General features: G+C 47.8%; 1 long non-coding RNA gene across 1 annotated transcript; it reads left to right on the top strand.

The window, feature by feature from the left end:
* Nucleotides 1-10,288: 10,288 nt before the first annotated feature.
* LOC138351543 (uncharacterized) lies at nucleotides 10,289-32,447 on the top strand. Its single transcript, XR_011222499.1, has 4 exons — nucleotides 10,289-10,432; nucleotides 19,365-19,486; nucleotides 29,138-29,331; nucleotides 32,296-32,447. It is a non-coding gene; the product is annotated as an uncharacterized lncRNA (long non-coding RNA).
* The last annotated feature ends 39,642 nt before the right edge of the window (nucleotides 32,448-72,089 follow it).

Below are 72,089 nucleotides of genomic sequence, written 5' to 3' on the forward strand. Positions count from 1 at the left end.
AGGGTTATATTTCCGTCTGTGACAGGGACTGAGGGCTATATTAATATCTGTGACAGGGACCGAGGGCTATATTACCATCTTTGACAGGGACGGAGGACTATATTACCATCTGTGACAGGGACGGAGAGCTATATTACCTTCTGTGACAGGGACGGAGGGCTATATTACCCTATGTGACAGGGACGTAGAGCTATATTACCCTCTGTGACAGAGACAAAGGGCTATATTACCATCTGTGACAGGGATGGAGGACTATATTACTCTCTGTGACAGTGACGGAGGGCAATATTTCCTTCTATGAAAGGGACGGAGGGCAATATTAACATTTGTGATGGGGAAGAAGGGCTATATTACCATCTGTGACAGGGAACGGAGGGCTATAATACCATCTGAGACAGGGACGGAGGGATATATTACCCTTTGTGACAGGGACGGATCGCTATATTACCTGCTGTGATAGGGAAGGAGGGCTATATTACCATCTGTGATGGTAACGGAGGGCTATATTACCCTCTGTGACGGGGACAGAGTGCTATATTACCGTCTGTTACAGGGATGGAGGGCTATATTACCTTCTGTGACAAGGACGGTGGGCTATATTACCGTCTGTGACTTTGACGGAGGGCTATATTACCTTCCTTTGATAGGGACCGAGGGCTATATTACCATATTTGACAGGGACGGAGGACTATATTACAATCTGTGACAGGGACGGAGAGCTATATTACCCTCTGTGACAGGGACGGAGGGCTATATTACCCTATATGACAGGGACATAGAGCTATATTACCCTCTGTGACAGAGACAAAGGGCAATATTACCATCTGTGACATGGACGAAGGACTATTTTACTCTCTGTGGCAGGGACGGAGGGCAATATTAACATTTGTGATGGGGAAGAAGGGCTATATTACCATCTGTGACAGGGAACGGAGGGCTATATTACCATCTGAGACAGGGACGGAGGGCAATATTACCCTATGTGACAGGGACGGAGAGCTATATTATCCTCTGTGACATAGACGGAGGCCTATATTACCAACTGTGACAGGGAAGGAGGGCTATATTACCATCTGTGACAGGAACGAAAGGATATATTCCCATCTGTGACAAGGACGGAGGGTTATATTACCCTTTGTGATGAGGACGGAGGACTATATTACCATCTGTGACAGGAATGTTCAGCTATATTATCCTTTGTGACAGGGACGGATCGCTATATTACCTGCTGTGATAGGGAAGGAGGGCTATATTACCATCTGTGATGGTAACGGAGGGCTATATTACCCTCTGTGACGGGGACGGAGGGCTATACTACCGTCTGTGACAGGGGCGGAGGGCTATATTACCGTCAGTGACAGGGACGGAGGGCTATGTTACCCTCTGTGACTGGGATGCAGGGCTAAATTACCTTCTGTGACAGGGACGAAGGGCTATATTACCATCCTTGACTGGGACGGAGGACAATATTACCTTCTATGACAATAACGGAGGGCTATATTACCATCTCTGACAAGGACGGAGGGCTATATTACCATCTGTGATGGGGACGGATGACTATATTACCATTTGTGACAGGGACGGAAAGATATATTACCTTCTGTGACAGGGACGGAGGGCTATATTACCCTATATGACAGGGACGGTGAGCAATATTACCATCTGTGACTGGGACAAAGGGCTATATCACCATCTGTGACAGGGACGGAGGGTTATATTACCCTCTGTGACAGGGACAGAGGACTATATTACCATCTGTGACATGGACGGAAGACTATATTACCATCTGTGACAGGGACAGAGAGCTATATTACCGTCTGTTACAGGGATGGAGGGCTATATTACCTTCTGTGACAAGGACGGTGGGCTATATTACCGTCTGTGACTTTGACGGAGGGCTATATTACCTTCCTTTGATAGGGACAGAGGGCTATATTACCTTCCTTTGATCGGGACAGAGGGCTATACTACCGTCTGTGGCAGGGACGGAGAGCTATATTACCTTCAGTGACAGACCCGGAGGGCTATATTACCTTCTGTGACTGAGACGGAGGGCTATATTAATATCTGTGACAGGGACGGAGGGCTATATTACCATCTTTGAAAGGGACGGACGACTATATTACCATCTGTGACAGGGACGGAGTGCTATATTACCCTCTGAGACAGGGACGGAGGGCTATATTACCCTATTTGACAGGGACGTAGAGCTATATTACTCTCTGTGACAGGGACAAAGAGCTATATTACCATCTGCGACAGAGACGGAGGACTATATTACTCTCTGTGACAGGGACGGAGGACTATTTTACTATCTGTGACAGGGACGGAGGGCAATATTACCTTCAATGAAAGGGACGGAGCGCAATATTAACATTTGTGATGGTGAAGAAGGGCTATATTACCATCTGTGACAGGGAAGGGATGGCTATATTACCATCTGTGACAGGGTCGGATGGCTATAAAATCGTCTTTGGAAGGAACGGAGGGCTATATTGCCATCCGTGATCGGGAAGGAGGGCTATATTACCGTCAGTGACAGGGACGTAGGACTATATTACCCTCTGTGACTGGAACGCAGGGCTATATTACCATCTGTGAAAGGGACGGATGGCTATATTACCATCTTTGGTAGGGACGGAGGAATATATTACGTTCTGTGACCGGAACGGAGGGCTATATTACCATCTCTGACAAGGACGGAGGGCTATATTACCATCTGTTATGAGGACTGATGACTAAATTACCATCTGTGACAGGTACGGAGAGCTATATTACCTTCTGTGACCGGGACGGCGGGTTATATTACCCTATGTGACAGGGGCGCTGAGCTATATTACCCTCTGTGACAGGGACAAAGGGCTATATTACCATCTGTGACAAGGACGGAGGGCTATATTACCATCTGTGACAGGGACGGAGGGCTATATTACATTCAATGAAAGGGACGGAGGGGAATATAACATTTGTGATGGGGAAGAAGGGCTATATTACCATCTGTGACAGGGAGGAAGCAATATATTACCTTCTGTGATAGGGACGGAGGGCTATATTTCCATCTGTGACAGGGACGGAGGCCTATATTACCCTCTGTGACAGGGACGGAGGGATATATAGCCGTCTGTGACAGGGACGAAGGGCTATATTACCGTTTGTGACAGGCACGGAGGGCTATATTACCGTCTGTTACTGGGACAGAGGGCTATATTGCTGTCTGTGATAGGGACGGAGGGCAATATTACTGTCTGTGACAGTGACGGAGGGCTATATTACCGTCTGTGACATGGAACGGAGGGCTATATTGCAATCTATGACAGGGACAGAGGACTATATTACCACCTGTGACAGGGACGGCGGACTATATTACCATCTGTGACAGCAACGGTCAGCTATATTACCCTTTGTGACAGGAACGGAGCGCTATATTACCCTCTGTGATAAGGACGGAGGCAATATTATCATTTGTGATTAGGAAGGAGGGCTATATTACCATCTGTGACAGGAACGGATAATTATATTACCCTCTGTGACAGTGACGGAGGACTATATTAGTCTGTTAAAGGGACAGAGGACTATAATACTATCTGTGACAGGGACGAAGGACTATATTACCACCTGTGACAGGGACGGAGGGCTATATTACCATCTATGAAAGGGACGGAGGACTATATTACCATCTGTGACAGGGACGGAGGGCTATATTACCATCTGTGACAGGGACGGAGGGCTATATTACCATCTGTGACAGGGACGGAGGGCTATATTACCATCTGTGACAGGGAGGAAGCAATATATTACCTTCTGTGATAGGGATGGAGGACTATATTTCCATCTGTGATGGGGACGGAGGCCTATATTACCCTCTGTGACAGGGACAGAGGACTATATTACCACCTGTGACAGGGACGGCGGACTATATTACCATCTGTGACAGGGACGGTGGACTATATTACCATCTGTGGCATGGACGGTGGACTATATTACGATCTGTGACAGGGACGGAAGACTATATTACCATCTGTGACAGGGTCAAAGGGCTATATTTTCATCTGTGACAATGATGGAAGGCTATATTACCATCTGACAGGGACGGAGGGCTATATTACCCTCTGTGACTGAGACGGAGGGCTATATTACCATCTGTGACAGGGATGGAGGACTATATTACCACCTGTGACAGGGACGTAGGGCTATATTACCACCTGTGATAGAGACGAAGGGCTATATTACCATCTGTGACAGGGATGGAGGACTATATTTCCATCTGTGACAGGGACGAATGGCTATATTTCCATCTGTTCCAGGGACAGAGAGCTATATTACCATCTGTGAAAGAGACGGAGGTCTATATTACCATCTGTGACAGGGACGGATGGCTATATTAACATTTATGATGGGGAAGAAGGGCTATATTATCATCTGTGACCGGGACGGAGAGCTATATTACTATCTGTGACAGGGACGGATGCATATAATACCGTCTGTGACGGGAACGGAGGGCTATATTACCACCTGGGACAGGGACGTAGGGCTATATTACCACCTGTGATAGAGACGAAGGGCTATATTACCATCTATGAAAAGGACAGAGGACTATATTACCATCTGTGACAGAGGCGGAGGGCTATATTACCATCTGTGACAGGGACGGAGGGCTATATTACCCTTTGTGACAGGCACGGAGGGCTATTTTACCATCTGTGACTGGGACGAAGGGCTATATTACCATCTGTGACAGGGACAGAGGGCTATATTACCATCTGTGACAGGGACGGAGGGATATATTACCGCCTGTGACAGTTGATGGAGGGCTATATTTCCCTCTGACAGATACGGAGGGCTATATTACCCTCTGTGACAGGTACGGAGCACTATATTACCTTCTGTGACAGGGACGGAGGACTATATTACCATCTGTGACAGCAACGGTCAGCTATATTACCCTTTGTGACAGGAACGGAGCGCTATATTACCCTCTGTGATAAGGACGGAGGCAATATTATCATTTGTGATTAGGAAGGAGGGCTATATTACCATCTGTGACAGGAACGGATAATTATATTACCCTCTGTGACAGTGACGGAGGACTATATTAGTCTGTTAAAGGGACAGAGGACTATAATACTATCTGTGACAGGGACGAAGGACTATATTACCACCTGTGACAGGGACGGAGGGCTATATTACCATCTATGAAAGGGACGGAGGACTATATTACCATCTGTGACAGGGACGGAGGGCTATATTACCATCTGTGACAGGGACGGAGGGCTATATTACCATCTGTGACAGAACTACTAAATTCAACTAATGAGGTGGTAGAGGTACTTGGAATTAAGGTAGAGAAACTAAACCAAATTATTATTCTAATATATAAACCGCCAGATACAACGTTTGAGGAATTCAGAGAGCATATGCACAAAATAGAGAACATACTTGATAACCTAGCAAACCCAGCTCCAGATATTATCTTCCGTGGAGATTTCAATTTACCAAGTTTAAGATGGAGAATGGTAAACACAAATATCATTAGCTGGGAATGACCCGGGAAATAACCAACCACAGGTCATAGAACTTTTGAGATTCGTTGATAAAACTCGCTCAATCAACAGATTTCAGAACCAACTAGGAACGAAAACACACTAGACTTGTTATTCACAAACAATGATGAACTAATCAGAGACATAACAATCTCAGATACTTCATACTCAGAAAATAAGCTCATTGAAGTGCGAACTAGCATAAATAACGGTAGTAGGTCTAAGAGACCCAACAAGCGAGAAGGAATATTCAATCAATTCAATTTCAACAATAAGAGGATTGACTGGGAAAAAATAATTGTAATCCTTGCAACCATTCAATGGCAGACGGTCTTAAGCGACAAAACTCCCACACAAAGAATAGCTCAACTGACAGCTGAAGCTTACAAGGTCTGCTTGAAGCACGTGCCTATGAGGAGAGGCAGAAAGAGGACCACTCTAGAAAGAGAACGCAGACGACTGTACAGGAGAAGGAAAAAAATAACGGAAATGCTTCGGCAGACACAACTATCACAAACAAGGAAAATAAGCCTAAGCAGGGAGATCGAAGAAATAGAACAAACGTTGAAGCGATCATATGAGTCTGAGGAAATGGAATTGGAACCGAAAACTATGCTAGAGATAAGGAAAAATCCGAAATATTTTTTCATATTATTACGGCCCTATTGGGTCGCAACTGGGTTCTTTCTCTGATGTTAGTAGAGTTTGGGTATCCGGCCCCAAGCTAGTAGTGGCTTTCAAGGGGGGCGTTCCATAACGCAAGTAAATTAAAGGGGAAGGGAGACAAAGGCACTAAACTTAAATATATAATTACCATCACCAATAAATAACTATATAAATTATCACACGGGGGGGGGGGGGGGGGGTATAAACACTGTTATATACAATATGGTCTTCCTCTGAAGACGCAGAGTGTTCCACTGTGCTCAACGATGCTTAGCCCTTGGTCCTCTTGTGGCCTTACGATGAATCCTTCGATTCTCTCGAGTCTACCCCGGCCAGCCAAAACACAGTTCCAATGGGGGCACCGTCGTGGAGGCCTACAACCACAAATCCAGCCTGTAGCTGGCAGGTTCCAATCAGTTCCGCTGCTTAGGCCACTCCACGACCGATACTAGGGTTGCGAGCCCTAGGCAGGAGCCTCGTGTGATTTCACAGATCACTCTCCTCACCACAACACCCCAGTGGCTAGTCTTCTCCACCAGTCAGCCCCGGGTACGACAATCCCTGGTTCTGCCACCTCACAGGCAGGCTAACACAACAGTGTTCATCCGGGGGGGGGGGGGGGGGGTGACTCACAGCTTCAGCAGCAAATGCGTGGAGGTTCTACGGCTGCCTTGGGTAGACTGATCCACTGTCCGATTCAGCAGTCCCAGGTCAACTCTGTAATCAGACACGTCATCAGTACTAGTTACAATCTAGGGCACCTCACTTACAAGCTTAGACACAAACGCCCACCTATCCACTCCATAGATGGCATTGCTGTCTAAGCGTCACCTCACCAGAGGTCAGCAGCGGCTATGTTATGAGCTGATCAGGACAGGAAACCAGCCCCTGTGGCCGGTATATCTCGTCCTCACTAGATGGCGTTGTCCATTTGGAGGGGGTTTCGGGAGCTGACCCACAGATGGCGTGGTCGTCACAGCTCAGTGCTCGGACGCTGGGCTCGGGTCCATAACACATATACGCAAAATCCAAATTCAAAACCTCGACCAGTATTGGACCGTTAATTACAAATGAAGGTACGTACACAGAGGACAACAAAGAGATTAGTGAAATTCTAAGAAGTCAGTATGAGGCTATGTTTAGCACACCAATAAACAACATGAAAGTTGATGACCCAGACAGCTTCTTTATGAATGACATTCAAGCAGCAGATAATATAACGGATATTACCACAAACTCGGAAGACTTTGAAAGAGAAATTGACAATATGCCTATGCACTCACCTCCTATGCCTGATTCATGGAATTGAATATTCATAAAGAAATGTAAAGTACCAGTAGCGAGAGCACTCAGCGTAATATGGAGAAAGAGCCTGGATACAGGGGAGATACCAGCAGCACTTAAATCTGCAGATATAGCTCTGTTGCACAAGGGGGGGGGGGAGTAAAGCCTTGTCAAAAAATTATAGACCAGTTGCACTAACATCACACATAATAAAAGTGTTTGAAAGAGTGATTAGGAATCAAATTTCTAGTTTTATGGAAAACAATTAATTGCACAATCCAGGACAACATGGATTTAGAGCGGGAAGATCCTGTCAATCACAGTTACTCAACCACTATGACAAAATCACAGAATCCCTAGAAGAAAAGCAAAATGCAGATGCTGTATACACAGACTTAGCAAAGGCGTTCGACAAATGTTACCATGGGGTGATAGCTCACAAAATGAGGTCAATGGGAATAACTGGAAAAGTAGGATGCTGGATACTCAATTTCCTGTCGAACACAACACAAAGAGTAACAGTCAATCAGATAAAATCGAGTCCAAGCGATGTTAAAAGCTCTGTACCTCAAGGTACAGTCCTTGCATCGCTACTGTTCCTTATTCTCATATCTGATATAGACAAAAATACACGTCACAGCTTCGTGTCGTCCTTTGCAGATGACACAAAAATCAGCATGAAAATTACCTCTGCTGAAGACATTGAAAACCTACGAGCAGATGTCAACAAAGTTTTCGATTGGGCAGCAGAAAATAACATGATGTTTAACAGTGATAAATTTCATGTACTCAGGTACGGCAAAAATGAGGATCTGAAACATAATACAGGGTACAAAACACAATCGAATCTTCCCATAGTAGAAAAACAGCATGTCAAGGATTTGGGAATAATGATGTCCGACGATCTAACGTTTAGGGAGCATAACCAAGCAAATATCGCGTCAGCCAGAAAAATTATCTGATGGATTACGAGAACTTTCAAATCCAGGGAACCCATCACAATGGTTGTACTCTTCAAGTCACTTGTGTTGTCCCGTCTCGAGTACTGCTCCAGCACTCACTTCCCCCTCCAGAGCAGGAGAGATTGCTGAAATAGAGGGAATACAGAGAACATATACGGCACGCATAGACGAGATAAAACACCTAAATTATTGGGATCGTCTCAAAGCTCTCCAAATGTACTCTCTATAAAGGAGGCGAGAGAGATACCAAATAATATACACATGGAAAATACTGGAGGGCCAGGTCCCAAATCTACACAGTAAAATAACAACGTACTGGAGTGAACGATAAGAAAGAAAATGCAAGATTGAATCAGTGAAGAGCAGAGGTGCCATAGGCACAATCAGAGAGCACTGTATACACATCAGAGGTCCGCGGTTGTTCAACGTCCTCCCAGCGACTATAAGAAATATTGCCGGAACCACCGTGGACATTTTCAAGAGAAAACTGGACTGTTTTCTAAGATAAGTTCCGGATCAGCCGGGCTGTGGTGGGTATGTGGCCCTGCGGGCCGCTCCAAGCAACAGCCTGATGGACCAAACTCTCACAAGTCGAGTCTAGCCTCGGGCCGGGCTTGGGGAGTAGAAGAACTCCCAGAACCCCATCAAGCAGGGACGGAGGACTATATTACCACCTGTGACAGGAACGGTCAACTATATTACCCTTTGTGACAGGAATGGAGCGCTATATTACCCTCTGTGATAGGGATAGAGGGCTATATTACAATCTGTGATGGGGAAGTAGGACAATATTACCTTCTGTGATAGGGACGGAGGACTATATTACCATCTGTGACAGGAACAGAGGACTATATTACCATCTGTGACAGGGGACGGAGGGCTATATAACCCTCTGTGACAGGGACGGAGGGCTATATTACAATCTGTGACAGGGACGGAGGACTATATTACCATCTGTGACAGGGACGGAAGACCATATTACCATCTGTGACAGGGACGGAGGACTATATTACCATCTGTGACAGGAACGGTCAGCATTTTTACCATCTGTGACAGGGACGGAAGGGTATATTATCTTCTGTGATAGGGACGGAAGGCTATATTACCCTCTGTGTCAGGGACGGAGGGCTATTTTACAATCTGTGACAGGGAAGGAGGACTATAATACCATCTGTGACAGGGACGGAGGACTATATTACCATCTGTGACAGGGGACGGAAGGCTATATTACCCTCTGTGTCAGGGACGGAGGGCTATTTTACAATCTGTGACAGGGACGGAGGGCTATATTACAATCTGTGACAGGGACGGAGGACCATATTACCATCTGTGTCAGGGACGGAGGACTATATTACCATCTGTGACAGGAACGGTCTGCATTTTTACCATCTGTGACAGGGACGGAAGGGTATATTATCTTCTGTGATAGCGACGGAAGGCTATATTACCATTTGTTACTGGGACGGAGGGTTATATTACCATCTGTGACTGGGACGGAGAGCTATATTACCATCTGTGAAAGAGACGGAGGGCTACATTACCATCTGTAACAGGGATGGAGGGCTATATTACCATCTGTGACAGGGACGGAGGCCTACATTACCATCTGTGACTGGGACGGAGGATTATATTTCCATCTGTGACAGGGACGGAGGGCTATATTACCATCTGTGACAGGGACGGAGGACTATATTACTATCTGTGACAGGGACGGCGGGCTATATTACCATCTGTGACAGGGACGGAGGGATATATTACCATCTGTGACAGGGACGGCGGGCTATATTACCATCTGTGACAGGGACGGAAGGCTATATTACCATCTGTGACAGGGACGGAGGCGGCGCACCAGCTTACGCAGCCCTCGCCCCACACAGTGCGTCTGGCTGCCACCAACAAGCAGGATTATCGGAAGACATTGCCCATCGAACACCGCTGGGCGCTCTGGTCCACCTTTAGCGTCGCCAACGAGAGAACCGGGTGAGTCTTGCTCCTTCTCTCTGTTGTTACTGTTGCTGCTGCTGTTGTTACTGTTGCTGCTGTTGTTACTGTTGCTGCTGTGGTTACTGTTGCTGCTGGTGTTACTGTTGCTGCTGCTGCTGTTGTTACTGTTGCTGCTGTTGTTATTGTTGCTGCTGTTGTTACTGTTGCTGCTGTTGTTACTGTTGCTGCTGTTGTTACTGTTGCTGCTGCTGTTATTACTGTTGCTGCTGTTGTTACTGTTGCTGCTGCTGTTATTACTGTTGCTGCTGCTTTTGTTACTGTTGCTACTGTTGCTGCTGTTGTTACTGTTGCTGCTGTTGTTACTGTTTCTGCTGCTGTTGTTATTGTTGCTGCTGTTGTTACTGTTGCTACTATTGCTGCTGTTGTTACTGTTGCTACTGTTGCTGCTGTTGTTACTGTTGCTGCTGTTGTTACTGTTGCTGCTGTTGTTACTATTGGTGCTGCTGTTGTTGCTGTAGCTGGTGTTGTTACTGTTGCTACTGTTGTTACTGTTGCTTCTGTTGTTACTATTGCTGCTGCTATTACTGTTGCTGCTGCTGTTGTTACTGTTGCTGCTGTTGTTACTGTTGCTGCTGGTGTTACTGTTGCTGCTGCTGTTGTTACTGTTGCTACTGTTGTTATTGTTGCTGCTGTTGTTACTTTTGCTGCTGTTGTTACTGTTGCTTCTGTTGCTACAGTTGCTGCTGCTGTTGTTACTGTTGCTGCTGTTGTTACTGTTGGTGCTGCTGTTGTTGCTGTAGCTGGTTTTGTTACTGTTGCTGCTGTTGTTACTGTTGCTGCTGTTGTTACTGTTCCTGCTGTTGTTACTGTTGCTACTGTTGTTACTATTGCTGCTGTAGTTACTGTTGCTGCTGTATTTACTGTTGGTGGTGCTGTTGGTACTGTTGCTGCTCGTGTTGTTACTGTTGCTGCTGTTGTTACTGTTGTTGATGTTGTTACTGTTGCTGCTGTGTTTACTGTTGGTGGTGCTGTTGGTACTGTTGCTGCTGTTGGTACTGTTGCTGCTGTTACTGACGCTGCTGTATTTACTGTTGGTGGTGCTGTTGGTACTGTTGCTGCTGCTGTTGTTACTGTTGCTGCTGCTGTTGTTACTGTTGCTGCTGCTGTTGTTACTGCTGATGCTGCTGTTGTTACTGTTGCTGTTACTGTTGCTACTGTTGTTACTGTTGTTACTGTTGCTGTTACTGTTGCTACTGTTGTTACTGTTGCTGCTGTTGTTACTGTTAATGCTGTTGTTTCTGTTGCTGCTGCTGTTACTGTTGCTGCTGTTGTTACTGTTGTTGCTGTTGTTACTGTTGATGCTGTTGTTTCTGTTGCTGCTGTTGTTACTATTGCTGCTGTTGTTTCTGTTGCTTCTATTATTACTGTTGCTGCTGCTATTGTTACTGTTGCTGCTGTTGTTACTGTTGCTGCTGTTATTTCTGTTGGTGCAGTTGTTTCTGTTGCTGCTGTTGTTACTGTAGTGCTGCTGCGGCTGTTGTAACTGTTTCTCCTGGTGTTACTGTTGCTGCTGTTGTTACTGTTGCTCCTGTTGTTACTGCTGGTGGTGCTGCATTTGTTGCTGTTGTTGCTGTTTTTACTGTGGCTGCTGCTGTTCTTACTGTTTCTGCTGTTGGTTCTGTTGCTGGTGCTGCATTTGGTGCTGCTGTTGTTACTGTTGCTGGTGATGTTGTTAATATTGTTGCTGCTGTTGTTACTGTTGTTGATACTGTTGCTGCTCTTGTGACATTATCACCACCAGCACCAGCAACAGTAACACTAGCAGCAACAGTAACAACAGCATCAGCACGAACAACAGTAGCACCACCAACAATAACAACAGCAGCACCAGTAACAGAAGCAGCAGCAATAACAACAGCAGCAAAAGCAACAGTAACAAAAGCAGCATCAACAACAGTAACAACAAATACAGCAGCTGTTGGTACTTTTTCTGGTGCTGCTGTTGTTACTGTTGCAGGTGCAGATGTTGTTACTGTTGCAGGTGCAGATGTTGTTACTGTTGGTGGCGCTGCTGTTCTTTCTGTTGTTTTTGGTGCTGTTGTTATTGTTGCTGGTCGTGTTACTTTTGATGGTGCTGCTGTTATTACTGTTGCTGCTGTTGTTACTTTTGCTGCTGAAGTTACTGTTGTTGCTGTTGTTCTTGTTGCTGCTGTTGTTATTATTGCTGCTGTTGATACTGTTGCTGTTGTTTTTACTGTTGCTGATTTTTTACTATTGCTGGTGTAGTTACTGTTGCTTGTGCTGCTGTTGTTACTGTTGCTAGTGTTGTTGTTGTTAATATTTCTGGTGCTGCTGTTGCTACTGTTGCTGCCTTTGTTACTGTTGCTGCTGTTGTTACTGTTGGTACTGTTGTTACTGTTCGTGAAGCTGCTGTTGTTACGGTTGTTGGGACTGCTGTTTTTGTTACTGTTGCTCTCGTGCTGTTGTTACTGTTAGTACTGATGTTACTGTTGCTTCTGTTGTTACTGTTGCTCGTTCTGCTGCTGTTTCTGATTGTGGTGTGCTGTTGATACTGTTTTGTTGCTGCTGTTGTTACTGTTGCTGGTGCTGTTATTGGTACAGTTGGTACTGTTGCTGCTGTTGTTACTGTTGCTGGTGCTAATGCTGTGGTTTTTCTTTCTGTTTGCTATTGGTGGTGCTGTTGTTGTTACTGTTGCTGGTGCTGCTGTTAATACTATTGTTGGTGCTGCTGTTGTTGCTGGTACTGTTTTGTTACTGTTGCTGGTGCTGCTGTTGTTACTGTTGCTGGTGTTTCTGTTGTTACTGTTGTTGTTTCTGTGGTTGCTGCAGTTGTTACTGTTGCTGCGGCTGTTACTATTAGTGGTGCTGCTGTTGTTACTGTTACTGCTGTTGTTACTGTTGCTGCTGTTTTTACTGTTGCTGGAGCTCCTGTTGCTACTGTTGCAGGTGCTGCATTTGGTTCTGTTGTTGGTGCTGCTTTTGTTACTGTTGCTGCTATTGTTACTGTTGCTCTTTTTACTGTTGTTGCTGTTGTTGCTGTTGCTGCTGTTGTTACTGTTGCTGGTGATGCAGTTGGTTCTGTTACTGGTGCTGCTTTTGTTACTCATTCTAGTGCAGCTGTTGTTACTGTTGCTGCTGTTGTTACTGTTGCTGGTGTTGCTGTTGTTACTGTTGGTGATGCTGCTGTAGTTTCTGTTGTTGCTACTGTTGGTGGTTCTGTTGTTACTGTTTCTGTTGTTGTTACTGTTCGTCGTACTGCTGTTGTTACTGACACTGTTGTTGTTATTAATGCTGCTGTTGTTCCTGTTGGTGGTGCAACTGTTGTTCGTGCTGCTGCTGTTGTTACTGTTGCTTCTGCTGTTGTTACTGTCCCTGCTGTTGTTACTGTTGTTCGTGCTGCTGCTGTTGTTACTGTTGCTTCTGCTGTTGTTACTGTCCCTGCTGTTGTTACTGTTGCTGCTGGTGTTACTGTTGCTGGTGCTGGTGCTGTTGTTACTGTTGCTGCTGTGTTTACTGTTGCTGTTGCTGCTGTTTTGATTGTAGTTGTTACTTCTGCTGTTGTTACTGTAGCTGCTGCTGTTGATACTGTTGCTGCTGTTGTTACTGTTCCTGCTGTTGTTACTATTGCTGGTGCTGCAGTTGGTGCTGTTGTTGGTGCTGCTGTTGGTACTTTTTCTGGTGCTACTGTTGTTACTCTTAAGGGGGCTGCTGTTGTTATGGTTGCTGGTGCAGCTGTTGTTACTGTTGGTGGCACTGCTGTTGTTTCTGTTGTTGTTCGTGCTGTTGTTATTGTTGCTACTGTTGTTATGGTTGCTGGTGCAGCTGTTGTTTCTGTTGTTGTTGGTGTTGTTGTTATTGTTGCCATTGTTGTTATTGTTGCTGGTCGTGTTACTGTTGATGGTGTTGTTACTGTTGCTAGTGTTGCTGTTGTTAATATTGCTGGAGCTGCTGTTGTTACTGTTGCTGCTTTTGTTACTGTTGCTGCTGTTCTTACTGTTGGTACTGTTGTTACTGTTCGTGGAGCTGCTGTTGCTACAGTTGTTGGGACTGCTGTTTTTTATTACTGTTTCTCTCGTGCTGTTGTTACTGTTGCTTCTGTTGTTACTTCTGTGGTTCTGCTGTTGTTACTGTTTGTGGTGCTGCTGCTGATACTGTTTTGGTGCTGCTGTTATTACTGTTGCTGGTGCTGCAGCTGTTTGCTATTGGTGGTGCTGTTGTTGTTACTGTTGCTGGTGCTGCTGTTAATACTATTGTTGGTGCTGCTGTTGTTGCTGGTGCTGTTCTGTTACTGTTGCTGGTGCTGCTGTTGTTACTCTTTCTGGTGCTGCTATTGTTACTGTTGCTGGTGTTTCTGTTGTTACTGTTGTTGGTGCTGCTGTTGTGTCCTTTGTTGGTGCTGTTGTTACTTTTGCTGCTGTTGTTACTGTTAGTGGTGCTCCTGTTGTTACTGTTACTGCTGTTGTTACTGTTGCTACTGTTGGTGGTGCTGCTTTTGTTGCCGTTGTTGCTGTTGGTGGTGCTTCTTATGTTACTGTTGTTGGTGTAGCTGCTGCTGTTACTGTTGCTAGTGCAGCTGTTGCTGCTGTTATTACTGTTGTTGCTTTGTTACTGTTGCTGCTATTGTCACTGTTGATGTTGATACTGTTGCTGCTGTTGTTACTCTTGCTGCTTTTTTTACTGTTGCTGGAGCTCCTGTTTTTACTGTTGCTAGTGCTGCAGTTGGATCTGTTGTTGGTGCTGCTGTTGGTACTGTTGCTGCTATTTTTATTGTTGTTACTGACACTGTTGTTGCTATTGTTGCTGCTGTTGTTACTGTTGCTGTTGTTTATACTATTGCTGCTGTTTTTACTGTTGCTGGATTTGTTACTGTTGCTAGTGTTGCTGTTGTTAATATTGCTAGTGCTGCTGTTGTTACTGTTGGTACTGTTGTTACTGTTCGTGGAGCTGTTGTTATTACGGTTGTTGGGACTGCTGTTTTTGTTACTGTTACTCTCGTGCTGTTGTTACTGTTGCTTCTGTTGTTATTGTTGCTGGTTTTGCTGTTGTTACTGTTTGTGGTGCTGCTGTTGATACTGTTTTGGTGCTACTGTTGTTACTGTTGCTGGTGCCGCTGCTGGTGTTACTGTTGCTGGTGCCGCTGCTGTTGTTTTTCTTTCTGTTTGCTATTGGTGGTGCTGTTGTTGTTACTGTTGCTGGTGCTGCTGTTGATACTATTGTTGGTGCTGCTGTTGTTGCTGGTGCTGTTTTGTTACTGTTGCTGGTGCAACTGTTGTTACTTTTTCTGGTCCTGCTGTTGTTACTGTTGCTGTTGTTTTTCTTTCTGTTTGCTATTGGTGGTGCTGTTGTTGTTACTGTTGTTGTTACTGTTGCTGGTATTTCTGTTGTTTCTGTTGTTGGTGCAGTTGTTATTGTTGCTGCTGTTGTTACTGTTGGTGGTCCTGCTTTTGTTGCTGTTGCTGCTGTTGTTATTGTTCGTGGTGCTGCTTATGTTACTTTTGTTGGTGTTGCTGCTGTTATTACTGTTGCTAGTGCTGCTGTTGATACTGTTGCTGGTGCTGCTGTGTTACTGTTGTTGCTTTGTTACTGTTGCTGCTATTGTTACTTTTGGTTCTGCTGCTGTGGTTACTGTTGTTGGTGCTTCTGCCGTTGTTTCTGTTGCTACAGCTGTAGTTACTGTTGCTGCTGCTGTTGTCACTGTTGCTGCTGTTGTTACTGTTACTGATGGTGATACTGTTGCTGCTGCAGCTGTTGTTTTTCTTGCTGGTGCTGCTACTGTTGTTGTTGTTGCTGGTACTGCTGTTATTACTGGTGATGCTGTTGTTACTGCTGCTGCTGTTGTTAATGCTGGAGGTGCTGCTGTTGTTATTGTTGCTGCTGTTGTTACTGTTCCTGCTCTTGTTATTGTTGATTCTGCTGTTACTGTTGTTGCTATTGTTAATGTTTCCGCTGTTGTACTGTTGCTGCTGTTGTTATTATTGCTGCTGCTGTTACTGTTGCTGATGTTACTGTTACTGTTGTTACTATTACTGGTGCTACTGTTGTTACTGTTGCTGCTGTTGTTATTTTTGGTGTTGTTGTTTTTGTTGCTGCTGTTGTTACTGTTGCTGCTATTGTTACTGTTGATGCTGTTGTTACTGTTGCTGGTGCTGCTGTTGTTACTGTTGCTGGTGCTGCTGTTGTTACTGTTCCTGGTACTGCTGTTGATACTGTTGCTGCTGTTGTTACTGTTGCTGCTGCTGTTTTTACTGTTATTGCTGCTGCTGTTGTTGTTACTGTTGCTGCTGCTGGAGTTACTTTTGCTACTGTTATTATTGTTTCTTTTGCTACTGTTGCTGATGTTGTTACTGTTACTGTTGTTGTTACTGTTGCTGGTGTTGTTACTTATGTTTGTGCTGCTCTTGTTACTGTTACTGGTGCTACTGTTGTTACTGTTGCTGCTGTTGTTGTTTTTGGTGCTGATGTTTTTGTTGCTGCTGTTGTTACTGTTGATGCTGTTGTTATTGTTGCTGGTGCTGCTGTTGTTACTGTTGCTGGTACTGATGTTGATACTGTTGCTGCTGTTGTTACTCACACCACCCTCCACCATCACCACCCACACCACCCCTCCACCACCACTATCCACACCACCCTCCACCATCACCACCCACACCACCCTCCACCATCACCACCCACACCACCCTCCACCATCACCACCCACACCACCCTCCACCATCACCACCCACACCACCCTCCACCATCACCACCCACACCACCCTCCACCATCACCACCCACACCACCCTCCACCATCACCACCCACACCACCCTCCACCATCACCACCCACACCACCCTCCACCATCACCACCCACACCACCCTCCACCATCACCACCCACACCACCCTCCACCATCACCACCCACACCACCCTCCACCATCACCACCCACACCACCCTCCACAACCACCACCCACACCACCCTCCACCATCACCACCCACACCAACCTCCACCATCACCACCCACACCACCCCTCCACCACCACCCTCCACCACCACCATCCACACCACCCCTCCACCACCACCACCCACAACACCCTCCACCACCACCACCCACACCAACCTCCACCATCACCACCCACACCACCCCTCCACCACCAACCTTCACCATCGTCACCCACACCACCCCTCCACCACCACCATCCACACCACCCCTCCACCACCACCACCCACAACACCCTCCACCACCACCACCCACACCACCCCTCCACCACCACCACCCACACCACCCCTCCACCACCACCCTCCACCACCACCCTCCACCACCACCATCCACACCACCCCTCCACCACCACCACCCACAACACCCTCCACCACCACCACTCACACCACCTTCCACCATCACCACCCACACCACCCTCCACCACCACCACCCACACCACCCTCCACCACCACCACCCACACCACCCTCCACCACCACCACTCACACCAACCTCCACCATCACCACCCACACCACCCCTCCACCACCACCACCCACACCACCCCTCCACCACCACCACCCACACCACCCCTCCACCACCACCACCAACACCACCCCTCCACCACCACCACCCACACCACCCTCCACCACCACCACCTACACCACCCCTCCACCACCACCACCCACACCACCCCTCCACCACCACCACCCACACCACCCCTCCACCACCACCACCCACACCACCCTCCACCACCACCACCCACACCACCCTCCACCACCACCACTCACACCACCCCTCCACAACCACCACCCACACCATCCCTCCACCACCACCACCCACACCACCCCTCCACCACCACCACCCACACCACCCTCCACCACCACCACCCACACCACCCCTCCACCACCACCACCCACACCACCACCACCCACCACCACCCACCACCACCCACACCACCCTCCACCACCACCACTATCCACACCACCCCTCCACCACCACCACCAACACCACCCCTCCACCACCACCACCAACACCACCCCTCCACCACCACCACCCACACCACCCCTCCACCACCACCACCCACACCACCCTCCACCACCACCACCCACACCACCCTCCACCACCACTACCCACACCACCCTCCACCACCACCACCCACACCAACCCTCCACCACCACCACCCACACCACCCCTCCACCATCACCACCCACACCACCCTCCACCACTATCACCCACACCACCCTCCACCACCACCACCCACACCACCCCTCCACCACCACCACCCACACCACCCTCTATTACCACCACCCACACCACCCCTCCACCACCACCACCCACACCACCCTCCACCACCACCACCCACACCAACCCTCCACCACCACCCTCCACCACCATCACCCACACCACCCTCCACCATCACCACCCTCACCACCCCTCCACCACCACCACCCACACCACCACCCCACCATCACCACCCACACCACCCTCCACCACCACCACCCACACCAACCCTCCACCACCACCCTCCACCACCATCACCCACACCACCCTCCACTATCACCACCCTCACCACCCCTCCACCACCACCACCCACACCACCACCCCACCATCACCACCCACACCACCCTCCACCACCACCACCCACACCAACCCTCCACCACCACCCTCCACCACCATCACCCACACCACCCTCCACCATCACCACCCTCACCACCCCTCCACCACCACCACCCACACCACCACCCCACCATCACCACCCACACCACCCTCCACCACCACCACCCACACCAACCCTCCACCACCACCCTCCACCACCATCACCCACATCACCCTCCACCATCACCACCCTCACCACCCCTCCACCACCACCACCCACACCACCACCCCACCATCACCACCCACACCACCCTCCACCACCACCACCCACACCAACCCTCCACCACCACCACCCACACCACCACCCACACTACTCCTACCATCTCCTACCATGGACCAGGTACCAGCTGCTGGTGGACGGGTACCAGGAAGAGAGTACCATGGGGGACGTCCTTGTACGGCACCACAACCTCAGTGGGATGAAGTTCTCCACCCTGGACAGAGACAATGATCGCTACTCAGGTAAGTTTGGTCTTCACAGATGACGTCTTGGGACGAGGATATTGTCCGTATTGTATACGTGTATGTTATTGTTTGTGTACCTGAGTGTGAGTGTGTTTGTGTGTTATTGTTTGTGTGCCTGAGTGTGTGTGTGTTCATGTTATTGTTTGTGTGTGTGTGTGTGTGTTTGTTTATGTTATTGTTTGTGTGCCTGAGTGTGTATGTGTGTGTATACTTGTATGTTATTGTTTGTGTACCTGAGTATTCACCTAGTTGTGTTTGCAGGGGTTGAGCTATGCTCTTTAGGCCCACCTCTCAACTGTCAATCAACTGTATTACTAACAACTTTTGTTTTCCTACACACACACACACACACACACACACACACACACACACACACACACACACACACACACACACACACACACACACACACACACACACACACACACACACACACACACACACACATACACACACACACACACCATGAAGTAGCCCGTGACTAACTAACTTCCAGGTACCTATTTACTGCTAGGTAACAGGGGCATTCAGGGTGAAAGAAACTTTGCCCATTTGTTTCTGCCTGGTGCGGGAATCGAACCCGCGCCACAGAATTACGAGTCCTGCGCGCTATCGTGGCGTGTGGTTTGGGGGTTGTGGATGTTAGGTGTGGTACTGAGGTGTGGTTGAGGGGTGTTGTAATGTGTGGTTGTGGGGTGTGGTTGTGGGGTGTGGTTGTGGGGTGTGGTTGTGGGGTGTGGTTGTGGGGTGTGGTTGTGGGGTGTTGTAATGTGTGGTTGTGTGGTGTGTTTGTGGGGTGTTGTAATGTGTGGTTGTGTGGTGTGTTTGTGGGGTGTGGTTGTGGGGTGTGGTTGTGGGGTGTGGTTGTGGGGTGTGGTTGTGGGGTGTGGTTGTGGGGTGTGGTTGTGAGGTGTGGTTGTAGGGTTTGGTTGTGGATTAAGGTGTTGTGGTTTGGTTGTGGAATTTGGTTGTAGGGTGTGGTTGCGGGGTGTGGTTGTGGGGTGTGGTTGTGGAATGTGGTTTTGGGTTGTGGTTGTAGGGTGTGGTTGTGGGGTGTGGTAGTTTGGAGTAGTTGAGGGGTGTGGTCGTGGGGCGTGGTTGTGGGGTGTTTTTGTTGGGTGTGGTTGTGGGTTAAGGTGTTGTGGTGTTGTTGTATAGTTTGGTTGTGGGGTGGGGTTGTGGGGTGTGGTTGTGGGGTGTGGCTGTGAGGTGTGGTTGTAGGGTTTGGTTGTGGGTTAAGGTGTTGTGGTGTGGTTGTATAGTGTAGTTGTATAGTTTGGTTGTGGGGTTGGGTTGTGGGGTGTGGTTGTGGGGTGGGGTTGTGGGGTGTGGTTATGGGGTGTGGTTGGAGGGTGTGGTTGTGGGGAGTGGTTGTAGGGTGTGGTTGTGGGATGTAGTTGTCGGGTGTGGATGTGGGGTATGGTTGTGGGGTGTGGTTGTGGAGTGAGGTTTTGAGATGTGGTTTTAGGGTGTGGTTGTTGGGTGTGGTTGTGGGGTGTGGTTGTGGTAGTAGTTTTGGGGTGTAATTCTAGGGTGTGTGGGTGTGGGGTGGGGTTTTGGGGTATGGTTGTTAGGTGTGGTTGTGGGGTGTGGTTGTGGGTTAAGGTGTTGTGGTGTGGTTGTATAGTGTGGTTGTGTGTGTGGTTGTGGGGTGTGGTTGTGTGTGTGGTTGTGGGGTGTGGTTGTCAGGTGTGGTTATTGGTGTGGTTGTGGGGTGTGGTTGTAGAGTGAGGTTGTGGAGTGTGGTTGTGAGGTGTTGTTGTGGGGTGTGGTTGTGGGAGTAGTAGTGGGGTCTGGTTGCGGGGTGTGATTGTGGGGTGTGGTTGTGGGGTGTGGTTGTGGGGTGTGATTGTGGGGTGTGGTTGTGGGGTGTGGTTGTGGGGTGTGTTTGTGGGGTGCGGTTCCGGGATGTGGTTTTTGGATGTGGTTGTTGGGTGTGGTTGTGGGGAGTAGTTGTTAGGTGTGGTTGTGGGTTGTGGGGTGTGGTTGTGGGGTGTGGTTGTGGTGTGTGGTGGTGGGGTGTGGTTGTAGGGTGTGGTTCTGGGGTGTGGTTGTGGAGTGTGGTTGTAGGGTGTGGGTGTGGAGTGTGGTTGTAGGGTGTGGTTGTAGGGTGTGGGTGTGGAGTGTGGTTGTAGGGTGTGGTTGTAGGGTGTGGTTGTGGGATGTGGTTGTGGGATGTGGTTGTGGGGTGTGGTTTTAGGGTGTAGTTGTGGGGAGTGGTTGCAAGGTGTGGTTGTGGGGTGTGGTTGTCGGGTGTGGATGTGGGGTGTGGTGGGTAAGGTGTGGTTGTGGAGTGAGGTTTTGGGATGTGGTTGTAGGGTGTGGTTGTAGGGTGTGGTTGCGGGGTGTGGTTGTGGTAGTAGTTGTGGGGTGTAATTGTGGGGTGTGGTTGTGGGGTGTGGTTGTGGGTTATGGTGGTGTGGTTGTTGAGTGTGGTTGTAGAGTGTGGTGGTGAGGTGTGGTTGTGAGGTGTGGATGAGGGGTGTGGTTTTGGAATGTGGTTGTGGTGTGTGGTTGTGGGGTGTGGTTGTGGAGGGTTGTTGTTGTTGGGTGTGGTTGTGGGCTAAGGTGTTGTGGTGTGGTTGTAGGGTTTGGTTGTGGGGTGTGGTTGTGGGGTGTGGTTGCGGGGTGTGGTTGTGGGGTGTGGTTGTGGGGCGTGGTTGTGGGGCGTGGTTGTAGGGTGTCGTTATGGGGTATGGTTGTGGGGTGTGGTTGTAGGGTGTGTTTGTAGGGTGTTGTTGTTGGGTGTGGTTGTGTGGTGTGGATGTGGGGTGTGATTGTAGGGTGTGTTTGTGGGGTATGGTATTGGGGTGTGGTTGTGGGGTGTGGTTTGGGATGTGGTTGTAGGGTGTGGTTATTGTGTGTGGTTGTGGGGTGTTGTTTTGGGTTATGGTTGTGAGTGTTGGGTGTGAGGTGTGGTTGTGGGATGTGGTTGTGGGTGAAAGTGTTGTGGTATGGTTGTGGGGTGTGGTTGTAGGGTGTGGTTGTGTGGTATAGTTGTGGGGTGTGGTTGTGGTATGTGGTTTTGGGATGTGGTTGAAGGGTGTGGTTGTGGGTGTGGTTGTGGGGTGTGGTTGTCGGGTGTGGTTGTGGGGTGTGGTTGTGGGGTGTGGTTGTGGCGTGTGGTTGTGGGGTGTGGTTTTGGGGTGTGGTTAAAGAGTGTTATTGTTGTTGTGTGTGGTTGTGGGTCAAGGTTTTGTGGTGTGGTTGTCTAGTGTGCTTGTGGGGTGTGGTTGTGGGGTGTGGTTGTAGGATGTAGTTGTGCAGTTTTGTGTTTGGGTGTGGTTGTGGGGTTTGGTTGTAGGCTGTGGTTGTAGGGTGTAGTTGTGGGGGTGTGGTTGTGGGGTGTGGTTGTGGGGTGTAGTTGTGGAGTATGGTTGTAGGGTGTGGTTGTGGGGTGTGGTTGTGGGGTCTGGCTGTGGGGTGTGGTTGTAGGGCGTGGTGGTGAGGTGAGGTTGTAGGGTGACGTTGTGGGGTGTGGTTGTGGGGTGTGGTTGTGGGGTGGTGTGGATGTGGGGTGTGATTGTTGGGTGTGTTTGTGGGGTATGGGTTTGGGGTGTGGTTGTGGGGTGTGGTCTGCGATGTGGTTGTAGGGTGTGGTTATGGTGTGGGATTGTGGGGTGTTTTTGTGGGGTATGGTTGTGAGTGTTGGGTGTGAGGTGTGGTTGTTGGATGTGGTTGTGGATGAAAGTGTTGTGGTATGGTTGTGGGGTGTGGTTGTGTGGTATAGTTGTGGGGTGTGGCTGTGGTATGTGGTTTTGGGATGTGGTTTTAGGGTGTGGTTGTGCGGTGTGGTTGTGGAGTGTGGTTGTGGGGTGTGGTTGTAGGATGTGGTTGTGCGGTGTGGTTGTTAGGTGTGGTTGTGTGGTTTAGTTGTAGGCTGTGGTTGTGGGGTGTGGTTGTGGGGTGTGGTTGTGGGGTGTGGTTGTAGGGTATGGTTGTGGGGTGTGGTTGTAGGGTGTGGTTGTGTTGGATGGTTGTGGGGTGTGGTTGTGGGGTGTTTTTGTGAGGGTGTGGTTGTGGGGTGTGGTTGTCGGGTGTGGTTGTGGAAAGTGGTTGTGGGGTGTGGTTGTTGGGTGTGGTTGTGGGGTGTGGTTGTTGGGTGTGGTTGTGGGGTGTGGTTGTGGGGTGTGGTTGTGGGGTGTGGTTGTAGGGTATGGTTGTGGAAAGTGGTTGTAGGGTGTGGTTGTGTTAGATGGTTGTGGGGTGTGGTTGTGGGGTGTTTTTGTGAGGGTGTGGTTGTGGGGTGTGGTTGTCGGGTGTGGTTGTGGAAAGTGGTTGTGGGGTGTGGTTGTTGGGTGTGGTTGTGGGGTGTGGTTGTTGGGTGTGGTTGTGGGGTGTGGTTGTGGGGTGTGGTTGTGGGGTGTGGTTGTAGGGTATGGTTGTGGGGTGTAGTTGTAGGGTGTGGTTGTGGGGGTGTGGTTGTGGGGTGTGGTTGTAAGGGTGTGGTTGTGGGGTGTGGTTGTGGGGTGTGGTTGTAGGGTATGGTTGTGGGGTGTGGTTGTAGGGTGTGGTTGTGGGGGTGTGGTTGTGGGGTGTGGTTGTAAGGGTGTGGTTGTGAGGTGTGGTTGTGGGGTGTGGTTGTAGGGTATGGTTGTGGAGTGTGGTTGTAGGGTGTGGTTGTGTTGGATGGTTGTGGGGTGTGGTTGTGGGGTGTTTTTGTGAGGGTGTGGTTGTGGGGTGTGGTTGTGGGGTATGGTTGTGAGGGTGTGGTTATGGGGTGCGGTTGTGGGGTTTGGTTGTAGGGACTCAACTGTGTCCCCTTGTTCTCGTATCACCCGTGTTGTACACTTTATCTTTATCTGCCTTGACAATTAGTCTGAGAATTTTGTAGGTAGTGATCACGTCTCCCCGAGTTCTACTGTCTTCCAGCGACGTGAGGTACATTCCACGCAGCCTGTCCTCGTTACTCATACCTCATAAACTCATGCCCCATGTAAACATATGTGTGTTTATGTGTACGTGTATGTTATTGTTTGAGTGCCTGTGAGCGTGTGCGTGTGTGTGTGTGTGTGTGTGTGTGTGTGTGTGTGTGTGTGTGTGTGTGTGTGTGTGTGTGTGTGTGTGTGTGTGTGTGTGTGTGTGTGTGTGTGTGTGTGTGTGTGTGTGTGTGTGTGTGTGTGTGTGTGTACTCACCTAGTTGTACTCACCTAGTTGTGCTTGCGGGGGTTGAGCTCTGGCTCTTTGGTCCCGCCTCTCAACTGTCAATCAACAGGTGTACAGGTTCCTGAGCCTATTGGGCTCTATCATATCTACACTTGAAACTGTGTATGGAGTCAGCCTCCACCACATCACTTCCTAATGCATTCCATTTGTCAACCACTCTGACACTAAAAAAGTTCTTTCTAATATCGCTGTGGCTCATTTGGGCACTCAGTTTCCACCTGTGTCCCCTAGTGCTTGTGCCCCTTGTGTTAAACAGCCTGTCTTTATCAACCCTGTCAATTCCCTTGAGGATCTTGAATGTGGTGATCATGTCCCCCCTAACTCTTCTGTCTTCCAACGAAGTGAGGTTTAATTCCCGTAGTCTCTCCTCGTAGCTCATACCTCTCAGCTCGGGTACTAGTCTGGTGGCAAACCTTTGAACCTTTTCCAGTTTAGTCTTATTCTTGACTAGATATGGACTCCATGCTGGTGCCGCATACTCCAGGATTGGTCTGACATATGTGGTATATAATGTTCTGAAAGATTCCTTACACAAGTTTCTAAAGGCCGTTCTTATGTTGGCCAACCTGGCATATGCTGCTGCTGTTATCCTCTTGATATGAGCATCAGGGGACAGGTCTGGCGTGATATCAACCCCCAGGTCTTTCTCTCTCTCGGACTCTTGAAGTATTTCATCTCCCAAGTGATACCTTGTATCTGGTCTCCTGCTTCCTACCCCTATCTTCATTACATTACATTTGCTTGGATTAAACTCTAACAGCCATTTGTTCGACCATTCCTGCAGCTTGTCCAGGTCTTCTTGAAGCCTCAAGCTGTCCTCCTCTGTCTTAATCCTTCTCATAATTTTGGCGTCGTCAGCAAACATTGAGAGGAATGAGTCTCCCTCTGGGAGATCATTTACGTATATCAGAAACAGGATAGGGTCAAGTACAGAGCCCTGTGGGACTCCACTGGTGACTTCACGCCAGTCTGAGGTCTCACCCCTCACTGTAACTCTCTGCTTCCTATTGTTTAGGTACTCCCTTATCCACTGGAGCGCCCTACCAGTTACTCCTGCCTGTTTCTCTAGCTTATGCATCAACCTTTTATGGGGTACTGTGTCAAAGGCTTTCCGACAGTCCAAAAAAATGCAGTCCGCCCACCCTTCTCTTTCTTGTTTAATCTTTGTCACCTGATCGTAGAATTCTATCAATCCTGTAAGGCAAGATTTACCCTCCCTGAACCCATGTTGATGGGTTGTCACGAAGTCTCTTCTCTCCAGATGTGTTACTAGGTTTTTTCTCACAATCTTTTCCATCACCTAGCATGGTATACAAGTTAAGGACACTGGCCTGTAGTTCAGTGCCTCTTGTCTGTCACCCTTTTTGTATATTGGTACTACATTAGCAGTCTTCCATATTTCTGGTAGGTCCCCCGTTTCCAGTGACCTACTATACACTATGGAGAGTGGTAGGCAAAGTGCTCCTGCACACTCTTTCAATACCCATGGCGAGATTCCATCCGGCCCGACAGCTTTTCTCACATCCAGCTCCAATAGGTGCTTCTTGACCTCATCTCTTGTAATTTCAAACCTATCCAAGTTCACCTGGTTTGCTGCCACCTCTTCTAGCGCCGCGACATCTCCCTGTTCTATTGTAAAGACCTCCTGGAACCTTTTGTTGAGTTCTTCACACACCTCTTTGTCATTCTCTGTGTACCTGTCCTCGCCCACCCTAAGTTTCATCACCTGTTCCTTCACTGTTGTCTTCCTCCTGATGTGACTGTGTAGTAGCTTGGCTTCGGTCGTGGCTTTATTAGCTATATCATTTTCATACCTTTTCTCAGCTGCTCTTCTCACACTGACATACTCGTTCCTGGTTCTCTGGTATCTCTCTCTACTTTCTGGTGTTCTGTTATTACGGAAGTTCCTCCATGCCCTTTTGTTTTGCTCCTTTGCTTTCATACATTCCTTATTAAACCACGGATTCTTCCTTTGCTTCTCTGTTTTTTCCTGTCGGGCTGGGACAAACCTGCTTACAGCCTCCTGACATTTTTGCGTGACATAGTCCATCATGTCTTGTACGGACTTGGTTCCGAGTTCTGTGTCCCAATGTATATCCCATAGGAATTTATTCATTTCCTCATAATTTCCCTTTCGGTACGCCAGCCCTTTGGTTCCCAGTTCTTTTTTGGGGATGATAATTCCCAGCTCAACCAGGTACTCAAAGCTCAATACACTGTCATCACTCATTCCCAAGGGGGCTTTCAACTTAACTTCCCTTATATCCGACTCATTTAGGGTAAATATCAGATCGAGCAAGTCTGGTTCATCCCCTCCTCTCATTCTTGTCGGTCCCTTGACGTGTTGACTTAGAAAGTTTCTTGTTGCCACATCCAGCAGCTTAGCTCTCCATGTGTCTGGGCCTCCATGTGGGTCTCTGTTCCCCCAATCTATCTTCCCATGGTTGAAGTCTCCCATGATTAGAAGTCTGGATCCGTTCCTGATAGCCACAGAAGCTGCTCTCTCTATTATATTGATGGTGCCAAGTTGTTTCTATCATATTCCTGTCTGGGTCTTCTGTCATTTGGTGGGGGGTTATATATGACTACTATTATAGTTTTCTGTCCTCCAGTTGCTATGGTGCCTGAAATGTAGTCACTGAAACCTTCACAGTTCTGAATTACCATCTCTTCGAAACTCCAACCTTCTCTTAGTAGCAGAGCTACACCACCTCCTCCTCTCCCTTCTCTCTCTTTCCTCACTACATAGTAGCCCTGTGGAAACACTGCGTTTGTTATGATTTTCGTTAACTTTGTTTCTGTGAGTGCTATTATGTCTGGGTTTTCTTCTAGTGCCATTCTCCAAGTTCACTTGTTTTATTTGAAATCCCATCTATGTTAGTGTACATCGCCTTGAAGCTCACTTTCTTCTGTTCATTTTCATGTCCCTTTCTTGGCGAGCATTCTGCTGGTGTGGGAAGCTGTTCCATGGGTGAAATGATCTGTGAGGTGGCTTGCAGGGTCTCAGAGGAATTTGGGGTGGGGGGTGGGGGTTGAAGGGAAGGGGGGACAGGTAGGGTGTGGGTTAAGGAGGTAGGGGGGACATGGAGGATACGCAGTGAGGGGGGAGGAGGGATAGGGAGGGTCTGGGATGAAGGGGGAGGGGGGACAGGGGGAAAAAGGTGGGAGGGGGGACATGATGGGAATGGGGAAGGGGTGTCAAGGTCAGAATGGGGTGGGGTGGGAGGGAGGGTTGGGTAGGGGCAGGTAGGGTGAGGGGAAGGGAGGGTTTCTATGCAGAGGGGGGTGGTGGTGTGGCCCCCCCCCCCCTCTGGTGTTGGTGGGATGCTGGTTTTGGGTTCTCCTCTTGTCTCTGGGACTGTTGTGTTGAGGGCTGTGATTTCCTGGTTTGCTCCTCTCTCCCTGCGCCTCCTCCTTGCCTCTGCTGCCCTGGCTCTCTCCTCCTTCGTCCTGTCCCTCTGCAGGAATACTTTTTTGTATCCCTCCATATGCTGCAGACGACTCTTCCTTTCGAGAATGTCCTCCTTTGTGATTTCGTTTGTAAACACCACCTTTACAAGTCGGTTTCTGTCCTTGTTGTACCAGCCCAACCTGAAAACCTGTGTGTGTGTGTGTGTGTGTGTTTATGTGCACTGTATGTTATTGTTTGAGTGCCTGTGTGCGTGCGCGTGTGTGTGTGTGTGTGTGTGTGTGTCTGTGTGTGTGTGTGTGTGTGTGTGTGTGTGTGTGTCTATGTGTATGTGTATATTATTGTTTGAGTGTGTGTGTGTGTGTGTGTGTGTGTGTGTGTGTGTGTGTGTGTTTATGTGCACTGTATGTTATTGTTTGAGTGCCTATGTGCGTGCGTGTGAGTGTGTGCGTGTGTGTGCGTGTGTGTGTGTGTGTGTGTGTGTGTGTGTGTGTGTGTGTGTGTGTGTGTGTGTGTGTGTGTGTGTGTGTGTGTGTGTGTGTGTGTGTGTGTGTGTGTTTATGTGCACTGTATTTTATTGTTTGAGTGCCTGTGTGCGTGCCTGTGTGTGCGTTTTTATGTGTTCGTGTATGCTATTGTTTGAGTGTCTGTGTGCATGCGTCCATGTGTGTATTTACTATATGTGCCTGCAGGTTTGAGGTGTTAGTTCCTGGGTCCCGCCTTTCTAGCCGTCGGTTGTCTAATGTACTGATTTCCGACCTATTTTCCTCTACCACATGTGCTACATATATGTCTCATTAACACACTCACACATCCCCAGGATGTTGCCCATACAACCTTTCCAACTATTTGATTCTTGGTGAACAGATGCATCTGGTGAAATTTTTTTTTTTACATTTGTTTGTGCCTCGGCCGGGAATCGAACTCGGGGTCCTTATGACTACGATTCCCGAGCGTTGTCCGCTCCGTGATGTGTTTGCGTGTATGTGTGTGTGAAGGTGTGTGCAGGTGTGTAAACATGTGGACAGGTCACTAAACTGTGTAATTCATATGTGTGGTGTCTCCCTCTACAGTGTCCTGTGCTCAGTACCACCAAGGTGGTGGGTGGTGGTACAGGGAGTGCAGTAGTGTTTATCCCACGACACCCCATAGTAACATGTTAACATGGTGCTGGACGCCAGGTGACGGCAGAAGCAGGGTGAAGCTCCAGCAGCTACAGCTGATGACACGACCCCAGAACTTCCCAACTTCTCACCAGTGATTGTTGGTAAGTTAATGTGCTGGTGAGCTGGTACTTGTGGTGGTTGTGGTGAGCTGGTACTTGTGGTGGTTGTGGTGAGCTGGTACTTGTGGTGGTTGTGGTGAGCTGGTACTTGTGGTGGTTGTGGTGAGCTGGTACTTGTGGTGGTTGTGGTGAGCTGGTACTTGTGGTGGTAGTGGTGAGCTGGTACTTGTGGTGGTAGTGGTGAGCTGGTACTTGTGGTGGTTGTGGTGAGCTGGTACTTGTGGTGGTAGTGGTGAGCTGGTACTTGTGGTGGTTGTGGTGAGCTGGTACTTGTGGTGGTAGTGGTGAGCTGGTACTTGTGGTGGTTGTGGTGAGCTGGTACTTGTGGTGGTTGTGGTGAGCTGGTACTTGTGGTGGTTGTGGTGAGCTGGTACTTGTGGTGGTTGTGGTGAGCTGGTACTTGTGGTGGTTGTGGTGAACTGGTACTTGTGGTGGTTGTGGTGACCTGGTACTTGTGGTGGTTGTGGGACATGTAGGCGTCATGTTGACTGAAGGTGTTGTCTGCCAGTGTGGCAGGAAGTGCTCCTGGAGGGTCATGACCGAAGGTGTTGTCTGCCAGGGTGGCAGGAAGTACTCCTGGTGGGACATGACCGAAGGTGTTGTCTGCCAGGGTGGCAGGAAGTGCTCCTGGTGGGTCATGACCGAAGGTGTTGTCTGCCAGGGTGGCAGGAAGTGCTCCAGGTGGGTCATGACCGAAGGTGTTGTCTGCCAGGGTGGCAGGAAGTGCTCCTGGAGGGTCATGACCGAAGGTGTTGTCTGCCAGGGTGGCAGGAAGTGCTCCAGGTGGGACATGACCGAAGGTGGTGTCTGCCAGGGTGGCAGGAAGTGCTCCTGGTGGGTCATGACCGAAGGTGGTGTCTGCCAGGGTGGCAGGAAGTGCTCCTGGTGGGTCATGACCGAAGGTGGTGTCTGCCAGGGTGGCAGGAAGTGCTCCTAGTGGGTCATGACCGAAGGTGGTGTCTGCCAGGGTGACAGGAAGTGCTCCTGGTGGGTCATGACCGAAGGTGTTGTCTGCCAGGGTGGCAGGAAGTGCTCCTGGTGGGACATGACCGAAGGTGGTGTCTGCCAGGGTGACAGGAAGTGCTCCTGGTGGGACATGACCGAAGGTGTTGTCTGCCAGGGTGGCAGGAAGTGTTCCTGGTGGGTCATGACCGAAGGTGGTGTCTGCCAGGGTGGCAGGAAGTGCTCCTGGTGGGTCATGACCGAAGGTGGTGTCTGCCAGGGTGGCAGGAAGTGCTCCTGGTGGGACATGACCGAAGGTGTTGTCTGCCAGGGTGGCAGGAAGTGCTCCAGGTGGGACATGACCGAAGGTGGTGTCTGCCAGGGTGGCAGGAAGTGCTCCTGGTGGGACATGACCGAAGGTGTTGTCTGCCAGGGTGGCAGGAAGTGCTCCAGGTGGGACATGACCGAGGGTGTTGTCTGCCAGGGTGGCAGGAAGTGCTCCAGGTGGGACATGACCGAAGGTGGTGTCTGCCAGGGTGGCAGGAAGTGCTCCTGGTGGGTCATGACCGAAGGTGTTGTCTGCCAGGGTGGCAGGAAGTGCTCCTGGTGGGACATTACCGAAGGTGTTGTCTGCCAGGGTGGCAGGAAGTGCTCCTGGTGGGTCATGACCGAAGGTGTTGTCTGCCAGGGTGGCAGGAAGTGCTCCTGGTGGGTCATGACCGAAGGTGTTGTCTGCCAGGGTGGCAGGAAGTGCTCCTGGTGGGTCATGACCGAAGGTGTTGTCTGCCAGGGTGGCAGGAAGTGCTCCTGGTGGGTCGTGACCGAAGGTGTTGTCTGCCAGGGTGGCAGGAAGTGCTCCTGGTGGGACATGACCGAAGGTGTTGTCTGCCAGGGTGGCAGGAAGTGCTCCTGGTGGGTCATGACCGAAGGTGTTGTCTGCCAGGGTGGCAGGAAGTGCTCCTGGTGGGTCATGACCGAAGGTGTTGTCTGCCAGGGTGGCAGGAAGTGCTCCTGGTGGGTCGTGACCGAAGGTGTTGTCTGCCAGGGTGGCAGGAAGTGCTCCTGGTGGGTCATGACCGAAAATGTTGTCAGCCAGGGTGGCAGGAAGTGCTCCTGGTGGGTCATGACCGAAGGTGTTGTCTGCCAGGGTGGCAGGAAGTGCTCCAGGTGGGACATGACCGAAGGTGTTGTATGCCAGGGTGGCAGGAAGTGCTCCTGGTGGGACATGACCGAAGGTGTTGTCTGCCAGGGTGGCAGGAAGTGCTCCTGGTGCGTCATGACCGAAGGTGTTGTCTGCCAGGGTGGCAGGAAGTGCTCCTGGTGGGTCATGACCGAAGGTGTTGTCTGCCAGGGTGGCAGGAAGTGCTCCTGGTGGTACAGGTAGGCGTCATATAGTTTGTAATATTTCACTTTACTTCAGTCATTTTTCACTTACTTTATTCATTTACCTAATCTTTTGCTATTATATACCACTGATATTTAAATCTTTCACTGATTAGGAATAATGAAATAAATTAATAATTTTCACCATTTTGATCCTGTAATATTTTATATCAGTGGAACTTGCCTGATAAATACTTTTGTTACTGATAATTCTGCCCCGTGGTAATGGGTTTATATCTTTGTGTAACTTTTGTGTTCTGGAACGTTTTTAATGTTTTTTTTGCTTGGCTGTTTTATGTTGTAATTATTTGTTGTGGTGGTTTTCTGGCTTGTATTTATGGTCTAATTTATGCAATAATAATCAATGAGACTTATATTTAACCATTATAATAATTTCTGTACTGCTGTCTTTATATATCTTATTCAGTTGTCTTTATTCCCAAATTTTACAACAAAATTAATTATAACTGGACAAAGCCTTTAACAAATTATCAAAAATTTTTACTTCTCAAGTTCTTGTTCTTGTTACTGATTATTGTCATTTTGACTCTGTTAATTATACAGTTTACTGTAAATATTACCTTGTTTAAATATATAACATTTTGGTGTATACATTTCCAGTATGGAGTGACCAGCCCCAGGGACCAGGTGGTGACCCGTGACCAGCCCCAGGGACCAGGTGGTGACCCGTGACCAGCCCCAGGGACCAGGTGGTGACCCGTGACCAGCCCCAGGGACCAGGTGGTGACCCGTGACCAGCCCCAGGGACCAGGTGGTGACCCGTGACCAGCCCCAGGGACCAGGTGGTGACCCGTGACCAGCCCCAAGGACCAGGTGGTGACCCGTGACCAGCCCCAGGGACCAGGTGGTGACCCGTGACCAGCCCCAGGGACCAGGTGGTGACCCGTGACCAGCCCCAAGGACCAGGTGGTGACCCGTGACCAGCCCCAGGGACCAGGTGGTGACCCGTGACCAGCCCCAGGAACCAGGTGGTGACCCGTGACCAGCCCCAGGGACCAGGTGGTGACCCGTGACCAGCCCCAGGGGCCAGGTGGTGACCCGTGACCAGCCCCAAGGACCAGGTGGTGACCCGTGACCAGCCCCAGGGACCAGGTGGTGACCCGTGACCAGCCCCAGGGACCAGGGGGTGACCCGTGACCAGCCCCAGGGACAAGGTGGTGACCCGTGACCAGCCCCAGGGACCAGGTGGTGACCCGTGACCAGCCCCAGGGACCAGGTGGTGACCCGTGACCAGCCCCAGGGACCAGGTGGTGACCCGTGACCAGCCCCAGGGACCAGGTGGTGACCCGTGACCAGCCCCAGGGACCAGGGGGTGACCCGTGACCAGCCCCAGGGACCAGGAGGTGACCCGTGACCAGCCCCAGGGACCAGGTGGTGACCCGTGACCAGCCCCAGGGACCAGGTGATGACCCGTGACCAGCCCCAGGGACAAGGTGGTGACCCGTGACCAGCCCCAGGGACCAGGTGGTGACCCGTGACCAGCCCCAGGGACCAGGTGGTGACCCGTGACCAGCACCAGGGACCAGGTGGTGACCAGCCCCAGGGACCAGATGGTGACCCGTGACCAGCCCCAGGGACCAACTGAGGCCGGACCTAATTATCCTCAGATATTTAACCAACTTTTTCCACCTGTGATTGTAATATAAAACAATTAAACTCGATACAATACTTTTCCTCTCTTGGAGGAAATATTTGATGTGTTGAGGTTAACACTTAGTAAAGTTATTCTCAGTATCCCATATATTTTATTCCTTATGTTTATGCATTGATTATTATTGCCTTATGATCCCTGCAGATGACGACTCCTAGATATTTCTCCCATTAATACCTCACATATTCAATATTGTCCAGGTGATATATGGGAACTTTAGTATTATTATTACTAAGCTCAAATCCCAACATTTTACAGCATTAAACTGCATCCGCTAATCTTTTATCTACGTGGAAAGTCTATCCAGATTGTCTTTTAGTACTTTTGGGAGTTTAACTCAAACATGGAAGGTAAATCCACGTGGGATTTAACTACATGCATGCCAGCTCTCTGCTGTCTTTTTTAATAACCAATGACCAAGGTGTAATCCAACTTAGGATAGACCACCATTACCATGTGCCTCCAGCTCTTTAGTCTTGTGAGGCGCAGTATCAAAGTCCTTGTTGGCGTCTAGTTAAAGAATGTCACAATCCTTCCTACTACCACCTTCTTGAAATTTACAGGAAAAGAATGATAGAAAAGGTCTTAAACATGAGCGGCCCTTAGTGAAACCATGTCGTTAATTCTTTATGAATCTGTTGTTCAAGGTGAAAACGAAAGGCTTTGGCAATTATCAATTAAATCCATTTGCAGTTGTTGGCACCACATCAGCAACCATCCATCACTCCGGTACTCAGCTCGAGTCTAATGATTAATTAAATATGGTAGACAATGAGTCTGGCTCTGGGGACTAGTTTACCTTTAGTTTGCATATATGTTTAATAACCTCCTCGCTAGTAACTAGACCAGTTAAGTACTAAACCTACTAAGCTAGTTAACCACTAAACTAGTTAACTTGTCGTCTCGACCTTCAAAGACTTTTTCTTCTGAGTGCGTAATTGAGTTTCTTTAGGAAATACAGAGACGAAGAATTTATTTGAAATAAGTCACATTTCTTTTTCATTCTCAGTTACTTGACCTGCTTCAGATATAATTTGTGTAGTCTTTTCCTTAATCTTTCTTTAATATATCAGAAAAAAATATTTTAGAAATTGTCATTGCCTGGTCTGCTATATATAATTCATTATTTCTTGATGCTTTTATTATTTCCTTAACATTTCTAACTAGTTTGGGATATTGTTGTTCAAGATTAACTTCCCCATTCTTAGGCCTTTGATCAAAGTTTTTTCCTACCGATAAGGTTTTTAATCACATGATTATCCATTTAAGGTTATTGTTGTTTGACGTAAGATATCTAGATGGCACACTATATTTTTAACCTTTATTAAGCATATTTTAAAATAAATTACAGTTTGAATATGTTTAAAAGTTTTTTTAATTTCGTTTTGTTATATCCTTTCACCCATGTTAATACTTCAGTCATGTTGACATTTACTCTCATCTTTCACCCATGTTAATACTTCAGTCATGTTGACATTTACTCTCATCTTTCACCCATGTTAATACTTCAGTAATGTTGACCTTTACTCATCAACTTTCTAGATAATATACATTAAAATATTTCAACTTCTCGACCTTGCTTCATAGTCTTCCCTGCTTGGCGCCTTGATCTGATAATTACTGAATTCTTAAGCTCTCACAATATGCAAACACTTTTCAACTTTTTTCACTTCCTGGGAGCAACTGCCGTCCTTCGCTGCTCTCGTTCAAGTAACGTCATGCTGTAACGGGGGGTGGGGGAAACAGCTCTATCTTGTCCATTATTCCACCCCCCCAGTTAACTAACGAGGCCGGGGGAAACAGCTCTCTCTAGTCCGTTATCCCGTCCCCAGTTAGCTAACTATTCTAGAGCACCTCCAGAGTTCCTAAGGCAACCTCTCTCGTTCAACACCTTGTAACCTAGGTATTTGACTACCTAGGTGCTAAGACTACAAGGCGCCGTCACTGGATCAGCTACCCGAAACTCTAGAGAGAACTCTAGAATACAGAATCCTTGCCACAAACGTATAAGAGAAAACGAGAGGAAAGGAATGAATAGTGAAGTAATTAGTGAGGGTTCGGGGTGAGAGGTAGGGAGGAGCGAGGAGGGTCATTAGCTGAAAGGGAAAGTTAGGAGAGGGGTGGAGGGAGAGGTGTAGATAGGTAGAAGGAGAAGAGTAGATAGTAGAAGTAGAAGAGTAGATAGTAGAAGTAGAAGAGTAGATAGTAGAAGACGAAATGCTGCCACCATCCATTCATGATCATTACATACAAGACAAGGAATGGAACTTGCCTGTATCACAAAATTCTCAAAGGATGTTATCATGAGTTCATTATTAGTATGTTCCCTCTGTACCATGTATCAACTCCAAACAAGTACTCATTAATATCTTGAATCTAGTAACCACCGAGGCTTTCTCACCTCAACTCAAAGCTCTAGGGAACAAAGACGATTTAAATAATAAGTTCATGTATTTCACATACTAAGTATCATAATATAAGCAATCCAATTAAAATGTTAAAGAGAGTCATCATCCAAGAATTCGAGAACTCTACAACTTGACTGCCCCTGATCATCACACAACATATGTAAACACGACCAAGTCACCTTAATGTTCACTCACCGAGGACTGAGTCTAAGTTGAATAGAGAGGGGGGGGGGTCTGTAGCTTGACAGAGACTGTCTCGCCCCTGCCGGCCGACAGCCTCCCTGCTAGGGACGTCTTCTCTGCTCTGCTGGCTCGTCTGCTCTGTTGTCTTAATGCTTTTTGCTGGATAGCTCTCCGAGTTTATATTGGGGAACCTAGTAGCTAACTCCGCCCACAAGTAGATAGCCTGAGGCACTCTACCAAGCCACTCCTTATACGTCGGCAAGTTTGAAGGCTACCAGGCTCCAACTAAGAGATTATCAGAAGCAAGGTGAAATTCGCATGATCTGACCTCAGGTCACTTGAGGCACATTAACGCTTTGAGGTGTGAGATCTCAGGCAGACAACTGGCGCCTCTCAGATCCTTGTCTGTGACTCATGTACTCTATGTATTAAACTAAACCAAACACTTTTACAGTGTTACAATGCCGGGGGGGGGGGGGATAGCTACTCTATCCCTTTGAGATGTATTTCTTTCTTGTCTCAATAAATATACTTGAACTTGAACTTGAACGTGAACATGTCCATTCTGCAGTATGGCGATCATAATTGAAATGTATAATCTAAATGGGGCCTAACAAGAGAAACAAAATGATGCAGAACAATTTATCTTGTTAGTTTGGTTTGTTGTCTTGGGCCAATCAACCTCTGGATGGTTATTAAGGCCACACAAGTGCTCGCTGACCAAACAGAGAGTACACTTTATGCAAGAACAACTGTAAACAATGGTTACAACGAAGAATGCAAGGGTTGCCCTGAATGGAAATAAATCGGACTGGTCATAATGATGAGTGAGGTACCACAAGGTTCCATCTTGAGCCCAACGTATTTAATGATATTCATCAATGACATCAATGAGAACATTACAAATCACATCATCAAATTTGCTGATGACACAGATTTATTCTAAGGTAGGAAGTGGAGACTACATTTAGGCCTTGCAAGAGAGCTACATTACCTTTACAAATGGCCAGAAGACTGCGAAATGCGTTTCAATGTTAATAAATACATGATGGGCAAATTTATGTCATAACTATCACATGTACCCCAAATCCATACAACAACATACGGCCAATAGCATTAGCACCACCTCCCTAGCTGCCCTACACACCAGTAACCATGGTCAACAGCACCAGCACCTCCTCCCTAGCTGCCCTACACACCAGTAACCATGGTCAACAGCTCCAGCACCTCCTCCCTAGCTGCCCTACACACCAGTGACCATGGTCAACAGCTCCAGCACCACCTCCCTAGCTGCCCTACACACCAGTGACCATGGTCAACAGCTCCAGCACCACCTCCCTAGCTGCCCTACACACCAGTGACCATGGTCAACAGCTCCAGCACCTCCTCCCTAGCTGCCCTACACACCAGTGACCATGGTCAACAGCACCAGCACCTCCCAAGCTGCCCTACACACCAGTGACCATGGTCAACACCACCAGCACCTCCTCCCTAGCTGCCCTACACACCAGTGACCATGGTCAACAGCTCCAGCACCTCCTCCCTAGCTGCCCTACACACCAGTGACAATTGGTCAACACCACCAGCACCACCTCCCTAGCTGCCCTACACACCAGTGACCATGGTCAACGCCACCAGTACCTCCTCCCTAGCTGCCCTACACACCAGTGACCATGGTCAACAGCACCAGCACCTCCACCCTAGCTGCCCTACACACCAGTGACCATGGTCAACAGCTCCAGCACCTCCTCCCTAGCTGCCCTACACACCAGTGACCATGGTCAACAGCACCAGCACCACCTCCCTAGCTGCCCTACACACCAGTGACCATGGTCAACAGGTCCAGCACCTCCTCCCTAGCTGCCCTACACACCAGTGACCATGGTCAACAGGTCCAGCACCTCCTCCCTAGCTGCCCTACACACCAGTGACCATGGTCAACAGGTCCAGCACCACCTCCCTAGCTGCCCTACACACCAGTGACCATGGTCAACACCACCAGCACCTCCTCCCTAGCTGCCCTACACACCAGTGACCATGGTCAACAGCTCCAGCACCACCTCCCTAGCTGCCCTACACACCAGTGACCATGGTCAACAGGTCCAGCACCTCCTCCCTAGCTGCCCTACACACCAGTGACCATGGTCAACAGCACCAGCACCTCCTCCCTAGCTGCCCTACACACCAGTGACCATGGTCAACAGGTCCAGCACCACCTCCCTAGCTGCTCTACACACCAGTGACCATGGTCAACAGGTCCAACACCACCTCCCTAGCTGCCCTACACACCAGTGACCATGGTCAACAGCTCCAGCACCTCCTCCCTAGCTGCCCTACACACCAGTGACCATGGTCAACAGCACCAGCACCACCTCCCCAGCTGCCCTACACACCAGTGACCATGGTCAACAGCTCCAGCACCTCCTCCCTAGCTGCCCTACACACCAGTGACCATGGTCAACAGCACCAGCACCACCTCACCAGCTGCCCTACACACCAGTGACCATGGTCAACAGCTCCAGCACCTCCTCCCTAGCTGCCCTACACAACAGTGACCATGGTCAACAGCTCCAGCACCTCCTCCCTAGCTGCCCTACACACCAGTGACCATGGTCAACAGCTCCAGCACCTCCTCCCTAGCTGCCCTACACACCAGTGACCATGGTCAACAGCTCCAGCACCTCCTCCCTAGCTGCCCTACACACCAGTGACCATGGTCAACAGCACCAGCACCACCCTAGCTGCCCTACACACCAGTGACCATGGTCAACACCACCAGCACCTCCTCCCTAGCTGCCCTACACACCAGTGACCATGGTCAACAGCACCAGCACCTCCACCCTAGCTGCCCTACACACCAGTGACCATGGTCAACAGCTCCAGCACCTCCTCCCTAGCTGCCCTACACACCAGTGACCATGGTCAACAGCACCAGCACCACCTCCCTAGCTGCCCTACACACCAGTGACCATGGTCAACACCACCAGCACCTCCTCCCTAGCTGCCCTACACACCAGTGACCATGGTCAACAGCACCAGCACCACCCCAGCTGCCCTACACACCAGTGACCATGGTCAACAGCTCCAGCACCTCCTCCCTAGCTGCCCTACACACCAGTGACCATGGTCAACAGGTCCAGCACCTCCTCCCTAGCTGCCCTACACACCAGTGACCATGGTCAACACCACCAGCACCTCCTCCCTAGCTGCCCTACACACCAGTGACCATGGTCAACAGCACCAGCACCACCTCCCTAGCTGCCCTACACACCAGTGACCATGGTCAACAGCACCAGCACCACCTCCCTAGCTGCCCTACACACCAGTAACCATGGTCAACAGCACCAGCACCACCTCCCTAGCTGCCCTACACACCAGTGACCATGGCCAACAGCACCAGCACCTCCTCCCTAGCTGCCCTACACACCAGTGACCATGGTCAACACCACCAGCACCACCTCCCTAGCTGCCCTACACACCAGTGACCATGGTCAACAGCACCAGCACCACCTCCCTAGCTGCCCTACACACCAGTGACCATGGTCAACAGCACCAGCACCTCCTCCCTAGCTGCCCTACACACCAGTGACCATGGTCAACAGCACCAGCACCACCCCAGCTGCCCTACACACCAGTGACCATGGTCAACAGCACCAGCACCTCCACCCTAGCTGCCCTACACACCAGTGACCATGGTCAACAGCACCAGCACCACCTCCCTAGCTGCCCTACACACCAGTGACCATGGTCAACAGCACCAGCACCTCCTCCCTAGCTGCCCTACACACCAGTGACCATGGTCAACAGCTCCAGCACCTCCTCCCTAGCTGTCCTACACACCAGTGACCATGGTCAACAGCTCCAGCACCTCCTCCTCCCTAACTGTCCTACACACCAGTGACCATGGTCAACAGCTCCAGCACCTCCTCCCTAGCTGCCCTACACACCAGTGACCATGGTCAACAGCTCCAGCACCACCCTAGCTGCCCTACACACCAGTGACCATGGTCAACAGCTCCAGCACCACCCTAGCTGCCCTACACACCAGTGACCATGGTCAACAGCTCCAGCACCTCCTCCCTAGCTGCCCTACACACCAGTGACCATGGTCAACAGGTCCACCACCTCCACCCTAGCTGCCTTACACACCAGTGACCATGGTCAACAGGTCCAGCACCTCCTCCCTAGCTGCCCTACACACCAGTGACCATGGTCAACAGCACCAGTACCTCCTCCCCCAGCTGCCCTACACACCAGTGACCATGGTCAACAGCACCAGCACCTCCTCCCCCAGCTGCCCTACACACCAGTGACCATGGTCAACAGGTCCAGCACCTCCACCCTAGCTGCCCTACACACCAGTGACCATGGTCAACAGGTCCAGCACCTCCACCCTAGCTGCCCTACACACCAGTGACCATGGTCAACAGCACCAGCACCACCCCAGCTGCCCTACACACCAGTGACCATGGTCAACACCACCAGCACCTCCTCCCTAGCTGCCCTACACACCAGTGACCATGGTCAACAGCACCAGCACCTCCTCCCTAGCTGCCCTACACACCAGTGACCATCGTCAACAGCTCCAGCACCTCCTCCCCCAGCTGCCCTAAACACCAGCCGAGCTTGTAGAAGTGATTGTAAAACAATCCCTACTTCAACACCTGCAGAGGAGGCCTAGGCCTCCTCTGCAGGTGTTGAAGGCCTTAACACACTCTTAACACACTCTAGGCCTTAACACACTCCACTCCCAAACTCAACACCTGCACAACCTTAACACCTGCAAATCCTTAACATACTACCTTCCCCAACACCTGCACAACTTTCATACGCTCCTAATCTGAACACATGCACAATTTTAACATATGCAAACCATATTTACGTATGGTACACACTCCTTACTTTAACACATGAACAACCTTAACACGCTCCCTTCCTCAACACCTGCACAACCTTAACACCTGAAAATCCTTAACATACTCCCAACCTGAACACCTGCCCAACCTTTACACACTCCCGAACTCAACACCTGCACAACCTGAACACACTCCTAATCTGAACACCTGCACAACTTTAAGACCTACACAACCTTAACTCGCTCCCTGCCTGGAGAGGTAAGGAGCTGGAGAGACAGGCATGTGAAGCTGGTAAGGTGCTCCAGTGGATAAGGGAGTACCTAAACAATAGGAAGCAGAGAGTTACAGTGAGGGGTGAGACTGCAGATTGACGTGAAGTCACCAGTGGAGTCCCATAGGGCTCGGTCCTATCCCGTTTCTGATATTCGTAAATGATCTCCTGGAAGGTATAAACGCATTCCTCTCAATGTTTGCTGATGACGATGCCAAAATTATGAGAAAGATTAAGACAGAGGAGGACTGCTTGAGGCTTCAAGAAGACCTAGACAAACTGAAGGAATAGTTGAACAAATGGCTGTTAGAGTTTAACCCAAGCAAATGTAATGTAATTAAGATTGGTGTAGGGAGCAGGACGCCAGATACAAGGTATCATTTGGGAGATGAAATTCTTCAAGAGTCAGAGAGAAAGACTTGGGGGTTGATATTGTTATGACCTGGTTCGATTAAGGCTCGAGAATAGTTAGTCACCCAAATGAAAAAATCCCAAACTCTATACTGTGGCACGGAAACGGGGGTAGAAAAAACTCGTGACTAAATTTCTCCAGTATAATTCTTCCAGACTACATATTATAATAAAATAAGCTCGTGCACTTGGCTCTCTAAGTAAAACACAATTAATGAAAATTCCCACTCAGCCGGGAAATGCTTAAAGGAATGGCAAAAATTCACTAATGTTCTACTAACAAAAAGACCGTAACCCTACTTAACCTTAATGTGCCATGCCCTGAGAATCACCAGTCCTCGTCTCCCATCAACAGCTCCAGCGTCACATCTGGCTCAAAACACTCGCGCAGCTGCCTGCCTGCAGCCTGCATTCAGACAAATGTGTTCGAACGCCCTAGGCCTAATTAATTCCTTGGTAAGCTATCTTTGCAAGGCTAACTTTCGTTTACTTAGAAACGGTAAAGCAAAATTAGCTGATTATTACTGGCCCAACATCTAAGTAAATGAAGTAGTACTAATTAACAACATAGTATCTAACTCTAGGGCTCCACACAGACTTGAGGTGGTAGGCCTCCCCTGGCTGTGACTGCTGCCACCTGGACACAAGACTGAGTGTAGCATGACTGTTACACACGACTACTAACTTAATTTACCCTCACAGGTGAAAGGTATAAGTAACATAGATTCCATAATGTAAGCCTACAACTGAAATACTGACATATACAAAAGTACAGGAACTAACATGCCCAAACTTGGCAGCAGACCGCATGTACAACATGTGGGGAGATGACTTACACTCTTCCCCTTAGTAACTGATAAATCACCAATACTAGTTAATACACAGAATGCAAAAACATATTTAGCAAGCCGGCAAATCCTCCATACATTATACTGATGACTCCCACTCGCACAAACACAGCTTGGGGGTCAAGGAACAGCCAACAACATACTCATACCCCTCACTCAACGACAAGGTTGGTATCTTAATCCCACAGCATTCGGTCAAGCCTAGCGTGACCTCAAAAGTACCACTTGACTCCTTGCCTGGCGCTCGTGCGCTCCCTCACATATCCAACATGAATACGCTAATCATCCAAGACACATAATAATACTCTCACAAAACAACAATAATAGGTAAAATAATCACACTACTATCATTATTTCCTCTAAAATATAATATATATACTACTTACTACTCTAATAAACGTTACGAATCAGTTGTTCATTTAAATGAGATAACAGGTTCGTAGCACATATCACGGCCGACCTGTCCCCTGAAGCCAATATCAAGAGCATAACATCAGCGGCATATGCCTGGTTGGCCAACATAAGAACCGCATTTAGAAACTAGTGAAGGAAACATTCAGAACTTTGTATACCACATATGTCAGACTAATACTGGAGTATGCAGCTCTGATATGGAGTCCATATCTAGTCAAACATAAGACTAAACTGGAAAAGGTTCAAAGGTTTGCCACCAGAGTAGTACCCGAGCTGAGAGGTATGAGCTACGAGGAGAGACTACGGGAACTAAACCTCACGTCGCTGGAAGACAGAAGAGTTAGGGGGGACATGATCACCACATACAAGAATCTCAAAGGAATTGATAGGGTTGATAAGGATATGCTATTTAACACAAGGGGCACACGCACTAGGGGACACAGGTGGATATTGAGTGCCCAAGTGACCCACAGAGATATTAGAAAGAACGTTTTTAGTGTCAGGGTGGTTGACAAATGGATTGGATTGGGAAGTGATGTGGTGGAGGCAAACTCCATACACAGTTTCAAGTGTAGATATGATAGAGCCCAATAGGCTCAGGAACCTGTACACCAGTTGATTGACAGTTGGGAGGTGGGACCAAAGAGCCAGAGCTCAACCCTCGCAAGCACAAATAGGTGAGTACAAATAGATGGGTACAGACCCTACTTCAACACCTGCGCAACCTTAAGACACTCCCAACCTCAACACCTGCAAAACCTTAACACACTCCCAACCTTAACACCTGGCCAACCTTAAGACACTCCCAACCTCAACACCTGGCCAACCTTAAGACACTCCCAACCTCAACACCTGGCCAACCTTAACACACTCCCAACCTCAACACCTGGCCAACCTTAACACACTCCCAACCTCAACACCTGGCCAACCTTAAGACACTCCCAACCTCAACACCTGAATAACCTTAACACACTCCCAACCTCAACACCTGCACAACCTTAACGCAATCCCAACCTCAACACCTGGCCAACCTTAACACACTCCCAACCTCAACACCTGGCCAACCTTAACACACTCCCAACCTCAACACCTGGCCAACCTTAACACACTCCCAACCTCAACACCTGGCCAACCTTAAGACACTCCCAACCTCAACACCTGGCCAACCTTAAGACACTCCCAACCTCAACACCTGGCCAACCTTAAGACACTCCCAACCTCAACACCTGGCCAACCTTAAGACACTCCCAACCTCAACACCTGGCCAACCTTAAGACACTCCCAACCTCAACACCTGGCCAACCTTAAGACACTCCCAACCTCAACACCTGGCCAACCTTAAGACACTCCCAACCTCAACACCTGGCCAACCTTAAGACACTGCCAACCTCAACACCTGCACAGCTAACCCTACATAATTGCCAACCTCAGGAATACGGAAAAAGTAGTTGGACTAAAACCAGAGGATAAAGTCTCAAAAATGACAGTACAACATTTCCCGGTTAAACTAAATCCAAATAGTTTCTTAGAATACATCAATGTCATAAGAGCGTAGAGGTGCAAGCACGACAATGTAGAAACTAGACAGGTGCTTACATCAATTAATTAATTTAATTAAAGAATCTTTCATCAGCTCTGAATGTTGGTATCTACGGACAATTCTGGCTAAGGCAATTCAATCCAGAGCCCTTGTTCTGTTAAAGACGTCAGCGCTTCGGCCATAATAAAGACGCCACCAGAGGCCTGGAACGGTGATGTATATGCAACAAGCTACACAACACTGATATATGCAAAATGCCCAAACTGCGTGCATAAACATCACGCCTGGAATAAACGATGTCCAGAAAGAGTCAAAAGAATCCAGGCCTTTGGATCCACCCAGCCACCTGAAGCCACAAATCCACGACAACAAATTACCAGATCCTCAGTTGAAAGCCAATTGAAAACTTCTCGGCCAGTCCAAATATATGAAAATAAGAATCAGCAACAGTCTAGAGCATCATTTCCTTCTAGTCTAAACAACAGGACCTCGAACAACTTGAGAAAACAGAGCACTACTCCACAAGGCAACAACAGTCGCACAGATCACGGCAGCAAAATTATTACACCTACTATTGTCTCACACCTTCTGTTGGAAATTTGCCTCCTGCTCCGCCCCATCATGTTCATCCAGGTCAAGAAGCAGAAAGATAAGCAATATATTTGCTAATAATATTTGCTTTAAGATTCAGTTCCACTCAAATTTCTCAAGCAACTTTAACTCACCAACTAAGACTTCAAGCAGCATGATGGAAAACAATAGACGATGCTTTAGCCTTACCTGAGTAACTAGACGAACCTTTGAATCTGAAAGAACTCAGAAGAGCTACAAAAAAAATTAAAAACCCAGCTCCGGGTGAGGACAAAATCACTTACACCAAGCTGGCCAAGCTAAGAGAAAAGATTGAAGAAAGCTTCTTGAATTTCATAAATAGAGTATGGGTGACAAGAACTCGATCACTCTCTTGAAATAGTGCAATTATTGTTTAAATTCCAGAACCTAAAGACCCAGGAAATCCAAGACCCATCTCGTTAACAAGCTGTCTTACCAAAACTGAGGAGAGAATGGCTCTTAATCGAATTGACTGAAAAGCCAATCCAATGCCCCAAAATATGTTTGCTTACAGAGAAGGTGTTAGAACCCCAGAATGCATTACCTCCTTCTAGGATCTAATAAAAAATATACCAGGAATCCTTATTTTTCTGGACCTAGAAAAAGCCTTCGAGCTAGCCGGTCGGCCGAGCGGACAGCACGCTGGGCTTATGATCCTCTTGTCCCGGGTTCGATCCCGGGCGCCGGCGAGAAACAATGGGCAGAGTTTCTTTCACCCTATGCCCCTGTTACCTAGCAGTAAATAGGTACCTGGGTGTTAGTCAGCTGTCATGGGCTCCTTCCTGGGGATGGAGGCCTGGTCGAGGACCGGGCCGCGGGGACACTAAAAAGCCCCGAAATCATCTCCAGATAACCTCAAGATAGCCAATGCTCCAGCTACACTGTGCTGGTTGGTGGATAAGGAAATCAAAGGACGCGCTCATGCCTTTACTAAAGGAAGTCTGATTAGCAGAGAAGCTAAAGTCAAATTCCAAGGAAAATATCCTCCTCAAGATGGCGGGAAAACGGGACTCCATAGGGAGGAATACTACGCCCGTTCCTCTACAACTGTATCATGGAAAAATTCCTGAAGCTCAAGTTACCAAAAGCCAAACTGCTTAACTATGCAGACGACTTTGTGGTCATCATCAATGGCAAAGACGCCAGGAACCATGCACGAAAATGCCTAGACGTCATCAGCAGGGAAGCGGAACTCATACCAGTGGAAATAAACAGCAATAAAACCAAAGCAACGGCCGTTAAAATGAGAACTCAAGAAATCAGACTCGCAATACAAGGACAAGAAATTGAGTGGGTTACCTCTTTTCAATATCTTGGAGTCATAATTGACAAACAATTGAAATTCACTCAAGAAATTGAATAGCTTCGGCTACGTTGTACAGTCAGAAACTCAGCTTTGCGCTCCCTGACAAGTTTTAGAGATGGTGCATCTCTACCAGTACTCAAAATGTACAACGTTCAAGCAGTTAGGTCACTCATTGGCTATGCTTCTCCTGCTCTTACATCCCTCAGTGATAGCCAATGGGAGAAACTGGAAGTGTCACAAAATGATGCCTTCAGAGCAATGCTGGGAGCACCTTTATGGAGGCGTCGAGAGAATTTAAGAATGGAAACCTACTTACCAGCATTAGAAAACAGGATCAAACAATGAATAGCCACAATAACAGCAAAACTTGTTGTACCTACTGCCAGACTGTCAATCAAAGATAGCATACACAGATCACTTTCCAGAAACCATCAATATAGAACAAGTGCATGGACGGATAATTTGGTCATGATTCTAGAGATAGTGGACTTGAAACGGACCATCAAAAACTAAGGAGATGATAGACCATATCAACACTTTCGGCAGCCTCCTCAATGGGAAGAATCGAGTCTAAAGATAATAATTGAAGGATTACGAGTTATAAAATCAGCATGTGACACGCAGAGGCTCAAAGCAATCATAGAACAACAAATGGAAACCATCTCAAGACTGACAACCACTCACATTATCACAGATGGATCAGTTGATCAAGAAAGAGATTCTGCTGGGGCAGCAGTTTACACTACCAACCATGAAGCTTACTGGAGCATGAATAGTGAGTGCTCAACATTGCAAACAGAATTATATGCCCTGAATGAGGCCATAAATTATGCAATTAAGAATAATTTAAATGATGTCATTATTCATGCCGACTTTAAATCTTCGCACCAGGCATTAATATCTAGCCAGCAAAGAGACTACACAACTCATCACAGAAATCCTACATTTAGGAAATGAAACATACAAGCTAGGGCTGTCACTCACCATAAATTGGATACCAAGTCACATTGGCATAGATGGTAATGAAAAGGCAGACTCACTAACAAAAACTGCCACTGCTCTACCTGTTGTACAGGTAGAGCAGTGGCAAGCCTCCAAGTTCTTCACAGATTTAGGAGGAAATCAAGAAGAAAATACACCCAACTATCAAAAGTCGCCACAGAGCCTAAGTAGCGGACGAAAGTTCCTATGTAATGTGATACAAACAAGCCACTGTGTACTCCTTTTTCAAGCCTGTCAAAAATAAATTCAGAGACATTGCTGTAGCCAGACACAGACTCAGACTTGGTATAAGTGTTGCTGGGAGGTAATAAACCCAATAGTTAAGAGGTGTCATATCTGTGGAACATATGCAGAGGCGCCACTATTGAATTGTTTACTGGAATGTGTAGTAACTGAAGCCCTGCATCGAACTCAACAATAATCCAGCAAGAATAGCAGCATTAGATGTAAAATCCACAGCGACTAAAATGATTAGAAAAACAGTTGAAGAATGGGACACACTATTGCGTACTGAGCATCTATATCCGTCACCAAGATAATGTTATTAAAACAAGACTAAAACCACTGTGCTAATGCAGAACCGGAAAAGAAACAGGAGTAAAAGAGGGAACCCCACCACCATTTAAGCCTTTGACCTAAATATCACAGTAACAAGGTTATCACAGTAAAAGAAAGCACAGGGACTCCAAACCTAGAGACCGCCGTGGTCGAGGCCGGAGAAGAACAACCACAGCAAGAACAAGAACTAGCCAAGCCTCCTGAAGCAGAGCTTGGGCCAGACGAGACCTCCCAGGAGGTGGACTTCCCGGCCAAGCACCTACGTTTTCCAGACAGAAATCGTCACAGCCCCCTATCTTCCGGGGCCGGCTTGCTTCAAAACCAAGCAGAAGGAGGAGCATATAATTAATAATTAATTATATTTTTATTATAATAATACAATAATTTGCAATTATAATTAATTACAACAATTATAATAATAATTGTTGTAATTAATAATTATACCTCTTCCTTCTGCTTGGTCTTGACGGAAGCTGGCCTCGGGTGAAAAGTGGCTGTGACAATCTCTGTCTGTAACCCTTAGGTGCGGGGCTCGGACGTTCACCCCCAGGGGGCTCGTGCTGCAAAGGTTGTTGAAATTATTAAGAATAACTAAACCACAATAATACAACAACATTGTTTCAGGAGGCTATGGTCGTTCTTGCCCTTGCTGGGGGTGGTTCTTCTCCGGCCCCGACCACGGCGGTCTCAGGGTTTGGAGTCCCTGTGCCTTCACTTACCAACTTCCAGGTAACCTCTGGAGCTGGAGCCCCTAGGGCAGTTTGATGTTACCTTCAACCTCGTTCTGACAGTTCCTGCGACAGAGCTGGAACCAATCGTATTGGCATTTGCCTTTCCATTGGAGACTTTCGGCGCAGTGGAGAGGGGAAAACTGCTGCATGGGTGACAGCATCTTCCCTGTATCAAGCTACCATATCTAAACCATATCTGTATCATATCTAAATCACCCAAATGTAGATATAAACTCGAAGATGTGCAAAGCTCTATTCAGTTTCAGTTGTGTGTTTGTAAACTAAAGTCTTTGAAAATGTAATAAGTTTTACGAAACGCGCTAAAGTGTCGCGTCATACTAGAAATAAAATTGAATTTTGGAGAATTGATCTTTGAATTACCATCAACAGTGAAAAGATACGTAAGAAAGATAGAGAAATTTCGTGTTAGAATTATTAATCTTACTTTTTCGGTCATATTTAATAATATATATATATGTCGTACCTAGTAGCCAGAATGCACTTCTCAGCCTACTATGTGTGACGGAGTTCCCCCCCTTATAATTCTCCCACGCCTGCAGTAAGAGTCATGTCTACTTTTCCCAAGCGTTCTCTACGTTGCAGGCTACAATTTGATATATGGGAGAGAGTGAAGTGTTCTCGGAGACCCGAGAAATTTGTGAAATAGTAATATTTTGGCCTGAGGTTTAGGCCCTTTAGGGAGCCAAAATGGCGCTGGCTTCCCTGATCTCCCGCCAAAACCGTGTGACGTCAGTGGCACCGGATTGGTCACCGACAGCAGTGTGGCACCGGGAGCCAATGAAAACCTCCCGTGGCGAAAGTGACGTCACGAAGGAAGGGGGTCCGGCCAGCGCGCCGGGCTGGCGCCAGCAGTCAGATACGACACGTCATAGAGGTCGGACGTGTGACGGATGGTCTTGTCAGTAGGACAGTTGAACCTCGCTCCCGTGGATTTACGCGTCATCGGAAGTTCGCCAGTACTCTGAGAAGTCTTCCCTAGTTCATGTGTTGAACCAGAAGAGGGAATTGACGGTTATTTGAGCAACAAGTGCTCCAGTCAGGTACTGTGCCAGTAGCAGTGAAGCCGTGCAGTGACGTATGTTGACGTCTGTGGCAATTCACCAGTTCGTGACAGCGTAGTGGCTGACAGAGCCACTGGGTAGCTGAGGAAGAGAGGACTATTTGGGGAAACCGAACGACTGTAGCTGAGACGTAGGCGACAGCCGTTGCTGGGAGAAGACGACGGCCAGGAGACCGACTCCAACCTTCAAGAAGTAAAGAAGGAGGACGGACCTGCAGTGAGGAGGCACGGAGACGACGCGCTAAACGGTGGGACGACGAGAGGCTCTGGTAGGACACGACGACGTGTAGTGTGGGGGCGTTCCCGACACGAGGACCAGGAGCTACATCTCGACTCTCATCGGAGGATAGGGTGAAGTAGGTGTTTCTAGTTCCCTCCCCATTCCCCTTTAGTTAGCTATATTATTTGGCTATATTTTCTAGCCTGAGGATTTTATATGTCGTGAGCAAGTCTCACCTATGTCACGGTAAAGCACCAGTGTGCTAGACAGTACTATCAAGGGTACTTGTATTATTCATGTTGATTATTGGTGTGTACAGGCACCAGGAACCAGTGATAAATTTACTGTGTTGTGTATATCTTTCTATAGATTTTGATATGAACATATAGTGGTAAATTATATGTAATATTATGCCAGTATTTGGAGGTTAGGCTATGTGCCCAGAAACTATTTATTTTCCATGTATTGATGATTGATTTATATACCATATATATGTCTATGTTCATTCAGTGAATAATCATTTGTGAGTACAGTGAATTATTGCGTTATCGCCCACGAGAGAAAGTACTGAAAACTCCAGTGTTAATATTTCATAATATATTGTTGGATAAATAACAATGTGAAGCCATTACAGTGAATCATTATAGCATTGATTGTAGAAAAGACTGTTTGAGCCTGAGTACAGTGTAACTGAGTAATACGGTTTATTTGTGCCAATATCGAGTGTGCGAGTTTCTAGTAATATTGGAAATTTTAAAGAAACAGCGCGCGTGAATCTAGAAAACAAGCCAAGTTCGCGCGGAGAGGCCATTGCGATCAGCTGTTCTTGACACTTGATGAGGAGGGGAGAGTGTTGCCCTCTAGTGATCGCATAATATCCGTGGGAATTACCAGCCGCGTCAGGATCAGTTGATTTAATTGATTATTGTTTGGCTTTGTGACATCTTTCATACATTTTAAGTAAAGTACAAAAACTATCTTAGTGTTTTTATCATTCCCTCCATTGATCTTGTGGCTATATTATACCTGTAAGCATAGAGTGATAACAATAAGTACCTGCCTGATTCCTGATCTTTGAGTGTGACCTTGCCAAGGCTACCACTGAATACACCAGTCCACTGAGGGTGTTACTGGCCACCTTAAACACCAGTTGGCGATCTTGTGGATAACCGTAGAGCCCTATTGTTGGGGAGGGCACACGACAGTCGATGTGCACGAGTCGTGTTCTCACTCTTTCTTAATAAGAGGCCGTTAAGATTGACTGGGAGACTCTCCTGGCGTGCAGTGGCGCCGTAAGGATCGAGGGAAGACCCGCAGGGCTACGGTGAGTTACCTTGAGCATAACTATTGCTCACCCCAGAGTAAGGGTAGAGAATAATAGAGAGGTGAAACCCCAACATTGGCGACCTTGCCAGGATATAGATCGGAGTAAAGGTTGCAGTGGTACTTGGCAGTGGTGTTAGAGATCAGATGCAGGTTAACACTCGTAGCACAAGATGGAGGATGATAAAGTATCGAGGTTTATTGACTCTAGAGACGAACAGGTGCTGGAAGAGTGCACCAAGGCACAGTTACAGGCTATAGCGGATCATTTTGGAATAAAGCTGAAATCTGCCCGAGTTGGTGAAAGAAGACTAGAGATAATGGCTCAGCTAAAGGCTCGAGACGAAGCTTTGGGGGAGGAACGGCCCCAAACACCTGCCAGTGAGGGTGAACACCTGAGTATTGGTGGAAGCAGCAGGGGATCCAGCGGCAGCAGGCACAGCATAAAGCTGGAAATAATGAAGCTGCAGCTAGAAGCGCAGCTGAGGAGAGAGGAAGCACAGCAGCGCAAAGAAGAGCGAGAGGCACAGCAGCGCAAAGAAGAGCGAGAAGCAGAAGCGCAGCTGAGGAGAGAAGAAGCAGAAGCGCAGCTGAGGAGAGAAGAGGCACAGCAGCGCAAAGAAGAGCGAGAAGCACAGACGAAGCGTGAGGAACGAGAAGCACAGCTGCGCCGGGAAGAGCAAGAGCGAGAAGCACAGCTGCGCCGGGAAGAGCAAGAGCGAGAAGCACAGCTGCGCCGGGAAGAGCAAGAACGAGAAGCACAGCTACGCAGGGAAGAACGAGAGCAAGAAGTTAGGCTGAGACAAATGGAAATAGAAGCCAACCAGGAGGTGGAGCTGAAGCGAGCTGAACTGGGACTAGGTGCCCCTGCCCCGCCACAGGAAGACCGACGAGTGAGGGAACGAGACCTGCCGGTCTTTGTGCCTAGTGAAGCCGAAAGTTTCTTTGATCACTTTGAGAGAGTTGCTGCTATGAAGAGGTGGCCGAGGGCGGAGTGGGCGGAGTTGGTCCGAGGAAGGCTCACAGGTGAAGCTCGCCAAGCCTTCACTATGCTCGACTTCCAAGAATGCACTAACTACGATGCGGTAAAACGAGCTGTGCTACGTTCCTTTAAGCTCACGCCAGAGTGTTACCGGAAGAGGTTTAGAGAATGTACCCGGTCACCAGGAAAATCGTATGCGGAGACGGCGAGGGACATGGAAAGAAAGTTCCTTAAGTGGATGGACTCTGAAGAAGCGGGGTCGGCCGAAGAAATCAAGGAATTAATGGTCATGGAAAAGTTTATGTCCGTGCTCCCTCCTGAGATCAGGATGAGGGTAAAGGAGGCGGACATAAAGGACCTGAGGGCCGCAGCCGACCGGGCCGACATGCTAGAAGAAGCCCTACGCCCACGCCGAGAGGGACAGAACCGACCACCCGCATACGTCGGAAACGATCGGAGTTATAGAAGGACGGATGGATGGAGGACAGGAGCGAGTTCTCCCAAATCCCACCTCTCAAGTTGGAACACCCGAGGATCAAAAGGTGCTGTAGAACCGATCAAGAAGAACCATGCGGAAAGCTCGGGAGCTGTTGTTGCGACCAAGGAGTCAACAAGCGGTTCGGGAAAGACACAGGGTGCGACGGCCTCTGGAGGCAGTGCTAAGGCGAGCGGTGGCGGATGGTCTCCGCCGAGGGGCCGCTGCTACAACTGCGGAATACCCGGACACGTCGCGCGGGAATGCAGACGCCCTAAGCAGCGGGGACACGTTGCTTTAGTGATGTTCGAGGACCAGAGGGCCGAGGGAGTGCGGGATGAACCCGTGCTGAATGGGGAGAAGAAAGTCCACCCATTCATGTGTCAAGGAACCGTAAGGATGGGGGTCGCAGACCCCATCCCAGTGAAGATGATAAGAGACACCGGGGCTGACTTTACCCTGGTAAGTGAAACCCTGTTCCCCGAGGGTTACGAAAGTACCAGTGTGGGGGTGGCACGGGTGGCCACTGTGGGAGGCCCAGTGAGGATGCCCCTACACCAGGTAACTTTAAGTTCCGATTATGGCTGCCAGACCCTAGTGGTGGGAGTCTGTACATCAATGCCCAAGATGGAGGCGCAGGTCATCTTGGGGAATGACGCGTGTGGAGGATATGTCCTCCCGCATCTCGTGAAAGGCGAAGAGTGCCCAGAACAACACGAGGAGACAGGCGAAGATTTGAACGCCTGTGGGGACGAGAAGGGAATCGCACCGGTGGCGATCCCAGTTTGTACTGTGACACCGAGACAACGCGAAGAACCAGGAGGTTGTGGATCTGATGGGGCTGAGGAGTCGACTGACAGCCTGGGAACAGATCGCCTCTACGTAGGACCCAGAGAACGAGTGGAGGGCGAGAGTAGCCCGAATGGTGAGTTGCAGGTGACACTCACCGGTTCTCCAGGGGTAAGCCGCACTCGTCCCGGAGAGTTACAGCAGGGGGAGGTCCCCGAATTGGTTAGTAAGGCCGAAGGAGGACGTGTGGGTCCTGAGAAGGCTTACTTTCCATTTATATATATTATATATGCCATATTATCCATGCTGAAGGAACGATGGACACCAGGAGCGACCGTGAGAACGGTGAATAAATATGTCCAGAAGTTCAAAGAACGTCTCACTAGAGCGAAGAAACTGGCTAGGAAACTCCTGAAGAAGGCGCAACGTAAGATGTCGGAGTGGTACGACAGGAGAGCGGCGCAGAGGGATTTTCGGGCCGGATCCAAAGTATTGGTTGTGCTGCCAGGTAAAGGTAGAGTGACCAGGTCGCGGTTCAAGAGACCATACCGAGTGCTGCGACGGTTGGGTCCAGTGTCGTACGAGATTGGGAAGCCGGATGGACCCCGAAAGAAACAGGTGTGTCACGCAGGCCGCCTGAGACCTTTCTTCACTGTGGAAGGTAGAGCCGCCAAGCAGGACGGAACGAATACCCGAGAAACCCAGCGGAAGACGGGTCTGAGTGTACCGAGGGACCGAGAACTCCCGGAGGAGGAAAGTAAGTGGTCCAGGGCGGACGGCACCAGTCTCACCCGCACTGAGAGTCTGACAAGGATCAAGCACATCAAAGGGAAGGACGACGTAGTGGCGGACGCCCTATCCCACATGCACTAACCAGACATGACTCTTATTTTAAGGGGAGGGGTATGTGACGGAGTTCCCCCCCTTATAATTCTCCCACGCCTGCAGTAAGAGTCATGTCTACTGTTCCCAAGCGTTCTCTACGTTGCAGGCTACAATTTGATATATGGGAGAGAGTGAAGTGTTCTCGGAGACCCGAGAAATTTGTGAAATAGTAATATTTTGGCCTGAGGTTTAGGCCCTTTAGGGAGCCAAAATGGCGCTGGCTTCCCTGATCTCCCGCCAAAACCGTGTGACGTCAGTGGCACCGGATTGGTCACCGACAGCAGTGTGGCACCGGGAGCCAATGAAAACCTCCCGTGGCGAAAGTGACGTCACGAAGGAAGGGGGTCCGGCCAGCGCGCCGGGCTGGCGCCAGCAGTCAGATACGACACGTCATAGAGGTCGGACGTGTGACGGATGGTCTTGTCAGTAGGACAGTTGAACCTCGCTCCCGTGGATTTACGCGTCATCGGAAGTTCGCCAGTACTCTGAGAAGTCTTCCCTAGTTCATGTGTTGAACCAGAAGAGGGAATTGACGGTTATTTGAGCAACAAGTGCTCCAGTCAGGTACTGTGCCAGTAGCAGTGAAGCCGTGCAGTGACGTATGTTGACGTCTGTGGCAATTCACCAGTTCGTGACAGCGTAGTGGCTGACAGAGCCACTGGGTAGCTGAGGAAGAGAGGACTATTTGGGGAAACCGAACGACTGTAGCTGAGACGTAGGCGACAGCCGTTGCTGGGAGAAGACGACGGCCAGGAGACCGACTCCAACCTTCAAGAAGTCAAGAAGGAGGACGGACCTGCAGTGAGGAGGCACGGAGACGACGCGCTAAACGGTGGGACGACGAGAGGCTCTGGTAGGACACGACGACGTGTAGTGTGGGGGCATTCCCGACACGAGGACCAGGAGCTACATCTCGACTCTCATCGGAGGATAGGGTGAAGTAGGTGTTTCTAGTTCCCTCCCCATTCCCCTTTAGTTAGCTATATTATTTGGCTATAATTTCTAGCCTGAGGATTTTATATGTCGTGAGCAAGTCTCACCTATGTCACGGTAAAGCACCAGTGTGCTAGACAGTACTATCAAGGGTACTTGTATTATTCATGTTGATTATTGGTGTGTACAGGCACCAGGAACCAGTGATAAATTTACTGTGTTGTGTATATCTTTCTATAGATTTTGATATGAACATATAGTGGTAAATTATATGTAATATTATGCCAGTATTTGGAGGTTAGGCTATGTGCCCAGAAACTATTTATTTTCCATGTATTGATGATTGATTTATATACCATATATATGTCTATGTTCATTCAGTGAATAATCATTTGTGAGTACAGTGAATTATTGCGTTATCGCCCACGAGAGAAAGTACTGAAAACTCCAGTGTTAATATTTCATAATATATTGTTGGATAAATAACAATGTGAAGCCATTACAGTGAATCATTATAGCATTGATTGTAGAAAAGACTGTTTGAGCCTGAGTACAGTGTAACTGAGTAATACGGTTTATTTGTGCCAATATCGAGTGTGCGAGTTTCTAGTAATATTGGAAATTTTAAAGAAACAGCGCGCGTGAATCTAGAAAACAAGCCAAGTTCGCGCGGAGAGGCCATTGCGATCAGCTGTTCTTGACACTTGATGAGGAGGGGAGAGTGTTGCCCTCTAGTGATCGCATAATATCCGTGGGAATTACCAGCCGCGTCAGGATCAGTTGATTTAATTGATTATTGTTTGGCTTTGTGACATCTTTCATACATTTTAAGTAAAGTACAAAAACTATCTTAGTGTTTTTATCATTCCCTCCATTGATCTTGTGGCTATATTATACCTGTAAGCATAGAGTGATAACAATAAGTACCTGCCTGATTCCTGATCTTTGAGTGTGACCTTGCCAAGGCTACCACTGAATACACCAGTCCACTGAGGGTGTTACTGGCCACCTTAAACACCAGTTGGCGATCTTGTGGATAACCGTAGAGCCCTATTGTTGGGGAGGGCACACGACAGTCGATGTGCACGAGTCGTGTTCTCACTCTTTCTTAATAAGAGGCCGTTAAGATTGACTGGGAGACTCTCCTGGCGTGCAGTGGCGCCGTAAGGATCGAGGGAAGACCCGCAGGGCTACGGTGAGTTACCTTGAGCATAACTATTGCTCACCCCAGAGTAAGGGTAGAGAATAATAGAGAGGTGAAACCCCAACATTGGCGACCTTGCCAGGATATAGATCGGAGTAAAGGTTGCAGTGGTACTTGGCAGTGGTGTTAGAGATCAGGTGCAGGTTAACACTCGTAGCACAAGATGGAGGATGATAAAGTATCGAGGTTTATTGACTCTAGAGACGAACAGGTGCTGGAAGAGTGCACCAAGGCACAGTTACAGGCTATAGCGGATCATTTTGGAATAAAGCTGAAATCTGCCCGAGTTGGTGAAAGAAGACTAGAGATAATGGCTCAGCTAAAGGCTCGAGACGAAGCTTTGGGGGAGGAACGGCCCCAAACACCTGCCAGTGAGGGTGAACACCTGAGTATTGGTGGAAGCAGCAGGGGATCCAGCGGCAGCAGGCACAGCATAAAGCTGGAAATAATGAAGCTGCAGCTAGAAGCGCAGCTGAGGAGAGAGGAAGCACAGCAGCGCAAAGAAGAGCGAGAGGCACAGCAGCGCAAAGAAGAGCGAGAAGCAGAAGCGCAGCTGAGGAGAGAAGAAGCAGAAGCGCAGCTGAGGAGAGAAGAGGCACAGCAGCGCAAAGAAGAGCGAGAAGCACAGACGAAGCGTGAGGAACGAGAAGCACAGCTGCGCCGGGAAGAGCAAGAGCGAGAAGCACAGCTGCGCCGGGAAGAGCAAGAGCGAGAAGCACAGCTGCGCCGGGAAGAGCAAGAACGAGAAGCACAGCTACGCAGGGAAGAACGAGAGCAAGAAGTTAGGCTGAGACAAATGGAAATAGAAGCCAACCAGGAGGTGGAGCTGAAGCGAGCTGAACTGGGACTAGGTGCCCCTGCCCCGCCACAGGAAGACCGACGAGTGAGGGAACGAGACCTGCCGGTCTTTGTGCCTAGTGAAGCCGAAAGTTTCTTTGATCACTTTGAGAGAGTTGCTGCTATGAAGAGGTGGCCGAGGGCGGAGTGGGCGGAGTTGGTCCAAGGAAGGCTCACAGGTGAAGCTCGCCAAGCCTTCACTATGCTCGACTTCCAAGAATGCACTAACTACGATGCGGTAAAACGAGCTGTGCTACGTTCCTTTAAGCTCACGCCAGAGTGTTACCGGAAGAGGTTTAGAGAATGTACCCGGTCACCAGGAAAATCGTATGCGGAGACGGCGAGGGACATGGAAAGAAAGTTCCTTAAGTGGATGGACTCTGAAGAAGCGGGGTCGGCCGAAGAAATCAAGGAATTAATGGTCATGGAAAAGTTTATGTCCGTGCTCCCTCCTGAGATCAGGATGAGGGTAAAGGAGGCGGACATAAAGGACCTGAGGGCCGCAGCCGACCGGGCCGACATGCTAGAAGAAGCCCTACGCCCACGCCGAGAGGGACAGAACCGACCACCCGCATACGTCGGAAACGATCGGAGTTATAGAAGGACGGATGGATGGAGGACAGGAGCGAGTTCTCCCAAATCCCACCTCTCAAGTTGGAACACCCGAGGATCAAAAGGTGCTGTAGAACCGATCAAGAAGAACCATGCGGAAAGCTCGGGAGCTGTTGTTGCGACCAAGGAGTCAACAAGCGGTTCGGGAAAGACACAGGGTGCGACGGCCTCTGGAGGCAGTGCTAAGGCGAGCGGTGGCGGATGGTCTCCGCCGAGGGGCCGCTGCTACAACTGCGGAATACCCGGACACGTCGCGCGGGAATGCAGACGCCCTAAGCAGCGGGGACACGTTGCTTTAGTGATGTTCGAGGACCAGAGGGCCGAGGGAGTGCGGGATGAACCCGTGCTGAATGGGGAGAAGAAAGTCCACCCATTCATGTGTCAAGGAACCGTAAGGATGGGGGTCGCAGACCCCATCCCAGTGAAGATGATAAGAGACACCGGGGCTGACTTTACCCTGGTAAGTGAAACCCTGTTCCCCGAGGGTTACGAAAGTACCAGTGTGGGGGTGGCACGGGTGGCCACTGTGGGAGGCCCAGTGAGGATGCCCCTACACCAGGTAACTTTAAGTTCCGATTATGGCTGCCAGACCCTAGTGGTGGGAGTCTGTACATCAATGCCCAAGATGGAGGCGCAGGTCATCTTGGGGAATGACGCGTGTGGAGGATATGTCCTCCCGCATCTCGTGAAAGGCGAAGAGTGCCCAGAACAACACGAGGAGACAGGCGAAGATTTGAACGCCTGTGGGGACGAGAAGGGAATCGCACCGGTGGCGATCCCAGTTTGTACTGTGACACCGAGACAACGCGAAGAACCAGGAGGTTGTGGATCTGATGGGGCTGAGGAGTCGACTGACAGCCTGGGAACAGATCGCCTCTACGTATGACCCAGAGAACGAGTGGAGGGCGAGAGTAGCCCGAATGGTGAGTTGCAGGTGACACTCACCGGTTCTCCAGGGGTAAGCCGCACTCGTCCCGGAGAGTTACAGCAGGGGGAGGTCCCCGAATTGGTTAGTAAGGCCGAAGGAGGACGTGTGGGTCCTGAGAAGGCTTACTTTCCATTTATATATATTATATATGCCATATTATCCATGCTGAAGGAACGATGGACACCAGGAGCGACCGTGAGAACGGTGAATAAATATGTCCAGAAGTTCAAAGAACGTCTCACTAGAGCGAAGAAACTGGCTAGGAAACTCCTGAAGAAGGCGCAACGTAAGATGTCGGAGTGGTACGACAGGAGAGCGGCGCAGAGGGATTTTCGGGCCGGATCCAAAGTATTGGTTGTGCTGCCAGGTAAAGGTAGAGTGACCAGGTCGCGGTTCAAGAGACCATACCGAGTGCTGCGACGGTTGGGTCCAGTGTCGTACGAGATTGGGAAGCCGGATGGACCCCGAAAGAAACAGGTGTGTCACGCAGGCCGCCTGAGACCTTTCTTCACTGTGGAAGGTAGAGCCGCCAAGCAGGACGGAACGAATACCCGAGAAACCCAGCGGAAGACGGGTCTGAGTGTACCGAGGGACCGAGAACTCCCGGAGGAGGAAAGTAAGTGGTCCAGGGCGGACGGCACCAGTCTCACCCGCACTGAGAGTCTGACAAGGATCAAGCACATCAAAGGGAAGGACGACGTAGTGGCGGACGCCCTATCCCGCATGCACTAACCAGACATGACTCTTATTTTAAGGGGAGGGGTATGTGACGGAGTTCCCCCCCTTATAATTCTCCCACGCCTGCAGTAAGAGTCATGTCTACTGTTCCCAAGCGTTCTCTACGTTGCAGGCTACAATTTGATATATGGGAGAGAGTGAAGTGTTCTCGGAGACCCGAGAAATTTGTGAAATAGTAATATTTTGGCCTGAGGTTTAGGCCCTTTAGGGAGCCAAAATGGCGCTGGCTTCCCTGATCTCCCGCCAAAACCGTGTGACGTCAGTGGCACCGGATTGGTCACCGACAGCAGTGTGGCACCGGGAGCCAATGAAAACCTCCCGTGGCGAAAGTGACGTCACGAAGGAAGGGGGTCCGGCCAGCGCGCCGGGCTGGCGCCAGCAGTCAGATACGACACGTCATAGAGGTCGGACGTGTGACGGATGGTCTTGTCAGTAGGACAGTTGAACCTCGCTCCCGTGGATTTACGCGTCATCGGAAGTTCGCCAGTACTCTGAGAAGTCTTCCCTAGTTCATGTGTTGAACCAGAAGAGGGAATTGACGGTTATTTGAGCAACAAGTGCTCCAGTCAGGTACTGTGCCAGTAGCAGTGAAGCCGTGCAGTGACGTATGTTGACGTCTGTGGCAATTCACCAGTTCGTGACAGCGTAGTGGCTGACAGAGCCACTGGGTAGCTGAGGAAGAGAGGACTATTTGGGGAAACCGAACGACTGTAGCTGAGACGTAGGCGACAGCCGTTGCTGGGAGAAGACGACGGCCAGGAGACCGACTCCAACCTTCAAGAAGTCAAGAAGGAGGACGGACCTGCAGTGAGGAGGCACGGAGACGACGCGCTAAACGGTGGGACGACGAGAGGCTCTGGTAGGACACGACGACGTGTAGTGTGGGGGCGTTCCCGACACGAGAACCAGGAGCTACATCTCGACTCTCATCGGAGGATAGGGTGAAGTAGGTGTTTCTAGTTCCCTCCCCATTCCCCTTTAGTTAGCTATATTATTTGGCTATAATTTCTAGCCTGAGGATTTTATATGTCGTGAGCAAGTCTCACCTATGTCACGGTAAAGCACCAGTGTGCTAGACAGTACTATCAAGGGTACTTGTATTATTCATGTTGATTATTGGTGTGTACAGGCACCAGGAACCAGTGATAAATTTACTGTGTTGTGTATATCTTTCTATAGATTTTGATATGAACATATAGTGGTAAATTATATGTAATATTATGCCAGTATTTGGAGGTTAGGCTATGTGCCCAGAAACTATTTATTTTCCATGTATTGATGATTGATTTATATACCATATATATGTCTATGTTCATTCAGTGAATAATCATTTGTGAGTACAGTGAATTATTGCGTTATCGCCCACGAGAGAAAGTACTGAAAACTCCAGTGTTAATATTTCATAATATATTGTTGGATAAATAACAATGTGAAGCCATTACAGTGAATCATTATAGCATTGATTGTAGAAAAGACTGTTTGAGCCTGAGTACAGTGTAACTGAGTAATACGGTTTATTTGTGCCAATATCGAGTGTGCGAGTTTCTAGTAATATTGGAAATTTTAAAGAAACAGCGCGCGTGAATCTAGAAAACAAGCCAAGTTCGCGCGGAGAGGCCATTGCGATCAGCTGTTCTTGACACTTGATGAGGAGGGGAGAGTGTTGCCCTCTAGTGATCGCATAATATCCGTGGGAATTACCAGCCACGTCAGGATCAGTTGATTTAATTGATTATTGTTTGGCTTTGTGACATCTTTCATACATTTTAAGTAAAGTACAAAAACTATCTTAGTGTTTTTATCATTCCCTCCATTGATCTTGTGGCTATATTATACCTGTAAGCATAGAGTGATAACAATAAGTACCTGCCTGATTCCTGATCTTTGAGTGTGACCTTGCCAAGGCTACCACTGAATACACCAGTCCACTGAGGGTGTTACTGGCCACCTTAAACACCAGTTGGCGATCTTGTGGATAACCGTAGAGCCCTATTGTTGGGGAGGGCACACGACAGTCGATGTGCACGAGTCGTGTTCTCACTCTTTCTTAATAAGAGGCCGTTAAGATTGACTGGGAGACTCTCCTGGCGTGCAGTGGCGCCGTAAGGATCGAGGGAAGACCCGCAGGGCTACGGTGAGTTACCTTGAGCATAACTATTGCTCACCCCAGAGTAAGGGTAGAGAATAATAGAGAGGTGAAACCCCAACATATGCAAGGCCCGATTTGCCTAATAAGCCAAGTTTTCCTGAATTAATATATTTTCTCTAATTTTTTCTTATGAAATGATAAAGATACCCATTTCATTACGTATCATTTTTCATCATTAAAAGCAATTAATTCATGAAAACTTGGCTTATTAGGCAAATCGGGCCTTGCATAGTAGGCTGAAAAGTGCGTTCTGGCTACTAGGTACGACATATATATATATATATATATATATATATATATATATATATATATATATATATATATATATGTCGTACCTAATAGCCAGAACGCACTTCTCAGCCTACTATGCAGGGCCCGATTTGCCTAATAAGCCAAGTTTTCATGAATTATTTGTTTTTCGACCACCTAACCTACCTAACCTAACCTAACCTAACTTTTTCGGCTACCTAACCCAACCTAACCTATAAAGATAGGTTAGGTTAGGTTAGGTAGGGTTGGTTAGGTTCGGTCATATATCTACGTTAATTTTAACTCCATTAAAAAAAAGTTGACCTCATACATAATGAAATGGGTAGCTTTATCATTTCGTAAGAAAAAGATTAGAGAAAATATATTAATTCATGAAAACTTGGCTTATTAGGCAAATCGGGCCTTGCATAGTAGGCTGAGAAGTGCGTTCTGGCTATTAGGTACGACATATATATATATATATATATATATATATATATATATATATATATATATATATATATGTCGTACCTAGTAGCCAGAACGCACTTCTCAGCCTACTATGCAAGGCCTGATTTGCCTAATAAGCCAAGTTTTCCTGAATTAATATATTTTCTCTATTTTTTTTCTTATGAAATGATAAAGCTACCCATTTCATTATGTATGAGGTCAATTTTTTTTTATTAGAGGTAAAATTAACGTAGATATATGACCGAACCTAACCAACCCTACCTAACCTAACCTAACCTATCTTTATAGGTTAGGTTAGGTTAGGTAGCGGAAAAAGTTAGGTTAGGTTAGGTTAGGTAGGTTAGGTTGCCGAAAAACAATTAATTCATGAAAACTTGGCTTATTAGGCAAATCAGGCCATGCATAGTAGGCTGAGAAGTGCGTTCTGGCTACTAGGTACGACATATATATATATATATATATATATATATATATATATATATGTCGTACCTAGTAGCCAGAACTCACTTCTCAGCCTACTATTCAAGGCCCGATTTGCCTAATAAGCCAAGTTTTCCTGAATTAATATATTTACTATAATTGTTTTCTTATGAAATGATAAAGCTACCCTTTTCACTATGTATGAGGTCAATTTTTTTTTATTGGAGTTAAAATTAACGTAGATATATGACCGAACCCAACCAACCCTACCTAACCTAACCTAACCTATATATATAGGTAAGGTTAGGTTAGGTAGCCAAAAAAAGCTAGGTTAGGTTAGGTTAGGTAGGTTAGGTAGACGAAAAAACATTAATTCATGAAAACTTGGCTTATTAGGCAAATCGGACCTTGCATAGTAGGCTGAGAAGTGAGTTCTGGCTACTAGGTACGACATATATATATATATATATATATATATATATATATATATATATATATATATGTCGTACCTAGTAGCCAGAACGCACTTTTTGGCCTACTATGCAAGGCCCGATTTGCCTAATAAGCCAAGTTTTCCTGAATTAATATATTTTCTCTAATTTTTTTCTTATGAAATGATAAAGCTACCCATTTCATTATGTATGAGGTCAATTTTTTTTTATTGGAGTTAAAATTAATGTAGATATATGACCAAACCTAACCAACCCTACCTAACCTAACCTAACCTATCTTTATAGGTTAGGTTGGGTTAGGTAGCCGAAAAAGTTAGGTTAGGTTAGGTTAGGTAGGTTAGGTAGTCGAAAAACAATTAATTCATGAAAACTTGGCTTATTAGGCAAATCGGGCCTTGCATTGTAGGCTGAGAAGTGCGTTCTGGCTACTAGGTACGACATATATATATATATATATATATATATATATATATATATATATATATGTCGTACCTAGTAGCCAGAACTCACTTTTTGGCCTACTATTCAAGGCCCGATTTGCCTAATAAGCCAAGTTTTCCTGAATTAATATATTTTTTATAATTTTTTTCTTATGAAATGATAAAGCTACCCATTTCATTATGTATGAGGTCATTTTTTTTTATTGGAGTTAAAATTAACGTAGATATATGACCGAACCTAACCAACCCTACCTAACCTAACCTAACCTATCTTTATAGGTTAGGTTTGGTTAGGTAGCCGAAAAAGTTAGGTTAGGTTAGGTTAGGTAGGTTAGGTAGTCGAAAAACAATTAATTCAAGAAAACTTGGCTTATTAGGCAAATCGGGCCTTGCATAGTAGGCTGAGAAGTGCGTTCTGGCTATTAGGTACGACATATATATATATATATATATATATATATGTATATATATATATATGTCGTACCTACTAGCCAGAACGCACTTCTCAGCCTACTATGCAGGGCCCGATTTGCCTAATAAGCCAAGTTTTCCTGAATTAATATATTTTCTCTAATTTTTTTCTTATGAAATGATAAAGCTACCCATTTCATTATATATGAGGTCAATTTTTTTTTATTGGATTTAAAATTAACGTAGATATATGACCGAACCTAACCAACCCTACCTAACCTAACCTAACCTATCTTTATGGGTTAGGTTAGGTTAGGTAGCCGAAAAAGCTAGGTTAGGTTAGGTTAGGTAGGTTAGGTAGTCGAAAAACAATTAATTCATGAAAACTTGGCTTATTAGGCAAATCCCGCCATGCATAGTAGGCTGAGAAGTGAGTTCTGGCTACTAGGTACGACATATATATATATATATATATATATATATATATATATATATATATATATATATATGTCGTACCTAGTAGCCAGAACGCACTTCTCTGCCTACTATGCAAGGCCCAATTTGCCTAATATACCAAGTTTTCATGAATTATTGTTTTTTCGACTACCTAACCTAACTTTTTCTGCTACCTAACTTAACCTAACCTATAAAGATAGGTTAGGTTAGGTTAGGTAGGGTTGGTTAGGTTCGGTCATATATCTACGTTAATTTTAACTCCAATAAAAAAAAATTGACCTCATACATAATGAAATGCGTTGCTTTATCATTTCATAAGAAAAAAATTAGAGAAAATATATTAATTCAGGAAAACTTGGCTTATTAGGCAAATCGGGCCTTGCATAGTAGGCTGAGAAGTGCATTCTGGCTACTAGGTACGATATATATATATATATATATATATATATATATATATATATATATATATATATATATATATATATATATATATATATATATATATATATATATATATATATATATATGTCGTACCTAGTAGCCAGAACGCACTTCTCAGCCTACTATACAAGGCCCGATTTGCCTAATAAGCCAAGTTTTCATGAATTATTTGTTTTTCGACTACCTAACCTACCTGACCTTACCTAACCTAACTTTTTCGGCTACCTAACTTAACCTAACCTATAAAGATAGGTTAGGTTAGGTTAGGTAGGGTTGGTTAGGTTCGGTCATATATCTACGTTAATTTTAACTCCAATAAAAAAAATTGACCTCATATAGAATGAAATGGGTAGCTTTATCATTTCATAAGAAAAAAATTAGAGAAAATATATTACTTCAGGAAAACTTGGCTTATTAGGCAAATCGGGCCATGCATAGTAGGCTGAGAAGTGCGTTCTGGCTACTAGGTACGACATATATATATATATATATATATATATATATATATATATATATATATATATATATATATATATATATATGCAAACAAGCCTGAATGGTCCCCAGGACTATATACAACTGAAAACTCACACCCCAGAAGTGACTCGAACCCATACTCCCACAACTGGTATGTACAGGGACGCCTTAATCCGCTTGACCATCACGACCGGACATAAGGAAGTGATAGCCGAGGCTATATGAACCACTTCCCCGCCGGCACTCGGATGGTAATCTTGGGCATAGCATTTTATCAAATCACCTCATTCTTTGGGGCACACGTGAGGAACACAAATGCAAACAAGCCTGAATGGTCCCCAGGACTATATACAACTGAAAACTCACACCCCAGAAGTGACTCGAACCCATACTCCCACAACTGGTATGTACAGGGACGCCTTAATCCGCTTGACCATCACGGATTAAGGCGTCCCTGTACATACCAGTTGTGGGAGTATGGGTTCGAGTCACTTCTGGGGTGTGAGTTTTCAGTTGTATATAGTCCTGGGGACCATTCAGGCTTGTTTGCATTTGTGTTCCTCACGTGTGCCCCAAAGAATGAGGTGATTTGATAAAATGCTATGCCCAAGATTACCATCCGAGTGCCGGCGGGGAAGTGGTTCATATAGCCTCGGCTATCACTTCCTTATGTCCGGTCGTGATGGTCAAGCAGATTAAGGCGTCCCTGTACATACCAGTTGTGGGAGTATGGGTTCGAGTCACTTCTGGGGTGTGAGTTTTCAGTTGTATATAGTCCTGGGGACCATTCAGGCTTGTTTGCATTTGTGTTCCTCACGTGTGCCCCAAAGAATGAGGTGATTTGATAAAATGCTATGCCCAAGATTACCATCCGAGTGCCGGCGGGGAAGTGGTTCATATAGCCTCGGCTATCACTTCCTTATGTCCGGTCGTGATGGTCAAGCGGATTAAGGCGTCCCTGTACATACCAGTTGTGGGAGTATGGGTTCGAGTCACTTCTGGGGTGTGAGTTTTCAGTTATATATATATATATATATATATATATATATATATATATATATATATGTCGTACCTAGTAGCCAGAACGCACTTCTCAGCCTACTATGCATGGCCCGATTTGCCTAATAAGCCAAGTTCTCATGAATTAATGTTTTTTCGACCACCTAACCTACCTAACCTAACCTAACCTAGCTTTTTCGGCTACCTAACCTAACCTAACCTATAAAGATAGGTTAGGTTAGGTAGGGTTGGTTAGGCTCGGTCATATATCTACGTTAATTTTAACTCCAATAAAAAATAATTGACCTCATACATAATGAAATGGGTTGCTTTATCATTTCATAAGAAAATTATTAGAGAAAATATATTAATTCAGGAAAACTTGGCTTATTAGGCAAATCGGGCCTTGCATAGTTGGCTGAGAAGTGCGTTTTGGCTACTAGGTACGACATATATATATATATATATATATATATATATATATATATATATATATATATATATATATATATATATATATATATATATATATATATATATATATATATATATATATATATATATATATATATATATATATATATGTCGTACCTAGTAGCCAGAACGCACTTCTCAGCCTACTATGCAAGGCCCGATTTGCCTAATAAGCCAAGTTTTCGGGAATTAATATATTTTCTCTATTTTTTTCTTATGAAATGATAAAGCTACCCATTTCATTATGTATGAGGTCAATTTTTTATATTGGAGTTAAAATAAAATTGGACTGGACAGGAAGGGGTGGAAACTCCAGGTGGAGAACAGGAACGAGACCTTTCAGGACAGGACGCAAAGGAATAGGGGAGGGCGTGTTCAGGTCTAAAGCCTGGAAACGGTTGTGAGACTAAGGAAGGTGGGAAGGACGAGGAGAGGTAGAAAGCAACATGCGACCGTAGGATACACCCGTGAAAGGGGTGAGACGACGTACTTGGTGTCTCGATTCTGGAAAAGTCAGACGATCACAGTTTCAAGTTGAGGACGGCTTCCTCGAGTTTGTAGTGTATACACGAGCATGAGAAGGTAGGGTGGGCCTCGCTGCAACTGAGGCAGCGAGCCTGGGGAGAAGTGCACTCAGACTTAGAATGATCATTGTCCCCACACATGGGGCATAGATACCCAGTACTCGTGCACTTGAGGACACCGTGCCCAAACTTCCAACACTTATTGCAAAGTGTAGGAGAGGGAATGTACTTCTGAACGGTGCATCTGGCACCAGCAAGAATTCTAGAGGGCGGAAGGGCCCTACTAACATATGTGATTTTCACAACTCGAAGGGGCAGACGGCGACGACTACGAAGGGGTCGAGTAAACGTGTCCACCTGGAGGACAGAATGGCCTTGGGCTTCGAGGATATGTTTAATATCCTCATGGCAGTCTTTGAGGTCCCTACCACCAGTTGCAACATGATGTGGGAGGAGAACAGTGCCAACACTGGCATTTAACCGAGCATTTTTTGAGACCCCGAAGAGGGGTCTCCCCAATGCAGGACAAAGCGGCCAAGCGAGTAGCTGCATCCTGAGAAGGAGCAGCAATAACACACGAACCGTAATTGGTGGGGTTAAAAATAACAGAGGCATCCACTGAATCAACAAGGTGTTTATGGAGGGATAAATCGTCAGGAGGAGTAGAATCCAGATTTTTTTTTTTTTTTTTTTTTTTTTGAGATATATACAAGAGTTGTTACATTCTTGTACAGCCACTAGTACGCGTAGCGTTTCGGGCAAGTCTTTAATCCTATGGTCCCTGGAATACGATCCCCTGCCGCGAAGAATCGTTTTTTCATCCAAGTACACATTTTACTGTTGCGTTAAACAGAGGCTACAGTTAAGGAATTGCGCCCAGTAAATCCTCCCCAGCCAGGATACGAACCCATGACATAGCGCTCGCGGAACGCCAGGCGAGTGTCTTACCACTACACCACGGAGACTGCTATGTTGAGAGATGTTGGAGATCAAAGTATTTACCCCATGTAGCGGGAACAAACAAGGTGTTTGGTCCCGCTACATGTAAGTATTAGTATGGGAAGGGATCGTGCGAGTGCGGCCGTGACGGGGACGACGTTGAGAACCCCCAGATTGAGAGGGAGGTAAAAGGCACAGTAGTCACAATGAAAGACGAAACCATGCCAGGGGACGCGGTGGTCACCACTGGGGCTAGGAACTCGACCCTACTGCAGAAGAGGGAGGGGAGCTGAGGGGAGTAGTCAGGAGGGTCAAAGGAGGAGCAAGGTCGGGGCCCAATGCAGCTGGGCCTAAAAGGCCTGGTCTTCCAGCACAGTCTGACTCGAGGGCTTGGTCGCCCACTCCACGAGCCTGAGAAGGTACAAGAGAAACATTATCTGCCATAAAAACGAGGAATGACTTTCATTCACGAATGTGCCGCCACACCCACAATGGAGCCACAATTAGAGGCAAGACACCCAACAAGAAGCTATCACCAATCATGTCGGGGGTGATACGACTAACCAGGACCAGGGGTGCGTCGTGAGTATACGCCCCACAAACGCCCCCTTAAGAACCGACAGTCCGCCGAGATCGAGTTCAGTGACAAAAGGAGGATTGACAATAAAAGGGTCCCCTCGCTCGAGACATTGGGTACTACAGTTCTACGGGTGCAAGAGTATGCCTCCCCAAACACCCGGACGTCAAAACAAAAGAAGGCCGAAAGAAGAATCAAAACAGGCAAAATGTTGGCGGGGAATGACAATGAGAAAAGAAAAGTAAAGTAATTATCAATAGAAGGCACCAAACCGGGAAGGCTATGTAGCAACATCATATGTGCGGGATAATCAGAGGGCACTAAATATCACCAAGGATGCCAGTACGAGAACAAAAACGCATAAGGCGAACGATATCAAAAGTATCCGAGTCGCCAAGAATTCTATCGAGGGACAAGCGACCGCGGGGGATGGTCGGAAAACAAGACACACGCTCGTCTTGGAAGTCAGGACATTAAACAAGGATATGTACGACCATAAGAGGGACTATGCAATTTGGACAATAAGGAGTAGGGTGGCTCTCCATTAAGTGACCGTGAGTTAAACGGGTATAGCCAATACATAACCTAGCCAGAGCAATTTCCCACTGACAGTTACGGTGGCAGTAGGAAGGCCACTGGGACACACGACTCTTAGGAGTACGCAGTTTGTTACCAATAACAGAAGACCAACAACTCTGCCATTGGGCAAGGATGGAGGCATGAATAACTGGGTAAAAGTCGGAATAAGGAACACCTTGATGGGGGATGGGACAAGTGCGGATAGCATCCTTAGCGGCAGCATCCGCACGCTAATTTAAAGAGACACCAACATGGCTGGGAACCCAGCAAAACGCAACCGACTTAAATTTACTGGAGATAAGAAACAGCCAATGTTGAATCTCGAAGACCACAGGGTGGACTGGATTAAAGGACCCTAAAGCCATGAGGGCACTACGAGAGTCAACTGCTACCACGAAGGAGGATTGCTCCCGGGAAAGCAGGAGACGAAGAGCATAGAGAATTAGCATAGAGTTCTGCTGTGAAGATGCTAGCCTCCGGAGGAAGGCGACACATATGAGTGTGGTCAGGAAAAACAACAGAGTAGCCTACACCGTCAGCAGACTTAGACCCATCGGTGAAGATGGGAACTGAGTGAGAGTGAGAAGAAAAGTGCTCAAGGAAGAGGCGTTTCAGAACTGAAGGAGGGGTAAAAGCATTGATTCCTGGAGACAAACACTAAGTGGTGTAAACTGTGTGATTAAAAGTTGGAGTTCTCGGAAGTTGGCATAAAGTCCACGAATATTCCACTTAAGAATAGACATTATCAAAGAGAAAGGACAGTAACAGAGAACAAGAAAGAAATATAGGTAAAGAGGAACACAGTTTCTTAAAGAATTTCAAGATCAGGGTCAGGGTCAGGAGCAGGGTCTTGATCAGGAGCAGAGTCAGCAAAATCAGGGTTAGGGGGCATGGGTAAACTTAGAAAGGAGAGAGGGAAGGGAGCGAGAGAACAGACCAGAGGCGGACTGATGGGGTCCGGAGGAAAAGGAGACAACTTAGAGGGGCAGGCAAGGACGGTTGGAGGAGGGGGGGGCAGAAATCAGGGAGTGCACCTCAGGAAGGGCAGCAACAGAGAGGGAATCGGGGGCGGAAGAAACCTCCATATCAGAGACAGGGTTTCGACTACTGAAATGGGAGGGGATCTAGTGACAGAGTCAGAGGGAGGGAGTGAGGAAGAAAGTGAAACCTTACCCGCTGGAGAGGAAGAAGGAGAAGAGCCAGGCTTACGTTTCTGACTCGAAGAGACAGGCGTTCCAGTAACAACGTACCGGGTGACAGACTCAATGATCTCAGCAGGAGAAGAGGAACAAGAGCGAACAACACGAAGATTGCTGGGAGGATGATGGATATCAGCCTGGACAGACAGGTGGCGTGGAGGGTCAAGAGACTGGGGGAAGAGTCGGGAAGAAAGAGTGGGGGAGATGGGGAAGAAGACAAAGGTGATATAGCGGACTGGGTAGGAAGGGGGGAAATGCCAGATGGAGTACCGGGAGGGAGACCATCTGGGACAGGAGGCAAAGGAATAGGGGAGGAGGTGGTGGGTGTGGTCGGGTTTAAGGCTTGGAAACGGTTGTGAGACTGAGGAAGACGGGAAGGACGAGGAGAGGTGGAACACAACACGCGAGCGTAGGAGACGCCCGTGAAAGAGGTGAAACGACGAACTTGGTGTCTCGCTTCAGGAAAAGACAGGCGATCTCGGTGCTTCAAGTTGAGGACGGCTTCCTCGAGTTTGTAGTGCATACACAAGCGTGAGAAGGTTGGGTGGGCTTTACCACAATTGAGGCAGCGAGCCTGGGGAGAAGTCCACTCGGACTTAGAATGACTATTGTCCCCACACAAGGGGGCACAGATACATAGTACTGGTGCATTTGAGGACACCGTGCCCAAACTTCCAACACTTATTGCATAGTCTAGGAGAGGGAATGTACTCCTGAACGGAGCATCTGGCACCTTCAAGAATAATAGAGGGCGGAAGGGCCCTACTATCAAAGGTGATTTTTACAACTCGAAGGGGCTGACGGCGACGACCACGAGGGGGTCCAGTAAACGTGTCCACCTGGAGGACAGAATGGCCTTAGGCTTCGAGGATATGTTTAATATCCTCATGGCAATCTTTGAGGTCCCGAACACCAGTTGCAACATGGTGTGGGAGGAGAACAGTGCCAACACTGGCATTTAACCAAGCGTTCTTGGAGACCCGAACAGGGGTCTTCCCAATGCAGGACAAAGCGGCCAAGCGAGTAGCTGCATCCTGAGAAGGAGCAGCGACGACACGCGTACCGTAACTGGTGGAGTTAAAAGTATCAGAGGCATCTACTGAATCAACAAGGTGTTTATGGAGGGAGAAATCGTCAGGAGGACTCGAATCCAGATGGTGGAGATCAAAGTATTTAGCCCATGTAGCGGGACCAAATAAGGCGTTGTAAGTACTATTCCGGGAAGGGATTGTGCGAGTGCGGCCGTGGCGGGAACGGCGTTGAGAACCCCCGGAGTTCTTGGGGGTTAAAGGCGCAGTAGTCACAATGAGATACGAAGCCGTGCCAGGGGACGAAGTGG

This window comes from Procambarus clarkii, chromosome 50 (genome assembly GCF_040958095.1).
Source record: "Procambarus clarkii isolate CNS0578487 chromosome 50, FALCON_Pclarkii_2.0, whole genome shotgun sequence".
Classification (NCBI taxonomy): Eukaryota; Metazoa; Arthropoda; class Malacostraca; order Decapoda; family Cambaridae; genus Procambarus; species Procambarus clarkii.